This window comes from Macrosteles quadrilineatus, unplaced genomic scaffold (assembly GCF_028750875.1).
Source record: "Macrosteles quadrilineatus isolate MER2022 unplaced genomic scaffold, UCM_ALF_1.0 Scaffold_31__1_contigs__length_1484076, whole genome shotgun sequence".
In the NCBI taxonomy this organism is placed as follows: domain Eukaryota; kingdom Metazoa; phylum Arthropoda; class Insecta; order Hemiptera; family Cicadellidae; genus Macrosteles; species Macrosteles quadrilineatus.
In genome coordinates this window covers 809,016-873,658 of record NW_026542624.1, presented here as the reverse complement: position 1 = coordinate 873,658, position 64,643 = coordinate 809,016, and the positions used below count along the sequence as shown (strand labels likewise).

The window sequence follows — 64,643 nt, the reverse complement described above, 5'->3', positions numbered from 1 at the left end:
ACAGAAAATAATAGGCCTAGGCCTACAGTAAGACCTCCATAACAAGAATCTCATGGGGATTAATTAATTAAACCTGTTATCAAAATTGACTTCTTATTGAAGTTTGTAAAAGCATGTAATTAGGGGTAAAATTAATTCAAGGGGATTTGAAAATTACACTTGTTATTAAGGGTAACTTGTTATCAAGGGTTTTCTTGTCAACGTGTAAAATGATATCATAACAAAAAAAAAAAACTATTTCTATGCAAAACCGTTATAAACAGAAGATAAACTACAAGCGTAAAGCACGTGTTACAATGGCAGTGTCTGGCGGCAGCGCCCGCTGCTACGTCACAGTGGTGGAATGGGGAGAGGTAAGGGCGCGCTGGGTGAGGGGGGGCGGCACGCGGTCATCAAAGGACTGGGCTAGCCCTTCTATGTTACCGTAGTAGTCCTGTCCGTGTTCACTAGCAGACAGAGAGCATTTTATCTTTATTCGGTTATTCAATATTTTTAGTGAGATGGAGATGTGACAAGCAATGCAACATTTTAGTTCTCACGTACCATTTTAATATTGACAATGTAGCACAACTATTGGAACAGAAACAGTATCGGATTAATAAACAAGAGCAAATGACGTCACTGGCCCGAATGTCTAATAGCGGTTTTTGAAAGTTACATTTAAAGGATAGGTAATAAAACCGTGTTTACTTTCTGGCCAGTTTGTTAATATGTTTATGACCCATACAGTTTCTGTTACCCTATCTATTTTTGGTATGTAGGCTACTATAGGTCTACAATTTTGCTTGCCCGTTAATTTTTATCCACTATTGTAGTGGGGGCCGCCAGCTAAATCTCCTCTTTTTTACACATAACCATACAGCAACCCTATGTCGTCACCACATTGCCAATTTAAGTGCTAAATTAATGAATTTTGAGCATTTTTTAAAGAGGAAAGCGGTCTAGACCCCTCTAAATCAATCTATATGGATGTTTTGCAAATAGAATCTGTTCCTCACACATCTAAAATAAGTCTGAGACACTGCCTGCCATGCTTTCAACAGTTCTTTACTATCTAAATAAATTAGAGTTATACTAGGCTATCTAAAAACTTAGTGTACAGTAGCCTAAACATTTTTACTTTCACAAAACAGTACATTCATTGCACTGAACTTAAAACTTTGAATTACCTTTGAAGTTACTCTTTTAATTGTAAATCTTTTCCATTACCAATAATAAATACACTTTGCGTGATAACTATGGTAACTTATCTGTCTTACTGCACCCGGAGAGGGTGAGAATGCATCTCTGGATAAGAAACATGTTTACATGTTAGGCCCGATTTCACCAAACGCTTAAACCGCCGTTAAACTTTGCTCTACCTGCAGTTGGCCTGTAACAGACGAAATCGGAATCAACCACTCTCCGTTAGAGCTAGTTTAGACTAACTCGTCGTTAAAGAATTAACTGCCCAATTTTAACAAGTACTGTAAACTTATTTAAGTACTTTAAATAAGTTATCAGCTGGCAGCATTTTGTTTTGGTAACAAATTTTGAGAAACCCTTCCCGACAGACCGCCAACGCCCACCACCACCCACCACCGCTCGAGCGAACAACATTATCGCAACGATACGTTGTACAGCCATCGGTCTCGGTGGTGTAGTAGATAGCGCACCGGGCTGATAATTCGAAGGTAGCCAGTTCGAAACCCACCGAAGGCATTAACTTTTTGATTCAATTTTTTTTCACTACGGTATCAGCAAGGTTGGTTGGTTTGGTTAGGTTATGATGGTTTAATTTTATAATTTAAAAATTATAATTGATTTTGAGACATTCATAATTTTATTTTATGAACAGAACTATTTTTGTTAATAGTAAACCATCACTCGATATTTTCATAATCAGCAAGTTTGGTTAGGCTATGATAGTTAAATTAATTTAAATTTAACCTACAAACGATACGTTTTGACAGCGACAGTGATAGAGATAACAATTTCCCACGAACAGTTTGGCTATGCATGGTATGATGCGTTCTGCACGGAGCGGTGGTGGGCGGTGGCGGTCTGTCGGTAACGTCTCGTTGTACTACAGTTGTAAATATAGTTATGTAGTATAGTTTCAGGTACTCTCACTTATGTTTTAATCTCTTTCTTACTGTTTTGTAGTCAAAATTTTCAACTAGAATCAATTCTAGAACCTTTGCTCTCAGAGTTCTTTTAAGCATGCTGGCGTATTGTCTAATCCCCAATTGTAACCTTAAAACAGAGGGTGAACTCTTTATTTTCTAGACCTAAGTTACACCTTTTATGGTTTTGACATCATAAGATGTGGAATTGCCCCTGAACTGGTTTATAACTAATATAATGGTTTAATTACCTTCAGACTCCAGTTCAAAGTAAGTCGATTAATGCGACCTAGGTTTCAGCACGACGTGCTATCATTAGGCAGCAACAACAAAAGAATTAAAACAAAAAGAAATTAATTAAAAAGAATTAAACAAAGAATTAAAACCATACAATTTATTACCCGCTTCTAGAACCTCCAATAAATTAGAACGCCTTGTAACTATAAGACACCCCTTTAATGACTAAGGGAAACTGGAAAAAACTGGTGTATATAAGCTAAAATGTGGTGAATGTGAACAATACCACATCGGCCAAACAGGTCAGTCATTTACAACCCGGTTGAAAGAACACAAACCAAACCCCCGACTTATCCAACAAAAATCTACATTCGCCCAACACATAACCAAAAACGACCATAGACCGGGGAAATTGGACGAAAATGTTACCATCCTCAGCTATTGCAAAAAATGCTTTTTATTACATACATTAGAAGAATTTCACATCTACAAGTCATTAAAACAATATGCTGACAACCTAATGAACGATCAAATCCACCACAGCTCCAATTTAATTTTCAACAAAATAATCGAGACCCAAGCGACACTGACGTATCCTATTTGCCAAGGATCAAGACAATACAAAGGACAAAGGTCAGGTAGACCACAAGAATTATCTAGCTAGTTGTGGCTTGGATGTCACTCGTCGCGGCCGGTGATTTGACAAAATGTACTCGTTCTCCCCTTGTAAATACCGATCGGTAAATGTGTATGTGTTTGTGTCAACTTGTGAACTGTATATAGTTTTTACTAAATGACGTCCAATGGACTGAACATTTTCGACTGGAAGCCTGATGATAGCACAACGTCGTGCTGAAACCTAGGTCGCTTTAATTGACTTACTTTGAACTGGAGACTGAATGTAATTAAACCATTATATTACCTTTTATGGGTCAAAGTGTAAGTCCTGTACTCCTGTGTGAAAGAGAGTCGTTATATTTTAGATAGTATTTTTGGAGAGATGAAAAAAGTATTTATGAACGAACGGGTTGAAAGTTGTGTTGAAGGACTGAGTGATGGGTGGCTAACATGAGATTAATTAACAACTGGACGAACGGAAACGGTAGACCCCTCCCCCTCAGTAAGAGAAAAGGGATACAAAGCTACACTTAATACCAATCAGAAAATAACACTTCTACAGGGTTCCCGCATGAACCTGGACAATCAGGGAAACAGGTAGAGGGTCAGGGAAAGTTTTAAAAAAAGGCCGCAAGTCAGGGAAAATTTTTGAAAATAGGCCTAAAGTAAAGTCAGGGAAATTTATCAAAAACTTGTATAGAAAATTAATAAAAACGCGATAATTATTATAAGAATAACTAAACTATTAATATTTTACTAAAAATTACACTTTATTAGTTTCCTTGAAGCAGCAAACCTAGGTACTTTTTAAATAGATTAATTAAAAATTAATTCAGACGAATGGAAATTCACTTAGTCAGGAGGTTTGCTGCAGCAGGAGGTATTATATGTATTTACCGTCTTGTGAGTCAAAAATACAAGTGTAAATATATTATTACAAGTGTTATTAGACTTACATCTTTTAATTTTTTCAGGCTAGTAAAATAAAAAAACTTCAATTAGCCACAAGCCAACTAACTTAGGGTACCTACACCAGTTTAGTCTAGTTTTTTCCTTTTTAAACAATTACTAAGCTTACTATAAAGCAATCTGTTTGTGATTGTAACCTCTAATAATGGTTTTGAGTGAAAATTTAAAAACGTACGTTTTCATGTCCCTGGCCTTTTACTTCGTAGATAAGTTACTGGATTTGTAGTTTATTATTATGTGTTTTAATATTTTTTGGGACGGGGCAAAATGTTCATGTTACACACATTTATTTGGTTTTAAATAGGTTCTATGTATTTTTTTCGTATTTTTAAAGTCTCGAAATTCACGACCATGACTTGTCCCTAGGGTACATTTTCCAACTTTCACGCTGTTTTTAGACTAATTATTCATGCCGAAATATATAAAGCCATATTTTTATGTCATCAATAGTTATTAAACTTACAAAAAAAGAGCATATTAAAATTTTGTTGTCATTGCAAACTGACTACCATGACAAAATAAGTCTGTCCCTCGATTTGGCGTTACGACCATTTGGGAAAAATTTTCAACTTTGGAACACGACAGTGGCAAGCCTGGCGTCGATTGCGTCAGTTCGTTTTGGAGACTAGTTCGGGGTGTATGTCAGGATTGTAGTGCCGGTCGTTTCGAGTTGAAAGGAGGAATTGCAAGATCAATAAAGGCAAGTTTGTGTTTATGGTAATTTTGGTGTGTCCATGACCGTACGCAGTCATTCGATGAAGTAGACACGGTGTTAATTTTTGTTTATAAGATATTTCAATTGCTAGATAAACCTAGAAGTCCACTTTGTATCCACGAACATGAGGTGCAGGGCTACCACCAGAACAGAGTCAAATAACACGTAATGTCATGACCAAAGTTTCACGACCATCGCGGGTTTTTTCACGACCAATCCAGCCTTATGGATTATACTGTGTTTGGTCGTGACAATAACTTAAATAACATTGTAAATTGAACACTTTAGTTCAATTGAAACACATATTTTTATTATAACTAACAGTATAATTGGAGGATTGTTTAGAAAGATTTAGATTATTCCAGACAATTCACGACCATACCGCTTTTCCCTGACCATCACGTTTATGATTTCTATCATAAAAATTTCAAAAATTAAAATATCATATTTCAATGATTTATACACAAAAGAAGCATACCTGTATAAAAACATAACAATTTTTTGGGTCTCAGGTAAGTTTTTGCGGAGTTATACAAACTTTTATTGGCAACAAGATTTTATTGGTTTTTTTCAATTTTTTTATTTTTTTTTTATTTTTTCCTACAAAGACCAAATATACCAAAAGCTTAAAGAGCTGTTTATTGTATAATGGCTATAAAAGTAAATTAATTTATAACAAAACATAGTTATAAAAATAATATTAACTATTTTTAATAGGTATTCAGTTTTATGTCCGTGATGGTCGTGACAAAATTTCGTGTTTTTCCAACAAAGATGCTCTATTAATAAAAAAACCACCAAAGATATTGCGTTACCATGGACATTTTATGAAACTTCAAATGTCAATGAAATAAAGAAAATAAAAAAAAATTTCAAAAGACGGAACAACAAATTTTAAAAGTGCTTTTCCTGAAAACGTACGTTTTTAAATTTTCGCTCTTTTAAGAAAAGTTGCAACATTTATTTGACTTTGGTAAAAGTGGGAAAAAAATTTGGCTTTAAAGCTCCGTTCCGATAGTGTAATCGTGCCATTTTGCATGTTTGTGATTGCCAGCCGTGCAAACAGGTGTTACTCTCAAAGCCATTTATGCAGTCGCAGTTCCTTACGACTTTTCAACGTACACATTCGTCATGGCAACAGATTTCAACAGTGCTATTTCTCACAGGTTGGTATAGAAAACTTAACTGTAAAACTGTAAACAAAGGTTTGGTTTTGTAACTTCAACATGGCTAAATGCACATCATTTTTATGACATCAATTAGTAGAACATCTACAGCTCTATTGTTAAAGTGATTTCTATTGCCATTAGCTGTATGGGCTATTAATAGCTGTGTTTAAGGAATATATGTCGGCCTTAGTCACTAACAAGACTACAAGATCGCGCCACTCATCTCCATTCATACTTGGCTTAAAATACCTATACTTTTTATAGTTGCCATTTCAATGAAAAGTATTAAAGCATAGTTTTCATATCATGTTATCAAACATGAATAAAATAATATTAATCACACCTAAAGCTAAATTGTTAGTTTAGAGGGAAAGTTATTTTACAGCAACTTACTTTCTGTAGGTACATCATTAAGCTTATGACAGCAATGCAAAATGACCAAGATCAGCTGTTTTTGAAGCCATGACTGTGAATTAAAAGACAAAAAGGGTCAAGGATAGGTGGGTTCAGTTTTAAAAGCACCAAAAAGTTACTGGATTTTCTGAACATAGAACTGAGTTTCCTGGTTGCTATAAGACGAGCATCATAACCACTCGTTTGCCAAGCTACTCCTCATTTTGACTTCTTTAGGATCATGGCTACTTTGACTTTCCCGATTTAACATATCAAAGATAATGGAGCCTATAATGTGGGAAAGAGATTCCTATGAGACAAGCAAGTTTTAACAGCCAATCAATCTTTACCTCAATTTTGTCATTATGACACTAGAAGCATCCATTCGCAATCTGTTTAGTGTCATTTTGTCAACCATTAGAGTGGTGAAATGGCATTCTTTTGCGATAAAATATTTATCCTTTACTCAGTAAGACCGTTTGATCGCTCACAGTACTTATGAAATAGAACAAGTTCTTTTCAACACACCTTACAGGAAGTAGCTATTTTCGATAACACCGATCAAAGAAAGTAAGCCTAATATGTTTCCCAAGCTAAGGATAAGCTTAATATGGACAAGCTAATATGCTAAGCAAGGGAAAACAAATCAGCTGATTTTCCCGTACTCTCAATCAGTTCTTCATTTGCCCACTATGCACCCTAGTGTGTTTACAATTTTTTCCATTATTCAAACCAGCTGTTTAATGCGTTTTGTTTTGTTCAAGCTTGTAGTTTGTCTTTACAGCACATAGAATATTAACCTTAAAATTCTAATTTGTTGATGTTATATATAGGTTTGCTAATTACTTTTATACAATTAAAATGATGTAAATTAGGAGGTCTGTTCATCTGTAAACGTATTTTTGCGTCATGATGAAAAGTATTGTTAATAACTTGTACCGCAAGTAATTTCTGGCACATGCTCCAATTATTCCCATCCTCAGTTTCCCCTTTCATGTGAAAACAACTCTCACATGCTCTGCTACTCCTAACACATGAAACGCACTGGAATGAAATGTACTATACAACCTGGTGTTAAATTAGCTCCTTTTACTATTCTGATTTCTTTAGTAGGCTAGCTCTTAGTTGTTTTTTATGTTCTTAGTGAATACACGGATATTTATGCAAGCTTAGCATGACCTTAAAGGATTTCCCAGACATCTTCAACCATTGAATGTAAAATATGTACAAAATAAATGCTAAAATTAGAGTTTTTACTTCTAAAATTTCTGTAAAACGAGATGGAGATTTGTTTGATTTAAAGTACCAGTACTGTAGGTACTTTAAAATCTTGGTAACAACATGATGTCACAGAAAGAACATTTTCAAAAGTGGCGTTCTTTTCTTTTAACTATAACCACTACCAATGCTAAACCCATGCTTGTGCTAATAAAACTTAACACGTTGGGTGCTGATGACGGGAATTCCCGCCATTGCTTAACATTGAAATAAATGCAATTTTTATGTTCAAACATGTCAACGGCACTTTAAGTGTTAAGAAAATACTTGTTCATCTTCCCTTGGGTGTAAAATTGTATATGGAAACAATTTTTAACTTTCAAAGCAATAGACAACATTGTATCCATTGACCATTGACACATTCATTAGTATACAATGGTATGACACTACTACTCTACTCATTGTAAACTCTTTAACATGGCATTGACAAATAAATTATTTTTTTTGGTACAAACTACCATTATATTGGCCCAACTCGGAAGATGTACAAATCAGCTTACTCATCACTGATTATAAGGTAAACAACCATTAAAAAAAATATACAGATAGAATGTAAACAAATGACAAACTTAAGACAAATTTATAATCAGCTGACTGATACATCACAAAATATCTTCTAAAATTTTGGTGTTTTAAGCAACTTCAATAACTTATGGACAGAGTCCTATAAACGAATCTAGGATTAATTTAGCTAAGGCTAAGAAACAAAATACAATTTTATAGGATACATTATGACGATAATATGGAAAGCTGTTTGAATGTCAACTGGAAACAAAAATTACCTTTTTAACATCACCAACATAGAGAGAGAAATGAGATCAATAATTATCACCATCTGTTAGTTGTTTAGGTGACACGAGGACAGGTCAATTTCAGCTTTTAACACTATGAAGTAAATTTTAACTTGCAAGTAAAGTAAGTAAAATAAAAGTGAACCAGTTTAAATTTTGGAATCCAATTCCAATTACACCTGTGTACTATCCCATCAAATAGCCTAGTTAAAAAATTAATGAAAATATTCATTGTGATGATTAACCCTTTGAGTGCCAACGTCCGGGGAACCGGACGTTTTTAAAACGAACCAAAAGTGCCGACGTCCGGCCGACCGGACGTTTTTAGAACGAGCCAAAAGTGCCAACGTCCGGCTGACCGGACGTTTCGTAATGATCGAACAGCTGTCATAACAACCGAATGGATACTCGGATTCTTTTAACCCATATATTAACATTGAGTCGAATGTTACTAGATGCGATACATCGATTTTCGTTTGTCGAAATATCGAAAATTCGATTTTTACGAAATTTTAACCTAAAAATCGCCAGATCGCGCTCGGCATTTTTAGCGCGACCTTCGGGAAAAATCATCGGCATTTTTTGAGCGTTACTTTTATTTCTCGCCCGGCACTCTAAGGGTTAAACCATTTCAATTTCAAAGCAAGTGCTTTTTAAAGACAATAATCACTAGAAAAGCTACCAAACCAACAATTGGCTCTATCATGACTAATTCCTTTTACTTCTAAATCAATATTCAACTTCACTTTCAAATGGATTTATAAACTGTTACCAGTACCAATAATTAAAACTATTATTGCATGAAAAGCCATCAAAGATTCAGAATGGAAAGCTAGTCATACACATATGAAATAACTTAGTGTCTATTTTATAAAAACTATTTGGGATTAAATAAATTAGAAATATTAAATAAAAAGGACATTTAATGAACCAACAATATCAAAAGTTAAAACTGGATCATCTGGCCCTGAAACAGAAAAAAAACACACATTAGTAAGTATAGTGCATGACTACAGTCGCAATGGCAAAATTAAATACTGGAAAAGAAAAGAAAACCCCCCCCTAAATATTTTATATTATATATTAGCTAATATAAATACTATTAGCTTGGGCATATTTTAGAGCACAAACACGTATAAAATCAAGTTTGTAGGCTTTAAATTCCAATTTTTTCTTAAAAAACTTTTATTCCATGGGCCCCACTTTCTCTGGGGGATATTCCAGACCCCCCGGTGGTCATTCCCCCCCCCCCGAGTCATGGGACCGCCACTGAGCTCACTGGTTGCCTGCCACAGCTTTAACACTATTTTAAATGGGAGCCTTCACACGCAGCCACTGCAGTTGCCCGCGAGGACACAGTGGCCAAGCAGTATCTCCTCGCCCAACTCCTAGTCGGCAACTTCTTGCGGGGCATTGAATTAAATGGGAGCTTTCACACGAAGCAACCAGTGGCCGCCACCAGGGATGCGCGCGCAGCTACTATTTTGGTTCAGTTCACATGCAGAGACAAACGCACTGAGGTAGTTGTTGAGTGTTTTCGTGTTGAATTGTTTGTTTGTGAAAATGATTGATCAGAAGAAAAATAAAGAGGACGTTGCTAAAAAAGAAGACAAAGGAAGAAGAACAGACTAAACAAAATAATAGAAGACAAAGTGAATAGGTGCTGAAGATCTAATTTGCAAGATTGAAAAGTACCCGGCAATTTGGGATAGTACGCCTGTGTCTTCGCCTTATTTTCTTTATTATCAACGTGAGAAGAAGGATATGTCCATTGTTCGACAGCATTTTCTCAACTACCATTGTACAGTGGCTGTAGTGGAGTGGCTTGTTAGTTGCCTGTACCATCCACTGCAGTTGCCCAGCCGGTAACCGGTGGCGGATACCAGTGGTCTTGTGTGAAATAGATATTGAATTTCGCAACTGAAAAACTAAATGTTGGCTAAACAAATGAGGGAAATTGCTAAAATATATATTTGATTCAATCAGAAACACGGACCAATCAAGTTGAAATCATTAAGTCTAAAATGCTTTGTATCATTATGTTGAATCCTTAAAATACTATATCCTTCCAACTATTTTTAATTTTGAGGAATATAGATTAGTTTCAGCAGAGAGTTACTTCCAGACAGTTTTTTTGTAAATATTTAGGATTATGAATTATAACTGACGTGCTTCAGAAGTTCTCTAGTGCCTTATTACAGATTCATGGATTTGCCAGTGTCTTTGAATTAAATAATTTACAGTCGCAAATACAATAGGAGCTTTCAAAATTAGTTCTGATTTTCATTGAAACACAGTTGACCACAGGAGTACTATTCATATAATTCGGGATTCAATCAGAAACACGGACCAAAAGTGTTTGAAATCATTGTTTCTCATAAGTCTAACATGTAGTTCATCATATTGAATCCCCCAGTATAATTTAGCAAGGTTTCTCGGTAAATCAAGAAGAAATTACTTAAGACCGTAGTACTCGTAACTTTAAATTGAGATAGTTAAAATATTAGCATAGATAAAACATACTCTATAAGTAGATTTGTCGACCTTATGGAACAGCTGAAGTCAATGTATTGTTAGTTCTTTACGTCCAACTGTAGAGGTCGTGTTTTGTTTACAATTTGTTTCTTGTTATTTCAGTAATTAAAACCTCATTTAACCAAATAAAACAATATGATCATAACAATAACTGGTCTCCTAGTTATATAACCAAGTAGTAAAGCACAGCACAAATCATGAAAACAACCCTAAAATAATAGAAACAAAATGTTGTCTACCCCAGCGATCAGTGTGGACGTACATGAACTAGACACGGAAAACAACCTTCAAAATTTACAATGGTATGAGGAGTCTACTTGTGTCGCTTAGTCTATGATATTAGTCACACTGATACAAGAGTTGAAATTAATACAAATTTAAGGGACACATTATATTACAGTAGGGCTCAATAATCTAATTACAATTCCGTAGGCCTATTAAAAACCTTCAAACATTTAAATAAGGATTCAATCAGAAACACGGACCAAATAATGTTTGAAATCATTGTTTCTCATAAGTCTAACATGTGGTTGCTCATCATATTGAATCCACCAGAACATTTAACTAACATCTTTCAGCTTACCCAAGAAGAAATTACTAGATACAGTAATTTAATTTTACACATAGATAAATAGGCTAAACTATTTTTATAAATTTATCTTATTAATTTATCTTATTAAAACATAAAGTTTAGTTTAATTAATGCTTCTCTGAGATTGGTATAATTTTACATCATTCTACAAGACCATTAAATAGGCCTACAGTATTAATTTAAGGATTCAATCAGAAACACGGACCAAAGTGTGAAATCATTGTTTCTCATAAGTCTAACATGTAGTTGCTCATCAAGTTGAATCCTTTGATATAAAATTAATTACTTAGGATAATATTTTGATTTTAAAATATAAAATTCTAAATTTTGCTGATTAGTGCTAAGCAGATTAGGAAATTTAGGCATAGATTTATAAATTAGACTGCAAGAATTCTGATTTTGCATAAAAATATACAAAACCCTATATACAATATACCTAAACAGCCATTCTTTTGTAACGGACGTGACAAGTAGATGATTTTAAAGTGGAGTAAAAGTAGGAAAAATTAATTACAGTGAATAATTTCTATGCTAAGTCAATAGTAATTTAGGGTTTTTAATTTCATAGAATATTGTATGTATTAGGATTAAGTAATGTAAATCTTATGCAACTTTAACTGGCTGTAACGGACGTGACAATAAAGTCACCTGCCTTCTGAGATGTGGCACGTCTTGTTAAAAATTCTGTTAAGTATTTACATTTAGGATATTGGAAAAATCAAATTTAATTACTTATTATATTATCTATATAGCCATAACAACTAGCTTTTATTATTTGATTTCAGTTAAGAGAAAAAAATTTTAATTTGCTGTAACGGACGTGACATGGTTTTGTAACGGACGTGACAAGTATGGTGATAGGTAGAAGAAATATCGTAGTTTGAGGAAATACACTTTATTTATGCACTGTAATTATAATATTATGTTAGTACATTAAGAGGTTACTTGTTATATAGGATAAATTAATAAGAAATAATTAAATACTAGCCTATTGCTGGAACACAATCATAATACAGTGGCAGATGGTAAACTTCCATAAACATTTCCGCTTCTAAGAAAAACACACTTTTGTTAGGGGGTTTTTAAATTATAACACAGGAATTGAACTGTTCTCTTTTGTGCTATGTTATAGGCTTTACTTCCAGTTATTCTAAGATGTTTATTTCATCTTCAAATTCATACAGGACTCGATCACCTACTGGTTTGAGCACAGGATCATTTAGTAGTTCGAGGATGTCTGAAACGGAGACCAGTCTTTCATCACCTTCATTAATTTTAAACACTTTATGACTTTTGTTGTATGACTTTAAGAATGAAACCTCAACATCCTTATTTTCTTTAACACAACTCTGACAGACCGCTACATACCTAAACTCTTTTCCCTTTTCACTGAAGACTTTTACCAGTACGTGTGTTCCTGGGACAATATCACATGGAGAAATATCAGTAGATGTCAGTAGATTCAAATACTCATCTTCATCTGGGTAGCGTCCATCACACATATTTTCTTCTTCAGAGTCCGTGTACACATCAGAGTACCACAAACGCTTTGAAGGCGCAGGCTCTGTAAGGTCTTCTTCTTCTGGTTCTAGGATGATGCAAACCTTAGTCATAAGTGACTCAGATGTTTTGGCAACTAGAATATGACATTCATCATAGGCCCGGAAGTGATGAAACGATTGGATTCCAACAATTTTTTCAATGTTATCCCATCTAGCTTCAAGATTTTTGGAATGAGAACTTACTTCTTTTTCAGAAACGTACAGCACGTTAATGTTTGTACAGTTTTCCTTTGCTACATGGTAAAATTCTTCAGCTGAGCTAACCACAGCTCTTCTTCCTTTAACCACATTCCAAACAGTTCTTTTAATTGAGCCCCCTACCCCATCAACAGCACCCTTTCCATGTCCAGAGGCAAAGAAATTCCAGTCCACCGTGATATTGAAATCTTTTTCTGAGAAACACACATTTGATACAGAATAGCGGCTTTTAAATTGGCCTGCACAATTGTCTGAAAAAATATGTACATGGTCAATTTCAGAAGAAATATTCTTCAAGTAGAGTTTTAATATACAACCATACCGAATTTTTTGAATGGCTCAAGTCGTCACTGACAATGGCAAAACTATACACTTCCTTACCATGCCATATACAGCAAGTGAAAATCGCAACTTGTGAGTGGCTCCAATGAGCACTCTGTATCTCATCTTGGTGGATTAGTGCATAATTCTCTGAAAAATCTATTTGCATTATAGCTTTGTCTATTGAAACCCCCAAAGAATCTTTGCACTTATCAAAATATGAAGACTGAACTTTCTTCACATAGAAATGAATCTTGAAAGCACATAATTGAGAGTTAAGTTCAGCCAATATTCTTCCTAAACTTGTGAAATTTTCCACCAGATTTGGCCTATTGTTTACATTTTTCCATTCTTTCCATTTGTACTTATTTTTTAAGTTTGTGTTTTCAGGAAGGAGAGTTTTTAAGTCATAAGTGCAATCATCACACTCATTCATCATACATTTTTCACTCGAAATGTCACAGGAAACTAGGCTAAGAAGGTCCTTGTGGTTGTCTGGAAAACCAGGGATAGATTTTGAAACAGACTCAATCAGGAACATGAAATTTGCATGTTTTATACATACGCACACAGAGTGGGGCATCTGACTAACAGGCAAGATGTGCTTTGGTCGTAAGTCATAAAACTTTGACAGCGAAATCTGTTCATCTGGGTTCTTGACCTTAAACTCTTCATGGGCTTCTCTAATACTCATAACCATGTGTCGTACTTGATATGTTGTTCTTTTAGACGTTTCTGGATCTTTTATTGATTTCACATCCCTTTTGCCTGGAGCCTGGCGACTGATTTCATTGTTGTTGTAAAAGTCAATTACTTTCTTAATACAGTTTTCGGTTAACTGTCGTGGGCCTTTTTTTTGCTTCTTAAAAAGTCCCTTACAAACAGACAAGCCAAAGTTCTCTTCTATTAGTCTTTTAAGAACTGCCTTTTTCTTAGCCGGACTTGAGGGTAGGGTGCCTTTGGCTTTTTTTAGGGCTTTGCCAAGTGTACATGGACTTTTATAGGTTCCAAGGTAAGTTTCACCAAGTAGTGCTTGGGCGTTTTCATCATTATTTTTCTTTAGTTGTGCCTTTTTCTTTCTGTAAAGTTGTTGTCTTTCTCTGTCCTTGCGTCTCTTTTGCTCCAACATCAGTTTAATAGCTTTAAATTTCCTTCTTTCCTGTTCTCTTTGCTTCCTCTTCCTTTCACGATCTTTTTCTAAATAATTATTCCATATTTCAGGGTTCTTCTTCATTTTTTCCCTACATTTTGCCATTCTGTTAGCAGGAGCCATGATCTGAAACAAAAAAAAAACATTTTGGTTAGATAGGCCTACTATAAAGACACGAAATAAACACCTGTTAAATTATGTCGCGTCCGTTACATCTAAAGACTTGTCACGTCCGTTACACTTAATAAATTGGTATTTAACTTAATATGTCTAAAAAACATATATTTGAATATGGAAACAACCTAACCTTACTTTCTTGGGGTTTTAAATTAGTAATTAGTTATAGGTTAAGTGATATTTAAACTTTCGTAGTATTTTTGTAACGGACGTGACACAGCAACTGAATAAACAAGATCTTGAATAAAGTATTGTAATAGTTACCTAAAAGTCTGCAAATTTTGCTGAATGCTTCTTTGATCTTCTTACTTCAGATGTGTTGTAGGTTAACTGGCCAAAAATATCAACTCATTATTTCACAGCTGACTAGAAAACAGCTGATTTCAATATTCAATAATCAGCTGCTTCAGTACCAACTGCAATCAATAATAAAACTGAAAAATATGACAAATTCATGGTTTTATTTGTAATTATGAATTGTATGGATGTTTATGTATAAGGACAAGTAATTAAAATGAACAAAATAAATATTTTAATTTTTTTACATAAGGTGTACTTTATAAAAGAATGGCTGTAAAGAGTCCTTGGGGGCTAGCGATCATCTTGGATAATTTTAAAGAGCTGCTGAAGATTTATTTATCGTCCAAAAATATTTTTTCAAATACCAAAATGATTATAATTTAATTTAGTATAGGCCTACTGTGAGATTAGAAATGTTCTTTGTAGTTTTTAATTGTTCTCCAAGGGAGCCCATGGAAGCTAACGGCCATCTTGGATTTGTCCGCCATAAGAGCAATGTTAATTTCGTTAATTTCAAACAGCCGCTTAAGAGTTATTTACAATCTCATAATATTTTTTCAAACACCGAGTGTTATTTAAATATCAAGTATACTGTGGGATTAGAAATTTTCTCTAGTTTTTTAATTGTTTAACGAGTTAGAACGTCTAGGTTCCAAGGACTCTTAAGAGCTTTTTGTAACCAAAAAGTGTCTCACAGTATCTATAATTATTTTAAATATTTGATTTTTCGGTTTTTTTTCAAATCCAAAATAAAATTTCAACAAGAAATTAAATGCCTGAAGATGCCATGGATTAATACCTACAGACTAAATTTCATCCAAATTGGATCTGTAGCTAGATATGATAAGATTTAAACTGTGAAAAAAATACTTAAAGTTAAAGACAACCGTTTTAGAAGGACCATTTTGCTTTGGACAACAAACAGACCATAAAAATTAAAATAAATCCCCTTGTTTATCACATTTTAATTGAAACAACCCTGACTAAAAATAAGCTAGTAATTGCCAACCAGTGCACAACGAATATATTATACAAATATACCTTTCGCTTTTTGTCTCCTCCCAGTTCAAAATGCTTGCAGCGTTTCAGGGGAATCTGTTTCCTGTACTTGCAGTCTGTGCACTCCATCCTCAACACAATCTTCTTTGTGGTTTTGGCCTGTAACAAATATAATATTAACACATTTCTGCGGTAACGTGATTACCAGCCGCAGGAACAGCCAATGTGCTGCATAGATGAACGTGCAAAAATGTTTAAATTTAGTTTCATCAAATGGGAGAGGCACAGTAAAGGAGGCCAACTGTGTGTTTAGTTTTAAAAGAAACAAAACGATAGCAGCACTGAACAAACTTGCCAACAGACCCTCAGTATTGCCAAATGCAGGGACAAAGTACTTGGATAAACGAACAAACATTAAGTTTGGAGTTATGTTCCTTAAAACACAATGCTACACCACACTGAATGTTCTCAGGACAGTGTTATCAGGCTACTTTACATTTAGACAACAAGGGTACTGGTGACCCCACGCTCAATCTTTGGCAGGCAAGGCGCAAGGACAACATCCAAAGTGTTAAAGTACTGAAATCCTAAGAGTGTCTCTACGATCAAGAAATGGGCCATTCAATAAAGAGTTGAGTTAGTATAGTACAAGTACTAACTTAACTGATACATATTAGTAAGTGGCAGCACCGGAACAAACTTACAACATGTTTTATATTCATTGCACTACCGTCTGAGCCGCTGACTAACCACATTATCAGCATTGATACGTATTTAAAAGAAAGGATATACATGGTATGTTGGCTATGTTAGTTAATAGTACCAACGATTACTAGAAAAATACCGGTATGGATCATAAACATAAACAAATGACGTTTTTGGCCTGAAAATAAACATTATTTAACACTGCTTAAATGGAACTGCCAAAACATATGTTCAATGCTATTAGTATAGGATTCGGGCCAACAACGTCATTTGTTTATGTTTATGATCCATACCGGTATTTTTCTAGCAATCGTGATAGTACCTAATGCTTCAGAATACATAGTACCAGGAAACCTTCACATCTTAAAAGTAACCTACCTTTCCTGCATCTTAAACGCACTTTAATTAGGTTTTTAAATGTGTGAATTACACAAAAAAAAGGTTTTAAGTTAAATGCTAAAAAGACTAATTAAGACTGTTTCAAATGAATGTAGGCTGGCTTCTAGAATGATGTGACATTGGTCACGACAAGCTGGTGGCTGCCATTGCTGTAGCATTGGTGCAAGGACAAGAAAGCATTGGCTTACCAGTCGATCGACAATGCACAAATTAGTATCGTAATTATATTTGCATAACAATAAATAACTATAAAAGGTTCAAAGTGGCTTAGAACTTGAAAATCATAAGTATTTTAACAAGTTTATCCCTTTATATATTGTACAAACAAAAATTTATCAAAAGATCGTTGGACCTTCAGATGGGACGCGTTGCAGAAAGTCAACAGTCCCGGAAGGTCAAATAATTTATACCTGTGCCGCTAGGTCAAAAACTACAATGTTTGCAGTGTCTGTAGATCAAAAATCCCAGTAAGTCAAATAGTACAGTCCGGGCTAAAAACGTAGTCTATGTTAAAGCAATTGACTTATTGGGAATTTGACCTAATGCAACAGCAGTTTTAATATAACGAAATAAGATAAAATATAAGTTCAGTTTCGCTGAGTCAACAGTGCCGGAAGGTCAAAAGTATAATCTGTTAAAAACAACGATAGTCCTCTCGACGCATGACTTACATGACGTGTTTTGGTGTACTTAAAGCTGTGCTAAAATTTTGAAATTTGGCACAGAGCTTCTTGGTTAGTCCTACTCGATGACTATTTTGTTGGAACTTTAAACTATTTACCGATCTAATTAATAAAAATTGATTTGTACGGTGAAATAGTTTTAAATCGTGGTTTCTAACATGAAAAAGTTAGCATGCGAGATTTTTGTTTGTTTTTGGGTTAGAGAGGTTTTGTTTGTGGCAAAGTTGTAGCCAAAAGTGTGATGCGTAAAATATATTTCTTTGCATTTTTTACAATCAGTGGTTCAGTAGATAACTTGGGTTGAAGAGGACGGCAAATTTAGCATTTCGCAACGCATGGAAAGAACTACATCGTACGATGCGACTGCTGAGTGGACTTTTAATTTATAGTTCTAAGGACAAGAAAAAGATGAATATACAGATCACCAGTACATTCATATTATTTATATAAAATATCTTTCTTTATTACCAGCTTACATTTTTCACTTATAAGAATACATCATAAACAGGGTGTTAAAATAAGCGGGGAGATACTTTACCTAGTAATTCCTTGGGTCAAAATAAACAGAAAGTCAAGGCTAACATTTTTTTCCAAAATCATTTCGTTAACCAGATATCCACCATTTTGTATTTTTTACATACAAATATTTATCTTTGCACTTTTCCAACCGATGTTTATGAAACTTGGTATGTATGTTAAGGTAGGAGAGACGCATGTTATAAACAAAGATTCATCTCAATTCACCCTAAAATTTCAAAATTTAACACTTAACTACAATATAATATACTTTACTACACCACAATATTTACTTATCACCATAAATCTTTAACAAAATAAAACGTTAACATTTTTAAAATCCAAAGTAAATCAAAATAATATTTCTTTTTTGAAAAATATATTTAAAAAAAGGCGATGGTAAAATAACGACAGGCGAGTTTCGATCTGGGTGTTTCAGGTTTGAATCTAGGAGGATTTAACATTAATTAACATTAATGTTTAATCCTCCTAGGTTTGAACTGATTGAGAGGAATACATGAAACCGAAGGGGGGATAGGTAGCAACAAGTTCACTAGTATTTACTAGTGTCCAATTACAATTTGATGGATTTAACCAAAACCTTTTCTATTTCACTTATTTTCAGCTGTTAAATTTCAAACTATACGTTTTAGCGACTTATCATCATCATCGTTTGAGTTTGGGTTTGCGGCAATGTATTTTTATGAATAAAACCTTTAATTTGATACCAAACTTGACCTCTGCTGCTATTAATTGAGTGTATGCACTATTAATTAACAGCTGTGTCTAAGGATTATGTCGGCCTTAGTCACAAACAGGACAACAACATCGCTCCACTCACCCCACACTCATCTCCATTCATACTTGGCTTAAAATGCATCCATTTGTATGGTCGCCATTTCAAAGCAACATGGCTACTTTATCGATCATAGATATAGTAACCATTATGAATTAGCATTATTCGGTGTAGAGTTTGAGACCATTGTCTTTAAATTTCAACACAAAAAAAGTTTTGTTAATAAATAGTTTAGTTTGTTCGTATTTTTCCGCCTACAGCCCACACCCAGTATTAAAATTATATAAGAATTTTGTCTTAGTCTTTGTGGTCCACCCCCCTTAAGGGATAAAAAAGTGATAATAGCTTAAGACAGTAGATATTTATGGCTATTATTGATATACCAAGTCTCACTACTTTATCTATATTGTTAAAAAAATATAGCCAATCCAGGACTTTTCAACCATACTGTAATGCCAACACGAAATTTTTCCGTTGAACTCTTCCGCATTTCTTAGGCGATTTTGACCATTCATGTCTCATTAGAAAGAGCGTGTCACGTACATTTGCAAACCAACCTTACGTTTTAAAATCCCTTGGGCTCAGCCCCAGTGGCTCTTAAAGAACCCATGTTATGCCTATGAAGAACATATTGATTTATTTATATAAGGATCAGCTCAATTAATTGCTGTTATGCAATTCAAGGAAATAATGTAGGCTACATTATTAACATGTTACTGATTTTTTTGAAATACTATGTTTACTATTTCTATTTGGGTTTGCTGGATAATTTAATCCATTTTACCAAACAATGAAAAATTAATTAAGTAATATATTTCATGAGCAAAGGACCTATTGAAGTCCTCATCAACCAAAAGAATGCCTACTGCAAATAAAATTTAGACGAACATGTAATTCACGAAATCAGGTGGTTCTTAAGTATGTGAAAAAATGTATCGCTATTCAAAAACAGTCGGAAAACTTGTAAACATATTCGTGACAACGGGTGTAACATGTCTACATTATCATTGACAAACGTGGACAACCTTATACGAGTGTGAGTAAGTCCGAAACAACTATAAAAAACAATAAACAATAAATTGCAAGAACCGTTGCTTATATCATTTTCAGATAGAATAGGCAATTTAAAAACTTTTTTATCCTTGACATTTTTCGATAAACCCACTCGTTTAGGAGTTACAGCATATGGAAAAATGACTTCCGGTGTACATTTTACATCATGTAGCTCCTAAACAAGTAAGTTTATAGCAAAAATGCGAAGAGTAAAAAAGTCTTACAATTGCATCCACATTCCAAAAAGACCATAAAATTCATTAAAAATATGAATTATATTATTTAAAAAATGGCGGCAAACTTGAAAAGTGGAAAACTTGTTGTTTTTTAGTCTTTAAGGAATGTAGATGCAATTCTAAGACTAATTTACTTTTTACAATTTTGCTCTAAACTTACTCGTTTAGGAGCTACATGATGTAAAATGTACACCGGAAGTCATTTTTCCATAGGCTGTACTCCTAAACGAGTGGGTTTATCAAAAAAATGTCAAGGCTAAAAAAGTGTTTAAATTGCATATTCTATCCAAAAACATGATCAAAAAACTAAAATCACATTTTTAACTGCCACAAAAAATAAAGGAATGTCCCCCATTTAAAGTTTTCCCTAATTCTTACCGTTTCCGATTTCCCAATGGTGGCCTCCTTGAGTTGATCACCCTGTATATATGAATTTGAACAAATGGTGTTTTTGGCCTCTAGGGACTTTAAAACGAAAAATTTAATCGGTCCCGGGTCCAGGTGTTACCATAAGTACTACGGTAATAGCTTATTCTCTATATGGGAAATTCGCCAAAAACCTAATAGTTATATAGTATAGAACAATATTACATTCAACCAGCTGTTAGTTAAAACAAATTATATGGGACTAAAACAAATGAATGAGAACAAAGATTCCTTTAAAAAATCATTTGAACATACTACTATTTTACTATGCATATTTAATTAATCTGCCATCCTCATACCTAAGAATTGAATGTATCAATGGTCAGCATTACACATAGTATAAATAGGTCAACTCTAAATATGTCTTTAAATTTGTTTCCAAATGCTGAATTTGTGTCACAAATGCTGAATGTATACAGCTGTTATGTTAAGCAAATTATATTGTACTAAATAGCTTAAGGTTAGCGTCGGCTGCTAGACTTAAAAAAAATTAAAACTTAATTTCTAAAAAACTGGGACCCTTAATTATAATTATGGCTTTGACATTCCCTAGTTCTCAAAGTTATCTTTCTTTCAACACAAAAATAATGAAAATCCGTCGACTGGTTGATTCAGAATGTGAAAAACCCCCATTTACGTTTTAATAATATATATGATAGTTTGGACAGGTTTCAACCCTTCCGAGGCGTAATACATTTACACAGTTGATGTGCAGACTACATTATAACTCATAAAATAGTTCTAAAATTAAATGGGTCTCCTTTTACAAACGTATATAATAACCAGAAATTTTCAGATCGTCCTTGCGTGTATTTCATGCCACAAATTTTGACGAAAGGCTTTTTATTACATAAACTATACCTATTTACAGTGTTGACCAAACAGTTGGCAAGAAGCATTAATAGATAAGCTATGTACCAAATATGATAATTTTAGCTCTATTCTAATTATGACAAAACACAAAGTAACTAAAAGCGAGTTTTGTTGGTGTAGTAAGCGTTGCAGGAGGTCTACTTTACACTGAATCGACGTTCACTTTTATTGCTTTTGATCTTCCGGCACTGTTGACTCAGCGAAACTGAACTTGTATTTTACCGTATTTCGTTATATTAAAACTGCTGTTGCATTAGGTCAAATTCCCAATAAGTCAATTGCTTTAACATAGACCACGTTTTTAGCTCGGACTGTATTATTTGACTTACTGGGACTTTTGATCTACAGACACTGCAAACATTGTAGTTTTTGACCTAGCGGCACAGGTATAAATTAATTGATCTTCCGGGACTGTTGACTTCCAGCAACATTCCCTTCAGATGCTGGTTTATCGGGCTATTATTATAGTAAGATAGTTTAGGGAAATGTAGGCTGGCTTCTAGAATGATGTGACATTGGTCACGACAAGCTGGTGGCTGCCTTTGCTGTAGCATTGGTGCAAAGACAAGAAAGCATTGGCTTACCAGTCGATCGACAATGCACAAATTAGTAGGTATCGTAATTATATTTGCATAACAATAAATAACTAGAAAAGGTTGAAAAGTGGCTTTGAACTTGAAATCATAAGTATTTTAACAAGTTTATCTCTTTAGATATTGTACAAACAAAAATTTATCAAAAGATCGTTGGACCTTCAGATGCTGGATTATCGGGCTATTATTATAGTAAGATAGTTTAGGGACATGTAGGCTGGCTTCTAGAATGATGTGACATTGGTCACGACAAGCTGGTGGCTGCCTTTGCTGTAGCATTGGTGCAAAGACCTGAAAGCATTTACTTGCTGGTCGATCGACAATGCATACACTTACTATTATAGAGCCTTGATTATCCAATCATTGGTTATCAGTAATCACCAACCCTTCAATTAGTTGATCCAAAAGATTGCGTCTTATAAAAATGTGGTATGAATTTACACCACATGTTTGTCAAAATTACTCCTTTTGCCTTATATTGACTGTAAACAGAATATCTTTAATGCCAAGAGCTTTTAGACACATGTACCGTACCTAAATTTACTTCCTCACTATGGCAGGGCTACATAACAGGCAATGAGTCAACCACAACCCCTCATACCTCCCTGCAATCTCTTATGCCTTAATCACAGCAAGAACAGAGTACTATGGTTGTTTGGAGGAATATTGAAAAATCATACTTATATCGTTACAGTAGTGGTGTTTCCATTTTATTGGTTAATTATTACTTTAACAATTATAAACATTTTCAAAATGCTTTATTATAGTCTTTTATTCGATAGTGCTTTATTAATATTATTTACTGTTTTAACCAACCTTGTCGTAGTCCGTTGAAAGGCTAACACACACACTGGCTGTCGTCAGAATAACATCTCTACATACCTAGACTAAACTCTCACTAGGGTACCCCACTTGTGAAATGGGTGTATACAAGCCCCATCAGCTTGCAGATGAGAGGAAATCACTTGGTAAGCGATTCAGTGCAAACAACTGTGCCCAGACATGCCCCTCTCCCACAGTTCAATTTAGCAAAAAGCCTGATACAAGGAGGCAAACAGCCCGGGAATTAAAAGTTAGTTATTGTTTCAACAACTTCAAAAATATATTAATTTAGTTATTTGAAATTTGTACGAATGCCAATGCATGTCAAAGTAATGGATAAGCATCACTAAGCTAAGTTATGTTACGTTCATTAGAATTTAATCGATTAAACTGTAGGATAGCTCAACGGCAGCCCCGCCACGAGTAATTGGTAACTCGTCACAAGGGTACTGCAAACAAGGATCGTTCGTTTACTGGATGGACATTCAGTGTGTGTTGGCACAGATGGATAATCAAGTCATCACTGTTAAGTTAGCGCGTACTTAGACATAATTTAAGTTAATATGACTAGGCCGATATGTTTTACAATTATTGAGAACACTTAGAGAAAATGATTAGGCCTATGTGTCATATTTATCGCTATGACTAACTTGAATTTCAAAGAATTGCAAAAAAATATGGTGTATACCAAGCAAGACTAATAAAGTTGGTGGAAATGTAGGCTGGCTTCTAGAATGATGTGACATTTGTCACTACAAGCTGGTGGCTGCCATTGCTGTAGCATTGTTGCAAAGACAGGAAAGCATAGGCTTACCAGTCGATCGACAATGCATAATCCAGGGTTTCATGATAACACAAACCAACAAAATATTGGTAAACCCCGTTTGATGGCACTCTGTCAAACCAATACCATACAATTAAAATTTAATGGAAAATTAGCATAGCAGCATAAATTTGGCCTAGTGACAAGACAATATTCTGACCTTTTTCCTGAAAATAGGCTTGGTTTGACCTCCATAGCCTTGCTGTTTCCTGTCGTAACGCCGTCTACCCTGGGAGGCGTGCCTTTCCTTGGACTTCTTGTACTGCGTAACTTTGTGTGGCTTGTGTACCTTGCACTTCTTGCAGAAAGTCCTCCGCTGTTTAGGGACGTTAACCTATAGCAAATAGAATCGTTGTTTATAAAATGAAACAGCAATAAAATTGAGAGTGAAAATGACAACTTAAAAGAAACTAGAAAGTTATAATTGTAGTTTAAGAATTTACAAGGTGAAAAATGCTGTCAAACAGTTGATGGAGGAAAGCGTTAAAAATTATTTTATTTTAATTAGGCCTAGTCTACTTTATTTGATTAAATTAAGTAGCCCATGTCGTACTTCCCGAGTTGAAAATAAATCGTACCGGTGACACAGCTTTAGGCAAGGTTTCCGAATTAAATCATTAATGTCACCCGAGTTTTGATATCCCATTAGAAAAACATTTGACTCCCCACATGAGGCTCAGTTAGACACATATGCAAAGTTAACCATTGAGGGGTGACTTTATTGAATTTTGTTATTGGTGCATAGGTATTTTATTCTAACAAAACTAAGTAGGCCTACTGTAATGTGTTTTCTCCAGTTGGTAGACAAAAATAGTCATCATACCTCACACATGTCTTTCTAACCAAAATTAGATCTACCAGTAGGCTACCTATTTTTCAGTGAATAAAACTTGTTTTACGGCTGCAACTATTTAAAAAGTCGCTCTGCCACTTCACGAACACATAAAAGTTACTTGATAGTTGTTTTTAGCGAATTTCCCGTATATAGGGAATAAGCTATTACTGTAGGTCTCATGGTAAGACCTAGACCCAGGACCGATTTTATTTTTAGTTTTGAGGTCCCCAGAGGCCAAAAACACCATCCGTTCAAATTCATATATCGTCGCGCTAATGGATACACACACACACATATGTGTCCGTTAACGTGATAACTCGGGCAAAAATTATCCGATTTTGATGAAATTTGGTACAAATGTGTCACAAATCTACATGTATTCGAAACAGCATAATCGGACCATGGGACCGGGGGATTATGGGGTTAAAATGGGTTTTTCCCATGTTTGACTCTAAAAACAAAATATTTTGCGATTTCTTTCCAAACCATTTTGTAGAGTTTAAAAAAATAAATAATTTGGTATATTGGAGTGCATATATTGTATGCCTAGAGAAAATTAAAAGAAAAGTGTAATTTAAAATTCTAATGTTATTTTAATGGAGAAAATGAAAATCGTTGCAGTTTACTTGTTTATTGGTATGAATCAGAATCTTGCTAAAATTTGGCCAATTTATATTATTGACGTAATTGTCAAAAAACATGTTTCACCTCCCCCGTAGCAGCAATCCTAAGCAGTCGCTAAATCTAATGTTATTTAAATTTGTAATAAATAGGCCTATGTTTTATTTATGGAAATATTTGAGTAAAAAAGTAGCCTAACTTAATCAGACAAGTTGAAATTAGCTTAGTCTGCAGGTTTGCTACGGCGGGGGTATTGTTGTTGTGAGCTCACATGTGTACACAACCTACAACGAGTGAAGCTTCACTCGGCTACTGCTTTGCATCATTGTTTTGTTCCTATTCTGGTTTTGTTTTTTGAATACTGTATCTCGTTTTGTCAACTTGCTCAGATAGTTTGTTATTTATAGTTGTTACTTATAGTTTGTTATTCATAGTTAGTTATTTATAGTTTGTTATTTATAGTTGTTATTTATCTTTTTATGCCTTGTATTGAAGTTTTTTTTTTCACTACTCTTGTACTGACCTGTGATTTTTTTTTTCTGCTTCTGATGTAAGATTATTGTATTTACATGTAAAAATGGTGCATCCGTTAATAAATAAATAAATAAATGTGTAGGCTTTTAAATCAAAATGATTTTAGCACTATTCTTCGGTTATTGCAGTGGAGCCACTCGTTGCTTTGTAGACAAAAAATACCCCTTGTTAACTTACATTTTATTGAAAATAAACATGTTTGGCAGTTTTGTGACGTGTAAGCGCTACATGGTAACTGAAATTTTCGTTCACTTTAATATTAGCCTACAGTGAAATCTTATTTTTATAAAGGTACCTAGACCTATTCTATTTTACAATCGTTGGGTACAGTTTCTTAACTGGGCTAGGCCATGCTAATATCGATTGAAACTATCAAACTGAAAATGGTGATTAAAAAAATATTTATTTAGGTAATTTTAAATAGGCCTTAGGCTATCTAGGCCTATCTTTAAAATGAAACTGTCATAAACTTGCTGATAATAATAAAATAAAACATAGGCCTAGGCCTAGTTACTTCAAATTCACTTCATGTTTAGGTTTACTTACTTAATCGATTCAATAGTTACAAAGAAATTGTACCTTAAACGTTTTTAAGCATTTAGGCTAAGTAGGATTTTATCTAAACCTTGCAAAACAGGATTTTTATAATTTAGTCACGCTGCCAGTTGGAGGGTTAACCCTCCGAGCGTCACTTGACGAAAAATCGACTCACGACACACTTTGTGTAGTGTCACTTGTCGATTTTTCGACACACGAACATCGTTTACGGCGAAGGCTCTATGACTGACTGAATCGGATTGAACTGGATCGAGTTAGGTATCGTTCTTTTTGTTAGATTCAGAGCTTTCTCTGGAGGTCTGTCTCTAAACGCTATTCATTTTAGTTCCGAAAATATTGTAGCAGACAGCTGATGTGCGTACATATTAGTAAACAGCTAGGTTAACCTCGGACCGATGACTGATGTGTTTTATTACGTTTATCATTGTTTTAGTGTTAAAAATCAAAAGTAGTGAATAAGGAACATTTGTTAAAAAAAAATGTTTAGGTAAAAAAAAAATATTTTGGAAAATTTAAAAAAAAAAAATAAGTTTGCGCTCAATAAAATTGTATAAATTTTATAGGCCTATAAATATTTGAAAATAGCCACTTTGTTCTAAATTTTAAGAGGATTACAAATAATAGGCCTAATAATAGCCTATAAGTAGATTTGCAAATAAATAAGTTATGGGCAAAAAACACATTTCAGTACATAGCGTTTAGCTAAGAATGCATAGCCTAACCATAGCTAGAAATCTGGCTGATAATTTACATCAATATCACTATACCTACTTCTTCAGGATCATCAACCAGCCCTTCAAAATCACTTAAATCTTCTTATAATGCACCACGTGTATATATCACTACTTTTGATTTTTAACACTAAAACAATGATTAACGTAATAAAACACATCAGCCATCGGTCCGAGGTTATAATCAAGCTGTTTACAAATACGCACGTCAGCTGTCTACTACAATTACGATCGGCTCGGAGAACATAAAGCGCTGAGACAGACCTCTGGAGAACTAGTGTGAACCTGGCAATAACTTGGCAATAAGTAGTGCGCGCGCCACAAAAAATCTATTGCTGGCCGTTTTGCGGCAAAATACGTCCGCGATGCATATTACCGATGATGCCAACAGATAGAGGACACATTAACGGACACGACAGTATCAACATTATGTACCTGGGGAGTAGTATAAGGGGGGTAAAATCGGCAAAAAGTAGTGCGCGCGCTACAAAAAATTGATTGCTGGCCGTATCGCGGCAAAATACGTCCGCGATGCATATTACCGATGATGCCAACAGATAGAGGACACTTTAACGGACACGACAGTATCAACATTATGTACCTGGGGAGTAGGATAAGGGGGGTAAAATCGGCAAAAAGTAGTGCGCGCGCTACAAAAAATCTATTGCTGGCCGTATTGCGGCAAAAGACGTCCGCGATGCATATTACCGATGATGCCAACAGATAGAGGACACTTTAACGGACACGACAGTATCAACATTATGTACCTGGGGAGTAGTATAAGGGGGGTAAAATCGGCAAAAAGTAGTGCGCGCGCTACAAAAAATCTATTGCTGGCCGTATTGCGGCAAAATACGTCCGCGATGCATATTACCGATGATGCCAACAGATAGTGGACACTTTAACGGACACGACAGTATCAACATTATGTACCTGGGGCAATACGGCCAGCAATAGATTTTTTGTAGCGCGCGCACTACTTTTTGCCGATTTTACCCCCCTTATCCTACTCCCCAGGTACATAATGTTGATACTGTGGTGTCCGTTAAAGTGTCCTCTATCTGTTGGCATAATCGGTAATATGCATCGCGGACGTATTTTGGCGCAATACGGCCAGCAATAGATTTTTTGTAGCGCGCACACTACTTTTTGCCGATTTTACCCCCCTTATACTACTCCCCAGGTACATAATGTTGATACTGTTGTGTCCGTTAAAGTGTCCTCTATCTGTTGGCATCATCGGTAATATGCATCGCGGACGTCTTTTGCCGCAATACGGCCAGCAATAGATTTTTTGTAGCGCGCGCACTAATTTTTGCCGATTTTACCCCCCTTAACCTACTCCCCAGGTACATAATGTTGATACTGTCGTGTCCGTTAGAGTGTCCTCTATCTGTTGGCATAATCGATAATATGCATCGCGGACGTATTTTGCCGTAATACGGCCAGCAATAGATTTTTTGTAGCGCGCGCACTACTTTTTGCCGATTTTACCCCCCTTATACTACTCCCCAGGTACATAATGTTGATACTGTCGTGTCCGTTAAAGTGTCCTCTATCTGTTGGCATCATCGGTAATATGCATCGCGGACGTATTTTGCCATAAAACGGCCAGCAATAGATTTTTGGTGGTGCGCACACTACTTATTGCTCATTTTACCCCCCTTAACCTACTCCCCAGGTACATAATGTTGATACTGTCGTGTCCGTTAGAGTGTCCTCTATCTGTTGGCATAATCGATAATATGCATCGCGGACGTATTTTGCCGTAATACGGCCAGCAATAGATTTTTTGTAGCGCGCGCACTACTTTTTGCCGATTTAACCCCCCTTATAGTACTCCCCAGGTACATAATATTGATACTGTCGTGTCCGTTAAAGTGTCCTCTATCTGTTGGCATAATCGGTAATATGCATCGCGGACGTATTTTGCCGTAATACGGCCAGCAATAGATTTTTTGTAGCGCGCGCACTACTTATTGCTCATTTTACCCCCCTTATACTACTCCCCAGGTACATAATATTGATACTGTCGTGTCCGTTAAAGTGTCCTCTATCTGTTGGCATAATCGGTAATATGCATCGCGGACGTATTTTGCCGTAATACGGCCAGCAATAGATTTTTTGTAGCGCGCGCATTACTTATTGCTGATTTTACCCCCCTTATATTACTCCCCAGGTACATAATGTTGATACTGTCGTGTCCGTTAAAGTGTCCTCTATCTGTTGGCATCATCGGTAATATGCATCGCGGACGTATTTTGCCGCAATACGGCCAGCAATAGATTTTTGTAGCGCGCGCACTACTTTTTGCCGATTTTACCCCCCTTATACTACTCCCCAGGTACATAATGTTGATACTGTCGTGTCCGTTAAAGTGTCCTCTATCTGTTGGCATCATCGGTAAAATGCATCGCGGACGTATTTTGCCGTAATACGGCCAGCAATAGATTTTTTGTAGCGCGCACTACTTTTTGCCGATTTTACCCCCCTTATACTACTCCCCAGGTACATAATGTTGATACTGTCGTGTCCGTTAAAGTGTCCTCTATCTGTTGGCATCATCGGTAATATGCATCGCAGACGTATTTTGCCGTAAAACGGCCAGCAATAGATTTTTGGTGGTGCGCGCACTACTTATTGCTCATTTTACCCCCCTTAACCTACTCCCCAGGTACATAATGTTGATACTGGCGTGTCCGTTAAAGTGTCCTCTATCTGTTGGCATAATCGGTAATATGCATCGCGGACGTATTTTGCCGCAAAGCGGCCAGCAATAGATTTTTTCGGGCGCGCGCACTACTTATGGCTGGAGTTATTGCCAGGTTCACACCAATCTCTGGAGAAAGCTTAGAATCTAACGAAAAGAACGATATCTAACTCGATCCAGTTCAATCCGATTCAGTCAGTCATAGAGCCTTCGCCGTAAATAGTGTTTGTGTGTCGCTGTAGCGACACTAAACACTACACAAAGTGTGTTATGTGTCGCTGCAGCGACAAATAACACTCGGAGGTATATAGAACAGTAGAATTAACATTGTTTTAAGCTTCTCAGATCCGTTTTAATAAAACCTTGCAAATGCGCCAAAAATAGGCGGGCATTAAGGTCTAAACTATGGACACTCGGAGGGTTAAGGCCAAAACAAGGGACACTCGGAGGGTTAAAAATCGTAATGGTCTCTAGGCCTAAGTTAATCTAGAAATTTTCCGTTTCATCAAAATATAACTACAACAATAACTCAACAAGGGGCCTAAGATAAATGGAAAATGTTCAGGGATGGGCCTAGCCTAGCCCATAGGTTGAAGGTTCCAACCTGGGCCTAGGCTGTTGGTGCTTCAACGCCTTCACTCAGTGTCTGACAATAAATTGAATGTTACATTTAACACTGCCAAATTAAATTCCCGAACTAGCCTAATAGTGCCAAATGGTGAATCATAAAAACATCTAGGCCAATGTTTATCCAATGGGACATAACCTCAACCTTTGGTAAAAACGATACTAGGTATAAGATTAAAAAAATACAGGTTATGAGGAATATTGAAAAGATTTAATATCTTAATAAGTTGAACGAACTGTTTTAAGCTAAATAATATAAGATACAAGACAAAAACAGATGGAAATGGATATAAATGCTTACCATTTTGCTGCGTTTTTGTCACCTTCTTCAAACCGGAAAGATGAAGACCATTGGAAATTAGATTGAGAATTGAGATTGAGATTGAGAGAAGATTGAAGATTGAGCGACGACGGACTGGACTACAGTAGACAAACTAAATCAAAGAGCCATAGATCACAAGAACTAATGGTTTACCTTCAACCATACTATAAGAAAGCATATGCCATTTTTGAGTTGCAGCTTGGTTAAAACAAACAACTGAACTAGGTGAAATTAGGATTCATAATGGAAAAATAAACAAACTTACTTGTTATGTATTGTTTACTGTGAAAAATGAAAAGTTATATACAGTATGTATACACCATTGATGTGGTACTGGCATGACCACCTTTAACTGGCCACGTTGCAAGTAGTGTAAGTGTATAGTGTTGTTTAGCACCAGACGTCCGATTAGAAAACATGGCATACAGGTGACACCAGCTCATCAATTATTGTATTATTCATTTAAATTTCAATTTATGATTTTAAAATTATTGATAGATCGAAAATAAAACCATAGTATCAATAGTCAATCGGCTGATCATATTATGGTGTGCGCCCAAGCGGTGCGAGACAAAGTAAGTAAATGAAGCAATTAACAGCTTTCTGTACTATAATCAGTGCAAGGAAGCCAACATTTTGTCGGGTGACCGTGGGAAAAAATATTTGTAATTAAACTCAATTCATTTCGAAATTATTGTCTAAAAACGAGCCAGTTTAAGACCCCAACCCTACAATATATTCAGTAGGGTGAGTGCACCCATGTTTCCTCTGGAATCTGACATGAAAAAACCATTGAAAACATGCTATTACGCTACAGTGTACAATAATGTGGTAGGGTAGAGACTAGGTCAAAGTGCTGTACGTACAGTATTCTTATATGTAATTCATGACTACGCCTACACTGTATGCACTATGTTTACAGGATTTAAATCAGGCTTCAAAGTTACTTTAAAGAAGGTTTGTAATAGATTAAGCAAAACGGAAAACATATGATGTTTTTTATGAACGACCATTCACTGGCTCTCATCCTATATTGATTTTTAGAAGCTCCGTATAAGTAACATGCAGTAACGAGATAACGTCTGCAATATGACGAGTTAATATATACATTACTGTACTGTCTAACAGAATGGATGGGGGAGCGAGCTGGCGTAGTGGTTAGAGCGCGGGACTTCAGTCCCTGAGGTCCCGGGTTCGATCCCCACCAAGTCACTAATGGATTTTATCTAAGTGATAATGCCGCAACCCCTAGGTCTAGCCTGAAGTAATGTGAAAAACAATCCCAGGCTCGTGCCTAGCGTCCTTAGGACAAAAAAAAAAACAAAAAAAAACAGAATGGATACCTAACTAAATTGGTTAGTTAAATTCAGAATCGATCTTATAATTTTGTACGCATGCATTAACAGTTAAACTTTTAAGTTTGAGGAATAGCATATTCTACTTTTTGAAACGGTTGACATACTCAAAAAACGGGTAAAAAATATGATAACATTTTTGCCTTAACATAGGCTTAACCTATAATAATTTATGATGAAATTTGGATCGGTTGTAGCCATTAAAAATATATATAATACAGTTTTTGTAATGTACCTCTCATCCACTACTTTCAAAACTATATCCTCCCGTCGTTTTGTACTATGATAGTTGAAGTAGGTACTGTAATATGAAAGTAGGTTGATAGGCCTATAGCTTACAAGCTGTCCTTTCAGCTTGGTTACAAGTTGGAGTATTTGACAGAAATATTATACAGTAATTGACAGTAGCAAACACTCTGTCAGTGGCCCAGTTAAACTTTAGCAATAATGATATCATACTATAACCATAAATAAGCTAAATACTGTACAACAGTAACTTAACCTCCGTAAGGATGACGAAGAAATTTTCAGTTTACAGTTTTTGAAACCATGTTTTTAAAGCTCTACAGAATGGTTCTATAGAAATAGAAAAAGTTATATTTTGAGGATCGAAATAAGAAAACCCCATTTTCACCGCATAAAACCATCCATAAATCCCGTCTTCAAAGTCTGATCATGCTGATTCACGAACTTCTTCAAATTAATTTAAGTTTACACTTTAAAACAAAATTTCATCGAAATCGGATGATTTTTGCTCAAGTTATCTTGCTAATCCAATGTTTAAAAGCGGACTATTAAAAATGCCAACACTTTTTACATTTAATATGACATTCGATTTGGATTTTGAATTGCTTTAAATTTGATTTCCTTTATAATTGCAATTTAGTGGATAGATTTAATGAAATTCGGATTTTCCTACGTTGTCATAACATTTTTGTATTGCTGGATTTGGAATAAAAAAGCTTCAAATTTAATATGGTGCATATTTTTTTAACTGGTTCGTTTTTAGACCGTCATTTCGAAATGAATTGAGTTTAATTAAAACTATTTTTTCCTACAGTCACCCGACAAAGTTGTTGGATTCCTTGCTCTGATTATAATACAAAACGCTGCTAATTGCTGCATTTACTTACGTTGTCTCGCACCGTTTATACTTTGTCGCACGATTTATACTTTGACGCACACGAGTATACCAACCAAACAACACAAAAAGGGTAGTTTTATTATGCATTTAATCCGAGTACACTTGGAAATTTATACTATTAATATGATCAGCTGATTGACTATTGATACTAGGATTTAACCTGTAATTTCGTGTTTATATTCTATTTTCGTTCAACGCTTGGCTTAACCTAAAGTGTTTGAAATAATCCTATCCTATACTCTAATACGAGCAATGTTTGCTTGTATGTATGCTTGCTTGCTTGCTTGCTTGCAGAAAGATCTCGAAAACGGCTCCGACGATTTTCTTCAAATCTTGTAAATAGTTTATTTTTGGCCTAAAAACAAGTTTCATGCAGTTAGAACTGCCAACAAAAATCTAATTACGTAGAAAAACGAAACTGAAAATCACATTTTTTTAACATTAGTCTTATGGGTTGCTAAAGTAACCATGTTGGTTGAATTAAATAACAAGGAAAAGGTAAACAAAAGACTTGAAGTTGTAGCACGTGTTCATAATAAACCAACTACCCACAGTATACTAGCAAATTACAAATACAGTACAAAAGGAAAAACATCACTTGTTAATATTGAGCAAAGATTATACCAAAGATTGATTATACTTAAGATTACTCGAGACATTGTAGTCAAGGGTAGCAGTGCGAAGTCTAGGATCTGTTTATGACGAATACATTAAGGTATCTGCAATCCTAAAATGCTATGGGAAGGGAAGGAAACAGGTCCGTGACGTAGGAAGTAGTGAAGGAAGTAGTAAAGGCAATCATAAAATGCTATGGGAATAGAGGGAAACAGGTCCGTGACGTAGGAAGTGATGAAGGAAGTAGTAAATGCGAGCAGTCCGGAGTGTGGGGACTGTTTATGACGATAAGATTAGGGTATCTCCAATCCTAAAATGGCGAGCTGTCCAGAGTGTGGGAACTGTTTATGACGATTAGATTAATGTATCTGCAATCTTTAAATGCAATGGGAAGGGAGGGAAACATGTTTGCGACGTAGGAAGTGGTGAAGGAAGTAGTAAAGGCGATTAGTATGGAGTGTGGGAACTGTTTATGACGATTAGATTAACGTATCTGCAATTCTGAAATGCTATGGGAAGGGAGAAAAACAGGTCCGCTACGTTGGAAGTGGTGAAGGAAGTAGTCAAGGCGAGCTGTCCGGAGTGTGGGAACTGTTAATAACGATTAGATTAAGGTATCTACAATCTTAAAGTGCTATGGGAATGGAGGGAAACAGGTCCATGACGTAGGAAATGGTGTAGGACGTTGTAAAGGCGAGCCGTGTGGAGTTTGGGAACAGATTTATGTATCTCCGATACTAAGACTGCTTTCAGAGTGAACTAATGATTTTCTCCGAGCAAAGCTCGGTCCCCAGGTACTTATTATAAGTGGGCCTAACATGTTTGAGAATAATGAACTCAGTGATTGAATATATGTGTACACCGACCAGAAGAAATATGTAGCAGAAACTGCAAAGCATGTTTCATTAGACCCGTTTCCTGAAAAATCAAGAAAGAAGTATGAACGAGCATAAGAACGGGTTTCTTCTTGGTGCGTAAGTAAGAAAGTTACAAAATTAGTTGTTTATTTTGTTTATAATGATTATCTATTTCTATTATATTATTTAAGTGATACAATCAAATTTTATGTAAACGGTTAAGGTCATTTACCAAATAAAAATATAGGCATACGCCACATCAAAATGAAGCTAAGAGTCTGTAGATTTGCCGAAAAGTATTGATATGGACAAATTTCATAAGGGCTCTGCCCCACAGGCTGATTTCCAAAGGGCTACGGTTGGCATGCTTCCAATGTTTAAATGATTTAATTTAATTTTGAAAAAGCTTGTTTGTTTATTTACTCGAAAAATATGTTTGTGGCGCTTTATATAAATTGAGGAGGGTTATGTTTGGTTTGTGACGTTGTATAGTTTTGTAAAGTATTGCTCAAAGTTTCATTTTTAATTTATATAGTAAGCTACATGTGAAGAAGCTTGACTAAAACTGAAGAATTACGGCAAAACATGTCATTCATAAAGCATCAATATGAAGCAATTGATGCTATTGCTACACTAAGGTATGTTGTCATATTCTTATGGATCTATCTAACATCAAAAGTAGGGGTTTGAAAGTAAGTAGGTTTACGCTTTTAAATCAGTTTACATTTTCAATCTAAATCATAGAGTTGCTGTATTTTAAAACACACATCAGCACCACTTAAGTAGCTCTCTAGGTCACATTTTCTTCCCGTTGCAAAGCACGGACTGTTTATAAGTCTACTCTTAAAAATAACCAACACCTAAAGATACTCTGACTAAAATCGGTACAGTGTTTCCCATTCAACGCTTGGGTTTAAACTAACCTACAAACGTGTTGTATTGTGTTTGAAAGACTAATTATTTATATGCTTTATAGTGACTGTAGGAAAAAAATAATGTGTAACACGAACGAGCGCAAATGGCTTTTGCTGCGCTCGAGAAACAATCCGCACAAGCCGCAGGCGAGTAAACATTTATCTCGTGTGCAGCAAAGTGCCACTTTTGCTCACTAGTTACATAAATAACTATTTGAGGATTTATATGACAGCCACTTTAAAGTGTATGAAGTTTCATAAAATATAGCCAAGGAGGTTATTTATCATGCAAAATTAAGTTACAATATGGTAGCTAAACTAAGCCGGAATCAAAGAACATGTTAGAACACATTCATTTTGATATGTATAAGCTGGTTCTGCAGAGCCCGCTACGTATTTTTATGACACCTAATATTTTTTTATGTAGGGAGTTCTTCAATAAAGTGAAATTTATCTTTGCCTGGGACACCAAACTTTTTTAGTTTTCTAGACAAGTCCACCCAAGGCTCCAAACCACAAGCAAGACCCCACTACACAACGGTGTAGTAGCATGGAATATATTCAATGGTAGTATTGGTAGTAGTGTAGTGGGGTCTTGCCACAATCCCAGCCACACTCCATACCTTCACGTGTGTAAATATACAACTTGATTGTAGAACATTCCATAAACACCTCATCAACTAGTTTGGACAACTATGTAAGGAATCTCACGCTTAAGCTTAATTAGGTAGCTTGAATTTGCTCCTCTGTTGTACAATTATTTGCTGCATAGTCAATATATCAATTTAAGACTCATTCCCATAAACAAGAGTATACAAAATCTAAGATGAAAACTTAAAATTTTCGTCAAAATAAAATGTAACTTAGATTGTTATAAATTAGTTGTGATTATAGCTGTCTGTAGTTGTATGTTATGGATGTAAGTTACTTATATTTTATCTGAAATAAAATGTGTAATGTTCTTGGTGGTCTAGTGATGTCACGGACTTGAGTGCTAGAGGGACGATGCCCTACACATCCACAAACATTTAAGAAGTGTGGACTGCTTTTCCCTAATATGATGTTATACAAAAAGCCACTGACGTTAAAAAAAACATACTGTTGCGGAGTTTTACCAAAACGGCAAAACTGTAAATGTGGGGTATATTTAATTACTAGTACTGAAATTATTTCCCTTAAGTTCCAAGTGTAATACAAAACCGAACACAGGAACACAACATTTTAAATTTCAAGAAGAACGAGAATAATTGGAGCAAATGCCAAAAAGTAACTTTCGGTAAATGTTATGAACAATGGCAAATAAATAACATACTTCGGTAAAAAAAAAAACAACTTTTATAATGTCCTAGTTAAATTTTCGTTGAATATAAAATAATACCCCCGTCGCAGCAAACCTGCAGACTAAGTAAATATCCATTTGCCTTGTTGGATTTTCACAAAATAATTTCCTTAAAAATGTCATATTTATTCCCTATTTAAATATCGTTACATTTGATCTTAGGTTTTCTGCTAAATTTACAGTTTTTGGAATTTTCTCCGTAACCTTTAGACACTCAACAACTCTTCAATTTACTAAACTATTTGTGTAAATAATTTATAGATAAAAAAACTTTTTTAAAACAAAACATTTTTAATCGCACTAAAAAGTAGAAAATAATTTATAAATATGTGGACAGTATAAATACTTGTAAGATTTAAAAAGAAAAACGTGGGGTGCATGCAATAGATAACTTACAATTTACCTTCACCTATATTATTATCAATTACATGCACCTCACGTTTTTCGTTTTAAATCTTACAAGTATTTATACTCTCCACATATTTATAAATTATTTTCTACTTTTTAGTGCGATTAAAAATGTTTTGTTTTAAAAAAGTTTTTTTTTATCTATAAATTATTTTCTACTTTTTAGTTTTTAATGTGTGTGGATGTTAAATCTATTTCAAGCATCTATGTCCGATTAAGACAGAGGCTTAGACCTTAGAGGGAAATCTAAGGTTTATTTGAGTTTCTTTTCATATAATTATGTATTAGATTGAATGTATGGCCTACCTACTAACTATAAATATATCAATCTATTTAATTTATTGTTGACTTTATAGAATACTAAATAAATAACAATTGACATTTTTAACAAACACCTTTATATCTGCAATCAGATTGTTTATCTTTATTTTAAAATGTTTGTTTGTATAAAGAATCTCTTGGGAGCATAACCTGTACCTCTTAACCTCTGCTCTTCGAACTGTCGAATTTAAGTATTTACAGCTGACTTAAATTAATTGATATATTTACATTCTTTCAAAATGTAAACACGGAAAATTTGGAACCCCATGGGGCGTAGCCCAAGGGAAATATGAAAATTAAATGATATAATATTGCATTGTCATCCATTTGTGAGCTATGTTTCAAATTTCAAGTCTCTAGCTCATCAGGAACTTCGTTTAAAATTTATATCAAAATTTGTAGGAAAGCGAGCTAATAAAAACAAGCCCGTGGGGCGTAGTCCAAGGGAAATATGAAAATTAAATTATATGATATTGCATTGTCATCCATTTGTGAGCTATGTTTCAAGTTTCAAGTCTCTAGCTAATCGGGAAGTATCAAAATTTGCAAGAAAGCGAGTTAATAAAAATAAGCCCATGTGGCGTAGCCAAAGGGAAATATGAAAATTAAATGATATAACATTGCATTGTCTTCCATTTGTGAGCTATGTTTCAAGTTTCAAGTCTCTAGCTCATCGGGAAGTTAGTATAAAATTGATTTCAAAATTTGTACCGACCGGACAAGAAAGCGAGCTAATAAAAACGTTTTAAAAAGGGCTGTAAAGAAATTGGGGGTAAAAATGGTAAAACCCTATTTCAGTCTATAACACCCGGTCCCCACAGTCCGATCATTATGGTTCGGGAACTCGTCCGAATAAACGTAGGTTTGCATGTATGTACAACATTTAATCGAAATCGGATAATTTGAACGAATTATGTTTTTGGCACCTAAGGACATCAAAACGAAAATGTGAATCTGTCCCGGGTCCACGGATTACTATGAGAGGTATAGTAACAAATTGTAATCAAAATGTTCAAAATTCTACTGCAAGGGTCACTAAGTAACAACAGACTTTTTGGAAAAATAATACTGTAACAAGTGACAAAACTAATTTTAATGTACACATGTAAAAGAGGAACATTTAGGCTAATGTAATTTTTAATGATCGTTGAAGTAATGTATCTGATTTGCTGATAAATAGCGAGTGGTTGATTCTAATAGCCTTCTCAACAGCATAGTCAAGTTTATTTGGCAATGTAGTTAATCCAGTCTTAAGAGGGTGGGTAATGGGTTACGAATTCCCTTTGGAATAGTTTCTTCACCGATAGAGCCAATTGAAACCAGGTTATAGGTTTGGACGAACGGTTCAATTAGTAATTAGAGTTCTCTTAAGAGAACTTCATATAGTTTACCAATATATAGTTGTTCTCTGGAATATTGTTCGTGCTTTTCCTCAAACATAATATTGCTTTGACGTCCGGTGCAAATGACATGAAAATGAGTTTATTTTAACTTTTAACTTATTCTAGGAATTGTTATTTAGTATTGTTTATTGTAAGTAAAAAACAACTCTAGGAACTAATCAATTAATCTGTCTTGGCGTTTTTTTAAGCTTACATTATAAAAAAAAAAAAAAAATTCTAAGGGTCTTCCAATACAAACACCCTACTGTACTTCAAAACTCTCCTGGAAAATTGAATGTGACATAAAAATGCATTTTTGGAGGATAAGTTAAGTTTTTTTTTTAGTAGATACACATATTTATGTCACCAAGCCTTTTTAGATCAATTTGGCGTACCAAAAATTGCGTATCGTATAGTTTGTACACACATATTACAAGAAAACGAAAACTAAATTAGCTGAATTTTGATTAAACATATTCTAATTACAAAGGATTACTTTAGGCCAATTCTTACATTTATTTTTATCTAGTATAATTCCCCAGACATGAACTCTCAGTGGTAGTCCCTTGTGAAGTAAAAATAGTAATTAATTAGTCGTAATGGCTGCGGAAATGAACTACAAAGTTTACAATCGCATTTCGAAATTGTTTGAAACAATTGATATTTTACACTGCCACCCTATGAATAGAATCTAAGTCTAAGTTGTAGGAATACATTATTGGGAACAATCCGCAATGTCTTCAGTACAAAACGACAATCTAATATCCAATACGTCATGATATTTTCGCTTGGTAAACATTTTATTATACTGCCACACTATGAGTAGAAATATAGTTTTGTTGTGTAACTAATGTGCGAAGTAGCACTTAGCACTCGTGTTGCACATTAAATTTTTCCTACAGTTACTATATAGCATAGTAATATTAATTAGTCTCTCAAACACTAAACAACACTTTTTAGGTGAGGTTAAATCCAAGCGTTGAACGAAATGGGAAACACTGTACCAGATAATCGTAGTCGTAGGATCTTGAAGTGTTGCCAGCTTATTTTCAAGCGTACACGTATTACGTGCCTAATAATGGACACTGTTTTGTGTTGTTTGGTTGGAATACTGGAGTGCGGCAAAAAAAAACGAGTGTGGAAAAAATAAAACGAGTGTGGCAAAGGTAAATGCAGCAATTAGCTACTCTGCGTGCTATAATTAGTACAACAAAGTCCGCTTTGTCAGGTAACTGTAGGAAAAATGTTTTTGCCACAATCTATTCGTGGAAGTTTGCCATTTCAATCATAGAATCATCAATAATACTGAACAGTGAAATGCACTTACGTCATAGCACAAGTTTGATAAGACAAGATTGATAAACTTGATCCATATCTGAACTGCACATCTGTTTAATGGATAGGACATGTATAGCTTACTTTTATGACTACGATTATAGATCTTTATAGCTTCCCTTAAGGCCACCCAGTAAATTTTCACGTTCAGTACTTAAGTGGGTGTTTATATCAATAGGTCTACAATCCATTTGTACGCATTTCCCGTTGGCCGAATTGTTGTTTTTTAATTACTTGATTTACAAGACAAAACATAAGATTTCGGAGTTTCTTGGATGTTCTGCCGTAATAGAATACAGCTTTGAATACTCTGTAATGTTGAATATTAAAATCATTTATAGCAAAAACATTCTAGAAAAAAAATTAAAAAAATGGTGGAGTGAACAGGACGCAGACCTGTCCATTACTTGTACAAGTATACATATATACCAAAAATAGAAAGTTTAGAATTCAGGGAACGAAATATTACAATTTACCTATACAATCTGCAAAATACCAAATGAAATAGCTATGAAATATACTCCTTGAAATAATAAAACACTTAATACAAATCTGTAATGTATTTTCCTCCCTTATAAGCAAATTTCATGCCATCTACTATGCAGCCGATGTACCATCAAAGAGATATATAAATTTATATCTGTTCCATATAACATATCTCCAAACAACTTTTATTTTGAATCAGGAATTTGTAACCCTTTTCTATTCTATACTTCTTTGCAATTTAATCGTCCATTTGCCTGTATATATTATGGGTATTATGTTTACCACTTTATAAGAAAAAGTAGGCAATAAATTGATCGAGCTGTTTTCTAAAATAACTACACCCAGACTGTTGTAGTTTTATCAGTTTATCCCTGGTAATTTAAACATCCTTAACGAAATAGCAGTTAGTCCTTAACGAGTATCCTTAACGAAACAAAGATAGATAGTCGTATAGCTGGCATTCTTACTAGTTTACATAAAGTGTTTTGGTTTTAAGTTTTCTTTACCACTTATTTTTTTATTTCAAAGACGGTGGCTTTCGTCCGAAGAAATTGCTTGATGTCAAAAATAACAAAAGAAGGTTTAGCGCCTTTAGTCAACACTCTGCCCGGCATTATAAGCTGGATTATCCCTGCAAGTAATTTAACCTCGGAAAAATATTTGCTGAAAATATTGTTACGTGGATTATGAATTTGATTAACAGAGCCACTACAAAATAAGTTCGCAGAATGTCTAGTTGAACACAAATACAAACACATAAGAGAAATATTCTATAAATTAATGATAAATACCCATATAAATATGCACTTTAACGGATGGTATTTTCTACCTCATTGGTCATCAAAATGAAAGAAGAATTTGTGTCCGGCCAAGGTCTAAAAAAAACCCTATTATAAATCGTAGAACTCACATAGGTAGACCTGTATGACTCCTTTTAATAAATTTTTCTATATTACAGTATTAGTAATTCTAGTTTTCAATTGGACTGTAGTAATCCATTACAAATTATTCTGTTATACCCATGTTTTATTACAGTCTAACTAATAATTTTGCAGTTGAAATAGGTTTGTCCATTTCGAAATGGAAGTAATACGAGTAAAATAACATCATTTAGGCAACTGGGAAGGACAAAACGCACATACTGTATTTCGAACTTGAGTTTTTTTTCACACCATGGTGGGTTGAAAATTAATAGTCTTGTGGTATTTTAGTGGTTAATTATCATATTAGTTTAAAGGGACCGAACACTACTCGTGGTGATTTATGTGTTTGGGTGGTTAAATCAATAATTAACACATTTGTATGATTCCCAAGAGATTTTTGTAAACGCATTTTTCCTAAGAAATGAAGTCAGACTTTTCACGGGACCCAAAAAAACGTCCTGCTTCCATATTTTTACTCCTCACATAGGCCGAACGCCTAAAAACGACTCACGACTGAGGAAGTTATTCCTACCCTTAGGGAGTGAAATGTTTATCGAGTGCAAAGTGATTTGACGATAAGTTTATACGACGATGAGTTTTATACCTCCAGTATAAAACTCGTGACTCAGAAATAAATTGATAAAACAATTTCGCATTCGATGAAAATTTCAAATCTTTGAAAATTTTAACGCTATCAATGGTCAGGGAGCAGAGACACGAAAAGAAGTTTCTTAACAAAGTTTTAGATCGTCAAAATTAACGCCTACTGGTCCTCTCAGTTTTACGATTCAAACAAACTGTTACCGTGTCCTGTTTTGATGAGTCATAGAAAAAGACGTAGTTTTGAAATTGAATTGAATTGAAATCGATATTGAAAAATACAGGGGGGCTACTGAGCCACCTGCTAGTTTTGAAATTATGAAGGGATTGAAATAATAAATTAATTTTTAGAAACTATACCGTTAATTTAAGATCACGTTTTACATTCTTCACAAATAATGTCGAGTATCTCGTTTCAAAACGGACAACGGGTTGGATCCCCATTCCAAAGTGAGCAACTTTCAATGTTATTTCTATTTTCTATGAGAATAACAAGAGGAAAGGATAATTTAATAGGAGGTGGGGGGTAAATTTGAAAATGCAACTTTTTAGAATTTTCCTTAGAGTTTGAGGCCAAGACCAAAAATCGTTTAAGTCTCTCGCTCATCTGAAGTGGTCTCACATTTTTATACGCGAGTCAGTCAGTTACTCAAGCTGGTGTACATAATACAATTATAGAATATATAAGTACCTAATTATGAGTATAGTTAGCAACTGTCTAAACCATACCTAAATAGTTACGAATCATTGTAGACTTTACATAATATAGTTTGATCAATTGAAATCAGCTCCTTACTATTGCTTCAAACCATTACATTTGCTCTTAAGTGGTTTTGGTTTGAGCAGTAAATTACAGCTCCAGGGCATCATATCAGACACTGAACCACAATTAATTATAATTATGCTTGATGGAATAATCAGAACCCAGAGCTTGTGTGTAAATGACACAGTTACTTTAGTGTTGTCTCCACACAAGTATTTTCTAAATTTTTATTGGTTGGTTTTTCATAGATTATACAACATACTTATTTATAAAAGTACATTTATTATACATCCTCCTCAATTTTTCAAATTTTAACAAATATTTTTAAACAAATACATCCGTGTGGACCATCTTAAGAACATTTAAAAGCTTTCTTTATGTTGTGTAACCAATTAAAGAGAAATATACATACCATTACCATGTTGATCAGATTAGTTAAATTGAGCTAGGAACATATTTCTCCTATCAATTACGGACTTTTTGTATTCGCAGACTTTGTAACCAAACAAAACTGAATGGACAACTCACTTCAACTCGTACAATCCTTTAGTTGCTATAATTATTGAATTATCAGAAACTACGAGAGAAAATAGAAATTTGTCAGTAGCATATCGAGTGACGAATTCAACTGTGGTTATGGCTTCCAGCTGATCCATATAGGTGGGACATCCCTTTTAATATACAAAGCTAGAGCTCTAACGTTTAAGATTGTGGGTTTTGTTTAGTTATTTATTTTTGTTTCAGTACATTTTTTAGCGAATTTCCCATAGCGAATTTCCATTTACCCGGCTTGATTTCTACTAAAATATTCCCTATAAATTTTCAGATTTATTTCCTATTTAAATAACATTAATTTTAGTGAGTAGTTAGGTTTGCTGCTACAGGGAAGATGTTGAGATGTGTTTTTTCAATTGAAATATTGATAGCTTAGTATGAAATAAACCAAATTGCCAAATTTGATTAAAATATATCCATAAACAAGCAAACTAGAACAGTTTATTTATTCTCCATAAGAATAACATGGGAATTTTAAATTTTCTCCGTAGTCAATGAACATTCAAAAACACTTCAATATACCAAATTATTTGTTTTTTTAAGCTCTTCAAATTGGTCTAGAGAGAAATTTAGAAATTTTAAGTTTTTAGGGTCAAAAATGAGAAAAACCCATTTTTACCCCATAAAACCCCCCATAAACCCCTGATCCCATGGTCCGATTATGCTGGTTCGCGAACTCGTTCGGATAAATGTAGGTTTACACGTTTGTACCAAATTTCATCAAAATCGGATCAATTTTGCTCGAGTTATCGCGCTAACGGACACACATATATATATATATATATATATAAATATATATATATATATGAATTTGAACGGATGGTGTTTTTGGCCTCTGGGGACTTCAAAACGAAAAAGAAAATCGGTCCCGGGTCTAGGTCTTACCATGAGACCTACGGTAACGGTACTACCGAATACAACAATTCACATGTTCACATTTATTATCCTCTAATATTATAGTAAAACGGAGGGCAATTTTTCTTTTATAAACATCATCCCAAATAAGAAGTAAATCATTGACACACATGTTATCATACGTCAAGTGTAGAAACACAGTATTCAATTTACAATATAATAAAACGTTCATTTGCGAGATTTAATAGCTTAAATACATTTTGCATACATTTTCATCCAGCTTATGTGAAGTATACGTGTATTGGTTGATTTTAGAAATAAAAGTCATACTATCAGTATCCAAAAAAATCATACAGTTAATCCATTAAGATCAGCTGAAAAAAAAATGTTAGTGTTTTTATACGATTGAAGATGTCGATACCTGTAAGATTTATCGTCTCCGTCGATCAGTTAATAGTAGTTTACGCAACGATTGCGTAAAGATAGTGTCGTTAACACTATTTACGCGAGTTGCGTACGACACTACCTTGTACCTGCGATTTTTAAAAACATGAAAGTTTAAATTGATGTTTGATTAGTTTAAATGTGTTAAATTAATTTAAATTCACTTTTATTAATGCGAGAACTAGCACGATACTGTCAGACAGAGCTGGGATGGTGCAAGAGACTACAGCTGGGTGGTCCCATGACCTGCTAGTGACTCTTCAATCGTTCGTAATATTAAACTGTTTAAAACCTCCAGCGGCTGGAGATACCAGCTCATGCGAGTGTTTCTAGCAGCTGGAGAATCAGTCACACGATGCTGGTTTTCTGCTGGTTCTAGCTGCTAGTTACTAGTGGCGAGAAAACCAGCTCCGTGTGACTGGGGCTTTAGTTACGACACTACCAACTATCACTACACTACTCATAACTTCTATGAGTGGTTATGCTTTCCTATATAACCTCTCATTGCCACTGACAGTGATGCAACGAAACATTGTACCAAACCCTATTCAACAAATAAATTGGCCAGAACAGCTGATTAGTTAAGTTCGAATCATTAAAATCTATATATATCTTATACACTAAAAAACTTTTGCAAAACTTATGACAGCTAGCATGATCTTACTACTTGACCGTCATTTGCCTGTATATATTATGGGTATTATGTTTGCCCTTTCACAAAAGTTCGGCAATAAATTGAACGAACCGTTTACTAAAATATTTTTTCCCAGATTATTGTAGTTTTATCAGTTTATCCCTTGCAATTTAGACATCCTTAGCGAAATAGCAGTAACAAAGATCAATAGTCGTATAAACAGGCATTCTTATAGTTTACATTATCTCTTTATCACTTATTTTTTATTTCAATGACGGTAGCTTTCGTCCGAAGAAATTGCTTGATGTCAAAAATAACAAAAGAGGGTTTAGCGCCTTTGGTCAACACTCTGCCCGGCATTATAAGCTGGATTATCCCCCAAGTAATTTAACCTCGGAAAAATATTTGCTGAAAATATTCTATGGATTATGAATTTAATTAACAGAGCCACTACAAAATAACTTCGCAGAATGTCTAGTTAAACACGAATACAAACACATAAGAGAAATATTCTAGAAATTAATGATAAATACCCATATAAATAATGCACTTTAACGGATGGTATTTTCTACCTCATGGGTCATCAAAATGAAAAAAGAATTTGTGTCCGGTCAAGGTCCAAAAAAGACCTATTATATATGGTAGAACTTACTAGACCTGTATGACTCCTTTTAATAAATTTTTCTATATTACAGTATTAGTAATTCTAGTTTTCAATTGGACTGTAGTAATCCATTACAAACTATTCTGTAATACACGTGTTTTATTACAGTATAATTATTAATTTTGCAGTTGAAATAGTTTTTGTCCATTTCGAAATGGAAGTAATACGAGTAAAATAACATCATTTATGCAACTGGGAAGGACAAAACGCACATATGTTTCGAACTTGAGTTTGTTTCACACCATGGTGGGTTGAAAATTAATAGTCTTGTGGTATTTTAGTGGTTAATTAACATATTAGTTTAAAGGGACCGAACACTACTCGTGGTGATTAATTTGTTCGGGAGGTTAAATCAATAATTAACACCTTTGTATGGTTTCCAATAGATTTTTGTACACGCAATTGTACTGGGAAATTAAGTCAGACTTTTCACAGGACCCAAAAAACGTCATGCTTCCATTTTCATCCCTCTTTTAGGCCGAACGCCTAAACACGACTCACGACTGAGGAAGTTATTCCTAACCTGAGGAAGTGGAACGTTTATTTTGAGACGAAATTTCAATATTTGACGTTGACAAGACCACCAGTATAAAACGATTAGTTTAAATGTGTTAAATTAATTTAAATTCACTTTTATTAATGCGAGAACTAGCACGATACTGTCAGACAGAGCTGGGATGGTGCAAGAGACTACAGCTGGGTGGTCCCATGACCTGCTAGTGACTCTTCAATCGTTCGTAATATTAAACTGTTTAAAACCTCCAGCGGCTGGAGATACCAGCTCATGCGAGTGTTTCTAGCAGCTGGAGAATCAGTCACACGATGCTGGTTTTCTGCTGGTTCTAGCTGCTAGTTACTAGTGGCGAGAAAACCAGCTCCGTGTGACTGGGGCTTTAGTTACGACACTACCAACTATCACTACACTACTCATAACTTCTATGAGTGGTTATGCTTTCCTATATAACCTCTCATTGCCACTGACAGTGATGCAACGAAACATTGTACCAAACCCTATTCAACAAATAAATTGGCCAGAACAGCTGATTAGTTAAGTTCGAATCATTAAAATCTATATATATCTTATACACTAAAAAACTTTTGCAAAACTTATGACAGCTAGCATGATCTTACTACTTGACCGAATTACACGTTGTTGGTACCAAATAAAAGATATTTACCTGTAGATGTGCAGAATCCCATTATAAATTGAATTGGGCTCACAAATAAGCACAAAAAATGAATTTGAAATCATTAAAAAAATAACATGGGTATTATGGGTTGCCATGGTGATGACGAAATAACAACAAAATATAAACAGAAAATCAAAACAAATTAAAGATATTCCAGTCACATGTTTTATTTACAGTGTGTGGGGAAAATAGAGAAGTCTGTACATTACATATTTTTGGTTGGGTTTTCAACCACGGGGCGACCTCTAGGAACATATTATATATTATACATATATTACATATTATACTTATGGAGACTTTTCTTATGGAGATTTAACATGGGACAAAATTTTAAAGCTTACGACAGCCAGCCTGACCATACTACTGGACCGAATTACACGCGGTTGGTACCAAATGTAATTGTCTCTATATTTGTCCATTTTGCTTCGATTTCAGATATTACTTGACTAAGTGTTATAAAAACAGTAATTAAAAAATCTATTGACAATTTAACATGGGGTAAAATTTTTAGTCTAATAGGAGCGAGATCTGGAGATCTATTGGACAGATTTAGATGCAGGTTGTGTTAAATGAAATGTTTCCCATGTGCCTGAAAAGTTTACTATTCCTTTGATGAATCTTATAATATATTAAAAAGCTTTTGGAAAACTTATGACAATTAGCCTGACCATATTACTGGGCCGATTTACCCGCGCGTTGCACCAAAATAAGGTTATGGAAGAAATTCTAATCGCATGTTTTATTTACAGCGTGGGGTTAAAATAGAGAAGTTTGCACAATACATAGTTTTTGTCAAGTTTTTGACCATGGGGCGAGCTCTCGTTACAACTAATATAATTAACTAATTCATAAGAACCACTTCAACACGAACTGTTGTAACGAACACTTACAACTGTAGAGTTCGGTTTTAACAATACAATAGTAATTTGCACAAACCAAGTACAATTCGACACTGAGAGGTGTGATTTGCTAACCCTACACCCGATACAGACGATATCGCGGACAACCCGCGGTGTGGCGTGTGGCACTTGTACCACTGATTGTAAATGACAATGGTGAACATAGCTCAGGGAATTAATTAGTCAAGAGACTATCCGATAGAGGACATGTGATCCCCACTAGAGGGCTTCAACTGGCCGGGTTGGTGTACAAAGACATATGTATGATATGATATGCTTACACACTTGAGCCGCGTGTACAGTGGAGTATGCAACTCCATCTGCAGACAAAAATTTCTCAATTCTGTTCTTAACTGAACATTGTTTGTAATGATTTCTGTCTGCAACCGATTAACACAAACTGTAGGTTTTGGTTTTAAAAATTGCATAACGTTAAGTTGACTAACTACTAACAGTGCACAAGAACTGAAAATATGATCAGAATCGCACTAATGTATAATCAAACAAACTCTTAATTTTCCGACATCATCAGCTAGTCTTATATACTAAAAAACGTTTGCAAAACTTATGACAGCTAGCCTGACCATACTACTGGACCGAATTACACGTGGTTGATACCAAAATTAAAAACATTTCCCTGTAGATGTGCAGCACTTTATAAATTAAAATATGCTTAAAAATAAGAACAAAAATCTATTTTAAATAAAAATAATAATAATATCAGTGTTATGGGTTGCCATGTTGGTGACAAAAAACAAAACATATAAACAGAAAATCAAATCAAATTAAATAAATTCCTATCATATGTTTTGTTTACAGTGTTTGGTGAAAAAAGAGAAGTTTGCACAATACATACTTTTGGTCGAGTTTTCGACCACGGGGTGAGCTCTCGTACTTATGTAATACACAAGCAGGTTTTTTGTGACAATTACTCCTCCGAAACTACTGAACCGATTGACATGTTTTTGGTGTCATTAGAAAGAGCGTGACGTGAAGTTGTGTAGGAAACTTTCTTTTTAGTGAAATAATTAGAGAGGTAGGCCCTGGGATCCTTTTAAGTTTCGCATTTCTACATAGATTAACATGGGAAACATTTTTTTTTTAATCCAGCTGTTGTCAGAAATTAAAAGTGAGAAGAAGAACATAATTGTAAAAAGCCAATAGGTTTGCTAATTTAACAGTTTGCTACAAACATTACTCGGTTGAGATGAAATATTTACTATTAGAATTTGGGTTGGCGTAAATATTACAATGGAAAATCGAGAGAGCCTGGATAAATTGATATCCTAAAGAGAACTGAATTTACACTGCTGCATTTCTTAGTAATCATTGAAAGAGCCGATTTGCAAACTATGGAAAAATAGGAAAGTCGTAGAACACCACCAAGGAGAAGAAAAAGAAATAATGTGTTTTTTTCATTTGTAATCGATATTATGGACAACCTAATGCGGCAATGAGTAAAGCTATTTGTAGAAAACACTAAAAAACTAGATCAGCTGTAGAAAAATGATAAGATATTTACAAGAAATGTTGGTTATATCGATCTGTTATGTACATCTTGAGTATTTCCATAATCTTTGAGACGAATCTTTTAATGTCATCAGAATTTATAACTGTTATTCATTTTAAAATAACTCCTGTAATACTTAGCAATTGCTCAAATTCGAGCAACAAGGACACTAGTTTTACTAATTCTCTCTCAAGCCTTGAACCTCATTGGTCCGTTACCCGTGTTGTCATGAACAACTACGCTGTCATGAAAGTAAACAATGCTGTTATGAGATACTTTCCAATTCTAAGAACTGAACTGAAACGGATACTTTAAAAACGGTCGTAGGTAAAGATAATTTTATTGTTTTTCTGTAGTGTTGCGCTTTCTGATTCCAAAATAGCGGTCCATAAGTTACTGTTTGAACTTTGGTATTGTAACAAAAGAGTTAACAGCACGCTGTAAAATAAAACGAAAACCTTTCGACAACACCAGAGTACTAAAATGGAATAGAAAATGAAACACACAACAAAATACTGCTTATTACTGTGAGATTTATCTACACATACAACACTCGTAGGCAGTTGCAGTTATTTTGGGTTGTGATAGCACAAAAACTAACTTGCTTTTCCGCCACTCATAATTTTCGTAATCACTCATCTTAAACCCTATCTGAGAATCCCAGCACATTCAACTAACTTCTTTGAAATGCGTCTAACTTAAATTGCCATCAAACTTGTCAATGCTCTTCCCAATCAAATCAAGTCAACATCAGACCCAGGATGCTTCAAAAAGCGTTTAAAGTTATTTCTCGTGGTCATATCTTACTACGGTAACATGTTCGTTTATTTATCGCTGATAAATAATATTGATGAATTTCAATTTAAAATTTTAATTTATGATGTTAGTCAATAATAAGTTTTAAAGTGTTGAATTGGCTAATGCTTTAGAAATTCAATTTTGTGTAGGAATGCTCATTGTCAATTTGGCTAAACTACTTAAGAATCATTAAGTATTCTCATTCAATAGGACGAGGATTGTATTTGCTGTACATAGAACCAATGAATTCACCAAATCAGCTGTTGTGACAACCACAGTTATTTGTAGCAACTAGTGAGAAAAGTGAGCAATTGACTCACTCGAGAGAACTCCTTACTCACGAGCCGTAGGCGAGTGAGGAATGGTTTCTCGAGTGAGGCAATTGTACTTTGAACTCGAGTTGCACATTATACTTCCTACAGTTACCATAAAACAAATAAATTGGTGAAGAAACATAACCTATTTTTACACATAAGTGAACTTTTAATATAACATTTAACGTGAAGTGACAAATACAACAGTACAACAGCTGACCAGCTGATTTACAGCCAGTGCTGCCAACGTATTTCGCGCGCATACGACGTTGCCTGCATGTTACGCGCTCACTATTTCGTGCCTTCACGTTACAAATCTGGAGTGAGACAAAGTAATTAGAGTGAGACAATGTTAACATTGTCTCACTGGTGAGTGAATTGGCCACTTTGCTTTCTCAAATCAGTGAGAGAACATGTACATTATTAGTTAACTGTAGGAAAAATTACTTAATCCAGTGCATTGTTGAATTTACAGTCAATAAGGTATATTCATAGGTATATTTATTCCACAAAATAAATAATGCAACTGTCGTGACCCTCAACTGTACGGATTTCAGGATTATTGTAAAATTAGTCAAAATTTTACCTGAAAAAAAACGTGAAATATATTTGGGATCATCTTTGCTGAATACTACCAAACCCAAGGCATGTATGGCCAGGTAGGCTAAGGGTTTTAATTTATGTAAATCAATTTATCGTTTGGTCACAGCTAACCGACAAAAATGCGTGGTTTGCAAAGTTTTGCAACGCTAGGCCTATATTGTACAACATTTATCCTCCAAAACGAACTCTAGTATTTTTTAAATTTGAACAACTACGGTACTGTAAATTCACAAAACCAAAATTTGATTTTTTCAGATTTGCGTTGGTCAACAGTACAATCTTAATTGAGGGTCGAAAATTATGTCAACTAAAGTAATGAGCATAATTAACTAACTGTACTCAAATGCATTTCAAAGTGTTAAAAATAACAGTCTAGTTTTGCTTTTAATGACAGTTTGTGTTAAATACCATCTGAGAATTAGAAAAAAAAGTAGTTTTAATCTTGCAGCTGTGACTACATTGTTTTTTTTTCTAACATTAAGTGAAAAAAAGTACTATACAATGAGTTTAATAAATTCTTTGACATAGAAACAATATATGTGTGTAGTTAGGTAGAGATTTTTTTATCAAAATTTATTAAAAATTGACGAAGTTTGTCCGTGAAAGAGGAAACGGGGTGGTTTGGGGGAAAGAGAGAGAGAGAGAGAGAGAGAGAGAGAGAGAGAGAGAGAGAGAGAGAGAGAGAGAGATGAGAGAGAGAGAGTGAGAGAGAGAGAGAGAGAGAGAGAGAGAGTGAGAGAGAGGGGGGGAGAGAGAGAGAGAGAGAGACGCCAAGCGCCCAGAGATTGTTCTGTGTTCTCTGTTATCTATATCCACCAGTTGTTGATGGTCCGTCAGATAGTTAACACCTTCCCTTTGCGCTCTCCTGATCTTCTCGCGTCTCCTATCGTAGCTATGATCTCTCAACAACCGTGTGTGGATTTAAGTACGACTATTACTACGGTAAAATTACGTGCGCTTCAAAATTTGGAAAAGGTAAACAGTTTTTCATAATATTTAAAAGGTATTCTAGAATAATTAATTGATGTTTACTCTTACGCTCTTACTGATTTTAAATCCTCATATATAATACGTGAAGGCGATTTCTACGAAACGCTACTCCTCCCGAACAATGTGTCCAAAATTAAGCATTTTTTGTGTAGACTTAACCAATTCCTGTGATAAAAATCCTCGGGCTTTGCTACTGACCATCAAAATCTCAATGTATTTCTTATGAAGAAAGGATTTTGTTTACTTAAACAGACGAATAATTTGTATTAATTACAGCTGTTTATAGTTAACACGTACACACAAGAAGTTCGTTTTCTGAGTGAATTCGTTTTCAGTTTCGATAACTGGTGTGGCGTGAGCTTCCTTTTCAGAGTGAGTTCGTTTCCAGTTTCGATAACTGGAGTGGAGTGATTTATTAACATTATCTTTAGTTGACTCTTCAATGTCATCGGAAATTGTGACTATTATTCGTTTTGAAATAACGCCTGTAATACTTTGCAATTGCTCGAATTCGAGCTAGTATACACAAATGCGTGATGATTATTATATAAAAGTACAAAAAAAAATACGTCAAATAACACTTGTTATAGTATATTTACACTTACTGTTTACTCACTAGACTTTTAATACATATAGTAATAAGGGGTGATCGATTTTGATTGGACACTCCCATAATCAGACCCAATAGGCGAATAACGCAAATGAATGTCTGAATATGGATGTAAACGTTTATTAAGGGTAGGCTATCCCTACGGTTAATCCTAAGGGGGCTAATTCTTGGTACTGTAAGTTTTTAATTTTGGTTTGTTGTTACAAATCTTCATTACGGTAACCAATAGTCCATCGACAACTGGGTCCAGAGTCCACCTATACTAGTGATTGAACCAGCCTCCGTTGGGTTTGAATATGAATAGATAATTTAAATTAAATTCTATAAATTTTGGAGGAGCATCTTTTTGAAGAATAATAGTACTCAAATCACGCTGCGAGAGATGGTTAACGAATCATATCACCAATGAAGCATATAATTCAATGTCATTGTCCATTTTTGTTAAATACTTCTCATTTATATCCTACTAATATTATAAATGAGAAAGTTTGGATGTATGGATGAATGGATGTATGGATGTATGTTTGTGACAAGTGAACGCGAAAAATACTGGTCGGATTGGACTGAAATTTGGCATGATGATAGCTCACATTCCCGATTAACATATAGGCATATTCTTATTTCAAAAATCCTTTCGGGCTCCACCCCAGTGGCTCTGGAGTGTCCCATGTTAACCTTATGAGAAATGGAATTATTGAACCTTAACAGCTGTTTCAATTAAACAAGTTGGTTCTGTTCTATGGTGTTCAATAGCACAAGGATTACCAACAGGGTGCAGCACTATTATTTCTTTTACATGTATGACAACAGCTAATTTGCAACCAAAAGGTGAGTGAGCGTAGCGAACAAACTTCAACCAGGACGTGATTGAGCCATGCGAACGAGATAATCTTGAAAATTAAGAAGTTAAACGGGGCAAAGCCCGCGGGTTACAGCTAGTATTAAATATATTGAAAAAAATTGCAATCAAAAATTAAGTACACGATGTAGAGCTTGGACAGGTTCTTAAAATCAATATAAATGAGATATTAATGTTATAGATTAGTAATTATCTAAGGGACTGTTTACAGGTTCTCCTTCTAAAAAAGTTCCTTAGTATATGTTGTTTTCTTACGATTTAGAAGAAGAATTAAAGCTTCTATATCTTCTGTTGTCAGTGACTTAAGTCACAGTAAACATATGTTTTCTGTGCTTAAGTCCTACAAATCAGACAGTAGTTCTAGTCATGTTCAATAATCCGACGAAACTTTGATAATCCCATTAGCCAGAAAGTTAGTTTGGCTTAGATGTCAATTATTTATACAATATAAAATCGTTTTTCCTAAAAATAATTTTATCATTTAACCTTAACTAAGTTAGAAAAAAATAACGATATTTTTTTTACTTTAAACCTTCCAGATTGATGACAAACCCATATTTTATTTTTAAATCCAAACTATGTTAGGATTAACTAAACTCCGATTATTTCAAACCAGTGTTCATAGCACTCTTCTAAGAAATCTTCATTCAAAAATATAGCTTTATCTATTTTCAATAACAAAATAAACTTTTACAGTACATTAACAAAACTTTTTATCACATTCGTAAAATTCAAAACAGTCTATAACATTCTGACAGTCAAAAGAAAAACTCAGTCGCCTGTTTAAAACCCCTCCGAAGCTCCGATAAACAACTCTTCCATGAATACATCATTCCGAAATCCAACCCAGATAGAGTAACTCAGTTTATAATCCAATTCATTCATACTCACCTTAAAATCCATTCACTTTAAAAACAGTTCGTATATACATAGGTGGAAAATAACCAATTACTGTTCTGTGTTAACTTTATTCAACGAAGTTATTAACTTTCTATAACTATTTGCTAATTAGTTCTCTTGAGTTTGTCACGAATTTGTCAAATTTTTTTTAAAGTTTTATATCTAACAGGATTGAAGAAATATAAATGATTAATTAATTACCAAGGTAAATTCACTATGAATTATTCGATGTAAATTTTCTATAGAAATGGTTTAACTATTAAGATGCACTAAAAACTGCATATTACGAAGTTAATGACATTTAAAAATTAAATTAAGGACAACCTTTTCTAGAATTTTGCTTTTGTATGAAATACATAAAATGGGTTAAAGGTTTGACATAGGTTTCACTAACATCGAAGAATTGCCTGTAAAACATTTTGTTGATTTTATAAAATAGCACATTAATTTTCACAAAAATAAACCCACAAATTTAACATTTAAAAATGTTTGAACTGCTTGTTTATGTGGTAATGATAAAACAAGTTTATTCGTAGGAATAACGTGGAATCTTTGGAAGCGAGTGAACGGAGCTTTAAGAGAATTTCAAAATAAAAGAAGGCCTACGTCCCTGTGGCATATTGGCTGCGTTTCGACAAAACTTTAGCTCAATATGTTTGGTAACTTTCACGTGATTAAACAGGTAACATACTTACAAACATCCATACTTTTATTTCTTTTGATATTACTAAGTAAGAAAACCCAGGATGATTTTATAATACAAAATTAGAACTTTACCTAATTTAGACAATGAAATTAAGACGATAAGACGCCTTCACAGGATTTTATTCGGAAAATCATTAGTAATATCTTATATCATTATTAAATACAATACAATTAATTAGTTTACATTAATGTTAAATTGAGCAAAGGTGTATTTTAGAACGGCATGGCAATATATTACATACGTCAATAAAATAATGCTGTTAACATAACTGTTATTCGTTGACTGGGAAAACAGAAAGGCTGACAACTGAATCAATTTATGTAAATGGTTTATAAAATTACGTTTGAAAATTACCTTATTACACAGTGTGGTCATACTCAAGAATATGCTCAAAACGTGTATTTTGTTTCACGACACAACTAATTTGTATTCCAAACAATTACTTTTTTGACTTATGTGAATGTTTCAAATATTTCAGTATCAATACAAACTGGAAAATTATCAATGCCAAATAACAGGCCGAATCAGAGAACAACATTTTGTGAAACGCTAGGTACTAGCGTAGATACTAAAGGCTCTTATTATCTACTATTATCTTATTATATATATATCTATAATTATCTATAATTATCTATTATATATCTATCTATAATTATATATCTATAATTATTATATTATTATATAATTGATATTATTATCTACTAAATACTAGTATTTAGACTAGGTACTATTTTAAGTAACGTATAGCCACTGCTTCTCGAGGCGCTGAGAACATAGTCATCAATTTCACTAAGTGGCCAAGCGACCTCAAGATTCAATAATCGTATTACCAAGCCAATCTGCTTAGCAATATTAATCTTGTAGTACTTTGGATATAAGTGGATAACCACTTAAAAATACTAAAAATACTTTATAGTTTATGAAGTGTTTTCATAAATACAATTATCAGTAGTTGGTTCTAATAAAAAAAACTTGATTTTGTGTTCAACAAATGTAGTAGCATGTCCCACAAGTTGTTACTTAATTTTCTAGAATAATAGTGAAACATAATAAAGACTGGAAAATAAATGAAGATAAATGGTTTCCAACTCCCTACAACGGTAATCTAAGAAAAAACAATGTTTGATTAGCCATAATTTAAACAAATGTCTGTCGTAAAAATCGCATCTGGTAAGTAACAATGACTTGTTTGTTGAGTGAATTCTGTAAAAACTTGTATATGAAATTTTGATTCGTCAGTCGTGAGAAACGTTGACGATTAAATTACGTACTATTCTTTAAATATTAGTTTAAGTGAAATAACTTTTTAAGCAAAAGTTTGCTGCAATACATATAAAAATACTGTATGTTTCACTACAAAGTTAAATAATTAAATGTTGTTATACGGGTCATTCTACTGTATATATTCTAAACATTATAGAATTCTAGATAATATCAGGCGAAAGCTTCCAAACCGTGAAAGAAATGAAAAGTATGAGTATTATTACGCAATAAATAAATATATTCAACCCGCTGTTATATTTTTGACGTTTTTGACTGAAATTTAAAGCTTGTTTGTCAGTGACTTTGGTGCCGATGGAACTTTGTTAATATCATCAGCATTTAAGTCTGTATAGTTGAAAATCATACTAAATCAATTAGTTATTATTAAAGAAATGCTTAGGACTCAACCATAACTTTCTAAAAAAATAAATAAATAAAATAGAAGAGTAACCTCTGATTGATTGCTGTATCCATTTATTGTACTCTAGTATAAATTGAAATAATGAATCAATTTCTCAAGTTAAAAGAACCCCCGCCACAGCAAACCTGTACACTAATGAAATTTGCATTTGCCTGATTTATTTTTTACTTAAATCTATTTATATAATATTAGGTTTAACGAGTACCTGGTTTTACTGCTACGGGGTGACTAATAAAGTGTGTTCTTTAGTAAAATATACGCTTAGCATAAAATAAATAAATTTGCCAAGTTTGATCACAATATATCCATAAACTAACAAACTATAAAAGTTTAATTATTCACCATAAGAATAGCACGAAGATTTTAAAATTGATTTTTTTTTATTTTCCCCATAACCAATAACCATACAAAAACACTTCAATATTCTAAATTATTTTTTAAGCTCTTCAAAATATTTAGAGAGAAATTATAAAACATTATATTTCAAGAGTAAAATGATGAAAACCTATTTTTACCCCCATGGGTTTACACGTTTCTACAAAATTTCATCAAAATCGGATGATTTTTGCTCTAGTTATCTTACTAACGGATAACTATATACATATATGTATTTATATGCATTTGAATGGATGATGTTTTTGACCCCCAGGGACTTTAAAACCAAAAAGTAAATCGGTCCCGAGTCCAGGTCTTAACATGAGACCTACGGCAATAGCTTATTCGTTATATGGGAAATTCGCTAAAACAATTTTCATATTCTTCACCATATCCATAAGAACACAAAATGCAGTTCGTACTTCAAGGTGTCCAATTTAAACTTACGTCAAACTACCTTACACAATTTGGAAACAGTCAACAGATAATCTCAGCCCACAGTTAAATTTGTATGCTTTGGAAGATCCTCCAAAGCTTGGAAGATTCTCCAAAGCTTGTGGATCCAACTTTTCTGTGCATACTCTTTCCAAAATACAGCCTATAGGCTATTACTCAGTTTATAATACTCAGTATTCACCTTAAACCAGTTCATATACGTAGGTGGAAAATAATTAATTACTGTGTTAACTTCTCGCGCCCGACAACAGGAATTTCAAACTTTGAATAACACTTCTCGCTTATTAGTTTCACCAAGTTCTACGAATTTGATCGATACAATATGTTTTGATATGTGAGGTTATATCACTTGGTACATAATACAGGAATAAAGAAAAATTATCAAACTACCCAGGTTAAACTGCCGGACCTACAATTAGTAAAATTTAAAATATTTGAGAAATACGAAATAAGGCTGCATTAAGATAAAGACACAATCAAATTATGACAATTACATACTTGTATGAAAATACGAAGTCGAGTATTTTCATACGGTAAACTTATCGCTTTATAAACATATCGTATAGGATATGCAAACTTACAAAATAAAAACACAATGTTTTCTGTGTAGTCTAACAAAAAAAGATAAGTGTTATGGAACGTGCACATGAGTTGTTAGCGTTTTGGGTGACTTTGATGTATATTTGTAAAACCAGAACAGAAGCAACGCCTTCGCAGATAAGCTCCAAGTTTGCAAAGTCTTAATTATATTTCAGGGAATAAAACTTATTTCAGTCGTTCGCCTATATACGTTTCTATGTACACCAATGTAATACATATAAAGTATTTGAAATGGATGCACATATTAAATAGGCGTGCAATGCAGTTGTCTGCTTGCAATATTGAGCGGAGCTAGCATATTGAACCATGCAATAAGCTTAATTGTCTACTTGAAGTATCCAAACTCAATGGTATCTTTGGTTCATAATCTTGGAATTCCTATTTGCAGTAACTATTCAAAGTCTGCATTAACTGGTACGTCTAGTTACTTAAATGTAAAGTCTACTTGCAGTATCCCATTATCCAAACTCAATGGTAGGCCTTTATTTGGTTCACATAAATTGAATGGCTATTTGGAGTATGTATTTAAAGTCAATGGTGCATCAGCCTAATTCCGGTGACCCTAATTATTAGTTACTGTATTCATTTTGTAGTAAATTATGTCCATTGAAATTAATCCGATTGTTCATCCCTTTTTGTATGTACGGTTTTTGTAATGTGCTATTTTAGATAATTCGTTGACTAACATTTTGTTGCAACTCTTGTTTACCTTTTTATTGTTATCTCGCGAATAATGTCATGGTGACCATAAGGTTCATAAGGCCCATGTTAAATTTATAAAAGTTTAAATTCAAGTAAGGAAAAGCCCTGTTGTCCAATTTGTACGATTTCAGATGCATACCTTCCCATGGCTGGTTACTATGACCGTGCCAAATTTCGTGCAGATCGCTTCAGCCGTTCAGAAGTATTTGTATTTGTAAAACCAAAGCAGGAGTGTAGTTTCGCTCCCTTCGCCACGCTCCGCTCAATTATTATTAATGTAAAAATTAGAATAATATATCTTTCAGATAATATTGAAGATTGTATAATTATTCATGGTCAGATACAGTTCTTAGTTGATTGTGAAAGAATTTATTTTAGTAGGTACTTTTTCAATAAACCTAATTACGAGTATTATTACCTCGTACTATTATACTTGTTGATAAAAACATGTAATATAACTATAATTCATACAAAACTAAGTACTTAGGCCTAATATTATCCTAAATGGGTTGCTAATACCATAGATAGACCTTCTGGCACTAACGCAATAAATATTTTAAAAAAGTTTTCCAATTCATCTGATTGGCACCTGGGACAGCTCTGGCACCTGTCATTGGCACCTGGGTTTCTTGTATGATGAACCTCTAATAGCCCATTGTAGAATGTGTCGCAACACATATCACTGTCACGCCAACCACTTTGGTCGCTGTCCAATGTATATCTCATTGAACACGATACCCTCTCCAAACAGAGTTTTAAGTTTTCCTTCTACTTGCGTTAACTTAGTACAGTTTCAGTGATATTAGATAGTAAAAAAATGAATTTGCACTACTCAATTTACATTAGGACCTATGTCTTCAAAGCAGTGGAAAAAGTACTATTAACAGTTTATACGAGGTGTATGGTTAAATTTTCTCAGTTTATTTGAAATTATTTCTAAGAAAAAACTGTGGAATGCCTGAATTATGTAAGAAATTAAGAAATAACAACACTGAGACAACATGTAGAATCACCTCAGGAAATAATACATGATCCATGCGTAATACGTAATATATGTACCGTGTATGTAAATAATTAGTATTTGTCTAGTAATACTCTCTATATAAAGGAAACAATTTTAAACCAAGAAAACTCAATTAAACTTCTAGCAAGAAACTATATTTAGACTATGTAGATTGTTCGTGCTCACAGCGTTTGAATTTAATTTAGTTTTAATTAAAAATAGATTTCCTTTGATGACGAAGCTTTGTTCACAAATTTTAATTGAATTGTTTGGTACTTGAGCTTGTCTTTTGGCCTTAACCGATCGTTCGAAACTAACTACCTAATATTATCTATCTTTATATTTTCTTGTAAATTCAATTACATAGATTTCGCTTGTTGTTAATTTTGTTTACTTGCAAAAATAATTTATAGTTAAATTAATATTAAAAAAGTGGGGTTCTTTCCTTCAAATTTCACGTCATAACTTATTAAACAGATTGCCTGACATATGTAAAGATTACTTTATTTAATAAATGATTTCTTCTTCGTTGCCTGTTTGAAGACTAAAGATGTTAATAAAATCTATATCCGATATAGTTAACATGTATTAAATAATCTGATCCCCTACATCAAATAACATAATTATAGAGTTAACCTAGTTTGTAATAAACTATTTAATAAATGGTGAATATTCATATCATAAAATAACTGTATAGCTGATATCGAAATATATCAGCAAATACAGTTCCTTTTAAGCCAAAAAAATTAAAAAATACTGTCTCAAATAACGCACTTGCTAAGAAACGCAAATGCTACTGTTGTAAATTAAATGCATTTATAAAATAACATTAATTTCTGCTATACACAAAGTGCCCTTAAAAGGCATACCAAATGAAATAAAACCTCTTTTTGTGTTACATGTGTCAATTTTCAAATTGTAATGACGATTTTGTTCGTAAAAATAAAGAAAAAGACGAAAAAAGGTTTAAAGTATGTTATTAATTTTAACGTCAGTCAAGTCTCAAATATGTATGTGACAATGTGTAATGTAAAGTCCCCGAAGTATAAAGCTATGGAACTTATAAATACATATTTTATGGTTAAGTATGCTTGATATAAGCAAGAATTAAGATTTTAATGATAAAATAAAGTTACTAAATCTTTATCTGTTAGATGCGCCTAACTGGCCGTAGTGTTTGTAATATTATTTTATGGACCTTCATAGAAATATCGTATCGTAATAAATCTATATATTGCATAGACCACAGAAGTTGTTTTCCTTTTGATTAACAAAAACAATATGAACTCATTGATCAGAGTATAATACGAGAATGACAGAAAATATTAAATCATGTTTAAAAAAATACGACAAGGAAGTCACTTTAAAATTTATACACAACTGGGGTAAACTATAAATTGTGTCACTACTCCAATAACTTATTGACAGGAAATTGAGTTGTCAACTCCTCATGATTAAATACAAGATACATTAAACACTTGAGTCCATTTGGATAAACCTTCGGCGGAACGTGGTCAGTAACTTGTGAATCATGGACGTTCTGTACACCTATTTTATCAATTGTGTCGCAGAATAGCTATATATACATATAATAATGTATGTAGGGACATACATTTTGAAACTATGAATACCTTAAATTTAGTTATAACTGTAAGCCAACTATATCAGTTTATTACATAGACATTTAAAGATTTTGAGTGAATTACACTTTCAGTAGCACAAGTTGAGCGAAATTGTTATATAATATAGGAATAATTAGTGACCCAAGAGTTAATCTAAAGCTAACAAACGTCTAACTTCATTTGTCGGTTGTGTAAAGTTATGATGTTATTGATTATTGCATATATGCATTTACTTTAGACAAATGAATATAAATAGGATTGATAAAAAAAAATTAATATTGGACTGTGGAATGAATATTCACATATGGTTTGTTTGTTTTCTGTGCTTTGTAAAATCTAAACCAACGTGATTTCTGTTAAAGTCATCACTTGACTGTCAGGAAACGTTTTCGAAATTGTATAAGGTAGTTTTAATTCAAGAGGTTACAGCCTACCTATATTTATCTCTTTGATGTATTTTGTTAACACTAAAGAAAGGCTAGACTATTTACTGTGCAGTTGTATTTTTGTAAATGATTTACTATGATTTAGAAGATTACCTATTAAGTAATCTTCCAAACTCAAATAATAGTCGGTCATTCATTGTTATTCCTAGTGACTTTATTGTGAAATATATTATGCTGTTACCAAATGAGTGGTGTTATTGTTTTCTTAAACAGATTGATAAATTACAAAAATTACGAGAATACAAAATTAAAGGCATAAAAATAATAGCCACTATAAAACAATTATATACCAATTAAAATCTTCTAAATCTATTGAATAAAAGTAAAACCAATCTTGGTTCGACTTTGTTTAGTTAATCTAGGTTTATTTGCATAGGCATTTTTAAACCCCTCCTGTAGGTTTTCTCATTAAAATTAACTTTAAGCTGGAACGTTTTAATTACTCACGGTTACGGTCAGTGGTTTGTCTGAATCGAAAAATAAATTTGTTTTTGCCCAATGCGGTATTTCTAACCTACCCAAAAGGCTTATAATTGGTGGTAAAAGGATAACCGGTGGTATGGGAATATAACATTTGTCCAGTGATAAATTTGGAAATGTTACCCTGCCATGTTAACCCGTTTCTTTTACATTTGATACAATAAGGTTATTTGGCGAATAGAATCAACCTGAGCGTTTTTTTAACTTTTAAGATTTAGTAACGGAGCTTGTTATTTTAAACCCTGCCAACTCCTCCCATTTCACATATGCATTCATCTATAAATACCATTAACTAAAATATTTGTCCAGTGTTATGTTAAACATATTTTTATCAAACGCTATCTTATTATTAAGCCACTGTTTAATAAAACGATTTTCTTACTTTTCTTTCAATTTAATTTTTACTACACTCGTTTACAAGTCGTTTCAAAATACAAACGATTTGTGATAAATATAAAGGTAGGAGGAACATCACAAGTTTTACTTTTTTAACCATGGATGGTTTTTACAGACTAATTGAGATTAGCTGTTTGGTCCAAATATTGACTTTGGAATTGTGGAGCTTTATTTATTCCCACGGAATTATCAGCCCTTTCAGCCTAATTATTCTGGGATAACCCATGGAGAATTTACAAAGTTATAACTTGCTTTGGGGGTAAACTGTTCAACCAGTTACTTATTATGACTAACAAGATGTTTGGCATGCAGCAACACTCACTATTCAATATTTTGTTTCTGTACATATTTATTAGCTTATTCTGTTTCAGGAAAAAGAACAAAAACAAATAATATAGCTGCCTACAGTTTGTTAAAAAAGTCCCGGAACGAATTAATATTTTTTAACCAACGGTAGCAAAGTTTTGTCTCTAGATATTAATCATAAAATCCTACCTTTTTAAGCAATTATCAATTTCTCTCTCCTCCAGGGGGACGGCCCACAAGGAGTAAGAAGAAAGTCTTTAATGTAAGCATAGGTTGATATGCACGTCAAATTACAGGTCTTTACTAATAAATACAATGCCGCAAATTTAAACTCAAACGGACAACCGAGTAAAAAATGACAGTTATAAGATGCATTGCTATTATAAGCTACCTCCTCAGGGAAGCGCCCAAGATAAGTCAAAGGAAAATCATAAACGTATGCATTGGTCACACATAAAATTGAAGGTCTTAATTATTAGAAGGCAATGCCACAAATTAAACACAAAATAACAACTGGGTAAAAAATGGCAGGCGATCAAAGATCCAAAATGGCAGATTCAAGTGATAATTGCTAAAAAATGTAAAAAATGTAGGTTTTTATGATAAATATCCAGATACAAAACTTTAC

At 34.0% G+C, this 64,643-nt stretch overlaps 2 protein-coding genes across 2 annotated transcripts; both read right to left on the bottom strand.

Annotated features, from left to right (window-relative positions):
* Nucleotides 1–9,180: 9,180 nt before the first annotated feature.
* LOC129005714 (60S ribosomal protein L44) lies at nt 9,181–31,052 on the bottom strand. Its single transcript, XM_054434685.1, has 4 exons — nt 30,952–31,052; nt 24,195–24,368; nt 16,152–16,268; nt 9,181–9,242 (listed from the first exon to the last, which is right to left on the bottom strand). The coding sequence occupies exons 1-4, from the start codon at nt 30,952–30,954 to the stop codon at nt 9,222–9,224; spliced, it is 315 nt and encodes a 104-aa protein (XP_054290660.1). The 5' UTR covers nt 30,955–31,052; the 3' UTR covers nt 9,181–9,221.
* On the bottom strand, nt 13,440–15,218 carry LOC129005710 (uncharacterized). Its single transcript, XM_054434679.1, has 2 exons — nt 15,075–15,218; nt 13,440–14,759 (listed from the first exon to the last, which is right to left on the bottom strand). The coding sequence occupies exon 2, from the start codon at nt 14,754–14,756 to the stop codon at nt 13,440–13,442; it is 1,317 nt and encodes a 438-aa protein (XP_054290654.1). The 5' UTR covers nt 14,757–14,759; nt 15,075–15,218.
* Nucleotides 31,053–64,643: the final 33,591 nt, after the last annotated feature.

Excerpts from the sequence above, each read along its gene's own strand:
- LOC129005710 (XM_054434679.1), bottom strand. The coding sequence starts at position 14,756 with ATGGCTCCTGCTAACAGAATGGCAAAATGTAGGGAAAAAATGAAGAAG.
- LOC129005714 (XM_054434685.1), bottom strand. Across the intron at positions 16,269-24,194 it reads AGCCTATTTTCAGGAAAAAG|GCCAAAACCACAAAGAAGAT; the intron begins GTCAGAATATTG and ends TATTTGTTACAG. Across the intron at positions 9,243-16,151 it reads GAGGAGACAAAAAGCGAAAG|GGCCAGATGATCCAGTTTTA; the intron begins GTATATTTGTAT and ends TTTCTGTTTCAG.